At 45.7% G+C, this 71,523-nt stretch overlaps 2 protein-coding genes across 5 annotated transcripts in view; both read left to right on the top strand.

Annotated features, from left to right (window-relative positions):
• Nucleotides 1–5,395, top strand: part of Slc14a2 (solute carrier family 14 member 2) — a 467,996-nt gene extending 462,601 nt beyond the window's left edge. For 3 of the 4 annotated variants that reach the window (XM_004656819.2, XM_045144538.1, XM_045144541.1), the window contains 2 exons: nucleotides 1,096–1,145; nucleotides 4,433–5,395. In XM_004656819.2, coding sequence (XP_004656876.2) covers nucleotides 1,096–1,145; nucleotides 4,433–4,633 — 251 coding nt within the window. In that variant the 3' untranslated portion in view covers nucleotides 4,634–5,395. The remainder of the gene's footprint in view (nucleotides 1–1,095; nucleotides 1,146–4,432) is intronic. The other variant, XM_045144540.1, reaches the window with a different exon arrangement.
• A 27,261-nt stretch (nucleotides 5,396–32,656) lies between these two features.
• Slc14a1 (solute carrier family 14 member 1 (Kidd blood group)) lies at nucleotides 32,657–71,263 on the top strand. Its single transcript, XM_045143798.1, has 9 exons — nucleotides 32,657–32,789; nucleotides 45,652–45,807; nucleotides 46,511–46,700; nucleotides 49,675–49,803; nucleotides 55,343–55,535; nucleotides 58,665–58,812; nucleotides 59,012–59,146; nucleotides 67,733–67,782; nucleotides 69,147–71,263. Exons 2-9 carry the CDS (start codon nucleotides 45,666–45,668, stop codon nucleotides 69,318–69,320), a joined length of 1,161 nt encoding a protein of 386 aa, XP_044999733.1. The 5' UTR covers nucleotides 32,657–32,789; nucleotides 45,652–45,665; the 3' UTR covers nucleotides 69,321–71,263.
• Nucleotides 71,264–71,523: the final 260 nt, after the last annotated feature.

The raw sequence follows: 71,523 nt of genomic DNA, 5'->3' as shown, positions 1-71,523 counted from the left end.
ACAAGCAGTGTCTATCTTGTGGATTGTCATCAAGATCAAGTCAGATAAGGATGGATATAATGAGGACAATGGCTGACACCTGGGAAGGACCTGGGAGGGGCTGGCCCCAGTTACCTGTAAATAACATGCACTAGTTAAGAACAATACAAAGTATGTCATAGACTCTTAGTCCCTCCAAGAGAAGTCAAGTGGCTCGTGGGAACCCCAGAACCCATTGCCTGTCCCACACTCCACTTCATATAACCCATTTCTTAGTTTCCTCTGCTCATCTACCTTAAAAAATAAAGGGGGCTTCTCCAACTCATAGCCTCATCAAATAGTCTTGTAATTTAATCTATCTGCACCTGTTTTCTTTTTTGTGACATGCAGACAGTAACAGTGCTTATGCTGCAGGAATGCTGAGGCCACAGTTGGTCTTGCTCTTAGCTGGGCATATAGTAACTCTCTAATAAAGGCTAGCTGTTAGCTGTTGTTAATATCTTAGGGACAACTGGGATATTCTCTGTTGAGAAATTAAAGGCCCAGAAGCAAAGCCCAGTTACACTGGCCTGTTTTATTATCTCCCATCTCTCACCAGTGTTTGGATCTTCCCAGCAGTCAGTCTGCTATGCCCCCTCCACACAGCCTACAAGATAAGACAGAAGATAGATTTGGTCTTCCCCAACGTCCAGAATGCTGCTTCTCCCTAGAAACCCATATTATGTTAATACCATGTGATGAAATATTCCAGCAGGGAGTTCTGGGACCCACTTGCCTTCACAATACAGTAAAATTTTCATTTGTGGTTTATGCTGTTAAACGTTCTTTTACTGGAATGCAAGGTGGTGGAACCCAAGAGAACTATAACAACTAAATCCTGGCCCTTTTTAACAAAGTTCACCTGCTGCCTTAGCTGTACCAGCATTTGCGTGGAACTTAACCCCTTTAAAGCTGCCAGGCAACGGAACTGTTTCTCGCTTTGTTATGTTCATTGATGTTCTTGACATCTGAGAGATAGCCCTTGTGGCACAAGATGAATGAAGAGAGAATGTGTAAGCTACGTAGAAGGCGCTGCTAAGTCGTCACTGAGCGATTTGTGCTTGGCTCTTCTTCCAGCGCTGTTTGCAGCCTACCTGGGTGCCGCTCTAGCCAACATGTTGTCTGTGGTAAGTCTCATGGGCTGAAACTACACCCTTCTCTCTGCTTCCCAAGCCCTGCACACGCCCTTCCTCCCAGGACCCTTCCCAGCTCATCCCCACCTTGTCTCAAATCATGCCATTCTCTTCAGTATGACCAGGAGGGAGCCAGATCACAGAGGCATAAATGTCAACCATGAGTCAACCAACTCCATTGACAGTGGCTGGTGGAGCTCTTTCTGGGACAATCTAAAGAGATAACCTTATATTTGGACCACCTTCTAGAGCTATTTTAAAATTATCATTATCATCATCATCATCATCATTATGTGTGTGTATAAATTAGCTGCTTCGTGGCCAGCATACATCTCTGTCCTACGGCAACTAGCACGGTTCATGGGTAGTGGCTTCAGGGAACAGAGAGAGTCATGCATTAGTCAGCCAAAGAGAAGCCTGAGTTGGGAGCTTGTGGGCACACATAATCCCTGAACCTCCTCTTTGTCTGGGTCACAGTGTAGGGCGGTATGCAAGGCCAGGAGTAGCCATCTGGCTAACCTAGGCTCAGCTCGCTGCTGATACACACACACACACACACACACACACACACACACACACACATACATCTTCAGTGAGAACACAAAAGAAACTTAACATGGGCAAGCAGGAGAAGTCCTATAGATCCTGCGGGTGGAGACGGTATAGACATTCCACTCACAGCTGTCTAAATTCCTCCTTCCTATCGGGAAAATAGGTGGGTTGGACTTAGCATAGAAAGCTATTTCCTAAGCTGCAAACTTAAGCCTTTCCTAATGTACTAAGTCCCTCCTGTGAATCCCAACACATGTTGCGTGCTCCTCCACTTGACACACAATACTGTGACAAGTTTAGTACTCATCGGTCCTCCAGCCCAGCTACTGCCCTGGAACAGGATCCCTCTGTAGTCTTATCTTAATCTTAATACCTACCACAGGGCGCAGTCCACGATGAGCACTCAAGAAATAACAAGTGAAGACGGGGCACAGTGCCCATGCCTGTAATCCCAGCCCTCAAAAGGCTGAGAGAGAAAGGTCACAAGTTCTAGGCCATCCTGAGCAACAAAGTTTTAGGACAGCCTGAACTATAGCAAGATCTTGTCTCTCTCTCTCACACACACACACACACACACACACACAAAAGGAAAGCTAAAGCTAGGACTGAGCAGCAGCCACCAGAAACACAGAGAAGATAAGAGGATGGGATGCCATGCCTGAGGCTTCCATCAGCCCAGGCATTGCCATCTTTCTTAGCGCCACCCATTTGCCTGATCAGTCATTCAGTAAATATGTGTCATGGGCTTTCCTCAGACAAGCCACCAGAAGGAGGTTCCTGACCCTGTGTTGCCAATGCTGACCCGCCCTGCCCTCTGCACGCCCAGGACTTATAGATTCCACCACTCCCTGTAGGAATTCTTCAGAGCAAAGTCAAATTTACTTCCTGTGTGCCTACTCTCTTTACAGCATTACACTGACCAGTATCAGAGATACTCAAAAAAAGAGCAGGTTATTAACTTACCCAGAAGGAATCTCCAGTCTCACTGGGGAGTATGATAGAAGGATACTGAGCTACATTTATGAAACCACTTTAGCCCTCCTCAGAAAAGCCCTTCCTTATCAGGGCTGGAGAGATAGCTAGGTAGTTAAAGGCACTTGCTTGCAAAGCCTGGTGGCCCAGTTTCAGTTCCCCAGCACCCATGTAAAGCCAGATGCAAACCAAAGCTCATGGTTGCAGTAGCAAGAGACATCCTAGAAGGCAAGGCACAAATACCTGGAGGAGGTCCTCTGCCCTCTGCGTGGTGCCCTGGCAGCCTTTCTCACTGGCACACATCACGCAGCCTTGCTCTTCCACACGCTGCCGTTTGCTTCACAAGAACGGCCGCATCCGAGGACCACTTACTGAGCATTTCGTATCATGCACTGAGCACCAACTCTCTGAGGAGGCATTAATTAATGTGCCATAGAGGAAAGTGTCCTCAGAGAGATTCAACAGTTATAACAAGGCGATCGGAGCTGAGATTTCCATCTGGGTCTGGGGAATTTCCACTGTGGGATTTCAAGGGATGCTTCCCCAAAACCCGCTGTGCAGTCTTGGCAGAGCTTTGGGAAGACTTGCCGCGTGGACTCTGTCACTCATGGGTATTCCCTAGAGCTGTGGTTCTGGGGCTGTTCCTGAGCTCCCATGTCTCCCCACAACAAACACCTTTGCTCTTCCACTTGGGTAGCATGGATACTGGCATGGTGCCACCTGGAGTCTTTATGGATTATAGGAAAATGTCGGGGGTGGGGAGATGGTTTGATCTGCTTCATAAATGAATTCACAGGCTCTTTACAAACCATCCACTCATGCCATCTCAGATGAAGAATGGGAAGAAGTATTTAAATTCTCCGGGGACCTTGAGGAATAAAGGCCAAGTCTACATGATGAGAAATGGGTGTGGGGATGAGAGGGCTCTTGAGAAAAGCAGCAGCTACTTTTTACCTCCAGTTCTGGGGACAAGGAGTTCACTTCCTGCATCTCTGTAAAGGGTTTCTAGACATCGGGGGCTTGCTTCCCCAGCCCTGTCAGTCCGAGAGCCCCATAGACACAGGCTCTGTGCCTTTTCCTTCAGATTCTCAGGAGAGATTCCATTGGTTCAGGTCACATGCTTACAGGAAGCTGTGTTTGAATCAGGTGCCCATCTCTCTCACCCAATCAGCTGTGACCTCAGCTTCAGGTACAAAATGGCTTCCAAATACATTGCTTCAAAAGAGGTTGACAGCTCTGGAGAGATGGTTCAGTGGTTAAAGCGCTCCCCTGCAAAGCCTAAGGATTACCCAGTTCGATTTTCCAGCACCCACGTAAAGCTAGATGCACAAAGGGGCGCACACATCTGAGGTTTGTTTACAGTGGTCTAAGGTCCCAGTGTGTCCATTCTCTCTGCCTCTCTTCTCTCTCTGCTTGCAAATAGGTAAATAAAAACATTTATTAAAAGAGGATGACGGGAGAAGGCGTAGAATAGCCATAGCTCCTAGGGTTGGGACAAGATGGACCTACACAAAAGCACCTTCATGGGAGCCGGGCCCAGAGGCTGCATTGCGAAGAGCATGTGTGCTCAGCTGTGACAATGCAGCCTCGTGGCAGGATTTCATCTATCTTGTCTGTCAGTTAAGCATTACCCTCGCCAGCACCCACAAATCACCCCTTTCTGCAGAGAGGGCCTACAGTGATTGATAAAAGCTCATTAAACAAGCAGTAGCATGTGAGGTGACAGAGACTTCTCTTGTGCTTCTCCCTCCTTCCAGTTTGGGTTGCCACCCTGCACGTGGCCCTTCTGCCTCTCAGCGCTCACCTTCCTCCTCCTGACAACCAACAACCCCGCCATCTACAAGCTGCCGCTCAGCAAAGTCACCTACCCGGAAGCCAACCGCATCTACTACCTGTCCCAGGAGCGAAACAGAAGAGCATCCACCATAACAAAGTACCAGGCCTATGATGTCTCCTAACCTGCCCTTTCTAGAGCATGTCAATGTAACAACAGCCTTCTGCAGGTATTCCGGGTCCCCCAAGTTAAGGGCCACTTAACCTCCTGTTCTGTAATTCTCTCCCCAAGCCCAAGGGTCACTAGTTGGGAACCACCCTACGATGTATAAAACTTATCAAAGCTATGTTAGCAAAAAGATTGATACCCATGGCTGGTGCTCTGGGTACTCCCCTGGAGAAGAACTTACTGTTCACCTGGCTCAGTCATTTCATGGAGTAAAGCTTAATGTCTGGAAAATGTCCACCAGCCTAGAAGGTGAGATGGAAAGCCCCTACTCAGCTCTGCCACGAATGAGTTCCAGTGATCTCAGACCAGTCCTTCCCCCTCCCCCATTTCAGCCTTGGTTTCTTGTTTGTCAGGGATTTTCTTATGACAAGGAGGGACTCGAATGTCCCTTCTACCTCAGAAGTGTTGATTCTTCTCTGCCTACTGTAATCAAGTCAGCATGACCAGCAAGTAATCGCTTTGAGTAACTGATAGAGCGAAGGACAGCACTGCTGTTATGTGGAGGTCGCCCTTGAGTGTGGGAGATGCTCCTCAGACGTGAGGTTAGGAACTTACATTTATTGAAAATGCCAGTGTATTTTATATAACAAAAGTATTTCTGGGAATGTCATAACATTAGCAGTGATCTCCTTTCAACATCCAAATCACGCAGTAAACCAATACCTTTGCCTCTGTAATATTCATAATCAAACTCTCATTAAATTGTTTAAATTTGCAAGTTGGTGTCAGGGTTTTCTTGAAATGGGGCTTGTTTTACATGCTCATAAGTTGTATACGTAGGGGGTTTTCACACTCAGCCATGTTTCTGGGAAGAGATGTGGGTGTTGGAGGAATGACCAGAGGATGGGTGGGTTTTCTGATGGACGGTTTCACAATGACCGTGCGCGATGCTTTCTATGATGTGAGTACCCAGTGTTAACAGCCTGTGCAACTTTTCAGAGTATACTTTCTTCCAGTCCCTCTTGAATGTCCAGTAACCCCATATTTAGTTTCTGAGCATGGCTTCAATTGCGCTCCTAAACCACAGTACTTCTTTGTGGGAAATCACTTGGCCCAACCATCCTCCCCTTCCCAGAGGAGAATGATCGTCTTCTACCACAGGAAGACCTTCCTGGCACACACACTTCCAGTTTAGCATAATGGGATGATGACACGAGGGAGTGGGGACAGAAACAAAGGGAAAGAGACAGGCTGCCTATAAATGCAGCTTTAAGGGAGAATTACATTTGATTGATTGGTTGATTGATTGATTGATTGATTGATTGATTGATTGATTTTGGTCTTTCGAGGTAGGGTCTCACTGTAGCCCAGGCTGACCTGGAATTCACTATGTAGTCCCAGGGTGGCCTCAAACTCACAGCCATCCTCCTCCCTCTGCCTCCCAAGTGCTGGGATTAAAGACAAGCACCACCACACCCAGCTACATTTAAAAAATTTTTATTGACAACTTCTATACTTACAGACAATAAACCATGATAATTCCCTCCCCTCCCCCCATTTCCACTTCCCAACTCCACTCTCCATTGTGTCCCCTCCCTCTCTCCATTTGTCTGTCTTTCATTTTGATGTCATCGTCTTTTTCTCCTATTATGAGGATCTTGTGAAGGTATTGCTAGGCACTGCGAGGTCGTGGATATCAAGGACAATTTCTGTCTGAACAACTGCATTGTAAGGAGTCATACCATTCCTTTGGCTCTTATATTCTTTCTGCCTCCTCTTCTGGAATGTACCCTGAGCCTTGGAAGGTGTGACACAGATGTTTTAGTGCTGAGTACTCTTTTGTCTCTTCTTCTCAGCAATGTGTTGTGTTTTGGGTCATCCCACTGGTCACCGCCATCTGAAAAGAGAAGCTTCTCTAACCAAAAGTGAGAGTAGTATTAATATATGAATATGAACATTAAGTGAAGTACTTTCAGGGCAGTTTGGTGAGAGTAATGAATGCATTTATCCAGACAAGAGCAGGCTTTATACCCCTAAGGCTCAAGACCTCCTCTGCCATAGGCTTTTGATTAGGTTTTCAGTACCAGGCACGTATTTCCTCCCATAGAGCAAGCAGGCCTCCAGTCCAATTAAAGAGCAGTTGGTTTTCCCCAGAGCAGACATGCCACTATTGCACCTGTTCAGTCATTTGGCCTGTCTGACCAAACTTGAGACTTCCAGAGTCCACTGTTTTCACTGCTGATGACTTCCGTCTCCCATAGGGCTGTATGCAGTGCAGCTTTTTCCAGCTTTCAGTTGGCTGGTCTACAGTGAGAAGGTTTTCGGCTCAGCACCAGCTTGATTTCTCAGTGACCTTGCCACCCAGGCATGTGAAGTCTTCAGCAATAGGGTCTTACAATCTGTTACTCATAAGAAACCAAGGTCCTTGGCAATAGCCTGTAATGTTTTGGAAGTAACAGGGACCTCCCTGGCCAACAACTCACTGGAAAGAATCCCATCCCTGGCACTGAACATTTTCTAGTACTAATCTATGGCTTCTGGGTATGCCATTATCCAAAAAAGTAGGCTTTCGTATGTGTTGTTCAGAACATCTTGAATTTTGATCGACCTCCTCCCAGCCTTCTCTCACTCAATCACTTCCCCTGGCCTCACTTAGGCCATTCCACTTGAGAATTACATTTTACCAAAATCAATTCTTTTAAAAAAAAAAAAAACTACTTTCTACATTTATTTTTTTTTCATTTTTCTGTGTACTCTGAAATCCTAGCCATCTTTTACCAGCCCAAGAACACTGATCCTATCCAGCCCACTTTATGACTTCTCCAGGAAAATCCAGCACTTCTCCATGCAGACAAATCCTCCATGTAGGAAAGGGAAATGACTCACACTCCAGGGCTACCTCTGAGCCTGTGATCACACCTTGAGGCCAAGAAGGTCTCAGCCTGTGTTTTAATGACTATAAAATTATGGCTCTCAAAGGATCAAGCATCCAGGAACTTCGCTAGAAGGCTGTTTATGCTCCCAGCTCACTCGACTGCCCCAGAACCAGCAAGTGATGACATGGAGCTATTGAACTATGGGTTCCTGTGCATTTTCCACCAAAGTCTTATAATCTGATTTTATTCAGAGCAGGAAGCCCTCCACTTGCATACCATTCTGATTACTGGCCACTCATGAACCCCTTCAGCCGCTCTAAGTACTTCAATATCCTCACCTATAAAACAAGCTGAGTTGACCCAGGATTCCAAGCAAGGTGGAGACAGATTGGATGAGAGAGCTCAACGTATAAAAACATACAATGTCTATGGGCGGCCAAACTAATCAGTCTGGCCCAGCACTTCAATTAAGCACCAACCGTGGAAAGTCGGGGCCAGCCCCACCAACTCCTGAGAGCTGGTCACACAAGTGGGCACACGCTTCCCTGTGCGGTTCGGTGACATCACACTGGTCACCTGAAAACAGCCATAGTGGCAGCGTTTGCATCACAGAAATGACACATTCTACAAATCTGAACACACACACACAACAATACCATGTTGTAAGTACACATAACGAAAAGTCATATTGTTTCTAGGAAGGGAAAATAGAATGAGGCATAAGAATAAAAGATCATACACACTTTCATACATTCAAGAGAAAGGCTTTGAAAGATATGTCAAAGCCTAAGCTATATGATTAACTCAACACTCTCAGGAAAAAAATATATATATATTGAATGGGTAGAACAACACACAGTTGTTGTTTTTTAAGTCTTCTTTTTTATTTATTCGAGAGACTCAGAGAGAGAGAGAGAGAGAGAGAGAATGGGTGCACCAGGGCCTCCAGCCACTACAAATGAACTCCAGACACATGTGCCACCTTGTGCATCTGGCTTACTCGGGTCCTGGGGAATTGAACCAGGGTCCTTTGGCTTTACAGGCAAACACCTTAGCTGTTAAGCCATCCCTCCAGCCTCACAGTTGTTTTTGGTTGTCTCTCTCCCTCCCCAAAACTAGCATATAGTAACCCTGAGAAACAGTTGGCTTCTCATCCTTACTCTTTTTTCCTCTACAGCATCCATTCACTTGTCCTTGCTAGAATTTGAAATCTGTTTCATACACAACAAACACATTCTTATGGGTAGACGCAAGAACCTTTGTCGAACCAGCTGACTGAATCTTGCCTACAAAACACTACAGGATCCTCCTTGCAACACTTGTGGGTAGTGTTCAGGGAAGGACTCCATCAGAGTGATCCATACCATCTTACCCTGAGATTTTCATCATTTTATAGGAAAGAAGTTCCAGCCCTTGTACAGTCTTTTGCAATCACCCTTGCCTTACAGAGTCCTTAGAGCTTGGATCCCAAGTCATGTAATGGCCTCAAGTGATACAGGCAGGTAGGTGGAAAGTCAGTGGCTCTCAAATTCCAGTGCGTATTGGAATTTACTTATCACAGATGACTGAACCCAGTTCCCAGAGTTTGGTGTAGTGGAATGACCTGAGAATGAGCTTTCCTAGAAAGTTCTCAGGTGATATCAATGCTGTTTTCTGAAACCACAGTAGAGTAAATTTAAATTAAAAGAGAAAAGTTCCTCCAGGGGCATGAAGATGGCTCAGTGGATAAAGTGTTTGGTGTGCAAGCATGAAGACAGGAATTCTGATCCTAAATACCCTTAAAACAGCAAGCACAGTGACATGTGCCCATAATCCCAGAGCTGGTGAGGAAGAAACAGGAGGATCCCTGGGGCTTACTGACTAGCTAGTCTAGCCCAATTGGTAGCTCTGGGTTCAGCAAGAGACCACGTCTCAAAGAATAAGGTGGATAGATCTGTTTAACCACAAACCACCTGGGCCCCTCCTGCAAGGAGGTCTCTCCCAGGATTTAAATATTTTATTTATTTATTTGAAAATTATTGGAAAGAGGGAGAGAGAGAATGAGTGGGTGTGACAGGGCCTCCAGCCACTGCAAACGAACTCCAGAAGCATGCGCCCCCGTTGTGTATCTGGCTAACATGGGGTACTGAGGAATCGAACCTGGGTCCTTCAGCTTTGCATCCAGCCCTCTCCTAGGATTTAAATCTAGCCCTAACATTGTGGTTGGTCAAAGTTCAGCCCCCAGAACTTGGCGTCCTGGCTAGCCTCATTCTGAAACAGTCCCTAGCCCAAGCCAATCACCTGTCCCTCAGGTGAGCTGAGCCAGAAGGTAGAGCCCACCACCATAAGGTTATAAATACGTTTGCAAGGGGAGAACAAGGTCTTGGTGCTGCCTGAGCTCTCTTGGAGGTCCAGCTGCTGGTGTGTTCCTCCTCAGCTCGGCCTAGGAGGGGAGGCTCTAGCCCTTACTCTCCACATGGGCTTTTTACCCCTCCAGCTCCCCACATGGCAGCAGCCCTTTGAACTTTCTTTTCTCTCCATGGTCTTCCCAGGCCCTCCATGTGGGATCTCAAGCCACATAGGTGTATCTTTCCTTGGCTCAGTACTTCCCTAAATAAGTGTAATAATTTAGTAATTTAAAAAAAAAAAAAGAAGAAGGTGGAAAGCAATTGAGGAAGACACCCAACATTGACCTCTGGCCTCCACATGCACACATACACATGTGCACCCACACACACATGAACATGCATGCCCAAACACGCACGCCACAATACAAATGCAAAACAGAAAGATACCAACTCCAATAAAACCTTCCCCATTGTAACACACGGGCTCCAAAGTCTTCTGGATACAGGAACCATCTGCAGGGCAAACAGAGACAAGCCACAGCCCCAAGGATTTAGGCTCAGTAAATCCTGATAGAGCCACAAATGTGAGCTGCCCATAAACTCTTGGATGACATGAAGGCCGTGGCTGGGTCAAGGTCCAGCCTTTGAGGTCACCACATAGGCCTAGTCCCAGGTAGGTCATGTCCTGAATCTGATGCACAGGCCCTACCCTGGCCTAAGTCAGCAGTGGGCCTGGCACAGGCATTCCCAGAGGCATTCTTATATGCATCCGGGATTTGTGTCTTGGGCCACAGCCTGGCTCTCATCAGTCACTCCTGGAGTCTGCTAAGCTATCAAGTCCCCACGCGGGGCACACCAGATCTTAAACTTGCTTCGATCCCTCTGCCTCTGCCTGGGCATGCTGGGATTCCTGACGGTCAATGCTATGCTGGGTTTCCCCAAGAGAAGCCAGGAGCATCACTGAAATGACCAGCTCCAGAAACGGAAGGAACATGTACGGAGAATCTTCAACAGTGAAGTCTCTCTCCCTCTCGGTGTAGTTGGGAGATAGACCTACATCTCAGTGAAAACGGAAACAGGAACCACTAACCAGAAACAGCCGCCTCGGCAGCCCGAACACACAAGGTAAGCAGCACTGGGCCCCGCCACCCTGCTGAGTGTGTGACTGGGCCCCAGAAAGGAAAAGTCAAGGCAGCCCCTGATGCCACGATGTAGCGGGGCGCCTGGGGCCCGAGGATGGAGCAGTGTGGACGCAGGTGGATGCGGATGGTGAGCCTGCAGCACGTGAGGGTGGGTCCCTGCCCGGAGCGTAGAGACCGGAGGAAGAGTAACCGCGTCGGGATCAGGTAGTACTGGAACAGGACAGGAGGAGGGGAGAACCAAGCCGGCTGTGATGGCAGGGCGGGGAAGAGGCGCCAGCCCTCTCTGAACTGCCTGGTTCACAGATAGGGGGGCTCTCGCTCCTTTCCCCAGCACTTCAGGGTGTCACAGTGTCATAGAGAGGTGGTCGTGCATGGCCTGAGCACAGAGGGTCCCAGAAAAAGGGAGGTAAGGCAGCTCATTGGACAGAGTATGTGAAAATCCCAGGGTCGCGAGTCCCAGCCAGGTCCCCCCAGCACCCCAAGGGTGAGCCCCGGTGTGTGGTTTCCAAAGCTGCCACGCTGCACCCATGCACAGCCGAGGTTGCCCACACCCCCCACGGACCCTAAGTAGGAGGAGTCTAGCTGTCAACACTGGGCCGCAGGGGGCTGGCGGGGACGGGGGTGACGGGGAAGAGTCTCTGAATTATCAAGTGGGAGGAGCTGCATGATTATGTCAAGTGGAAGTTGTCCTTGTGGGCAACGGTGGCCATTCACTTCCTGAGTTCTGGATCTGCCCATGCTCCTGGCTCCTCTGAAAGAGTCGTGGAACCCCCCCCCCCCCAGTACAGCAGCACCTGCCTGGTAGTCCCAGCAGGAGGGAGGCAGGGGGAATCAACCCAAGTTCAAGACCAGCTTGAGCTACATGGTGAGATACTGTCTTTAAATAAATAAATAAATAAATGACGACCATGCGTGGTTCATTGTGCTCTTCAGCTCCCTGACACACCTTGGTGTCCATCAAGTTTCTGAAAACTTTGACCTAGAGTTTAAGGTGAAGCATGGGAGGCAGAATGAACCCTAGATTGGCCTGGCACACACCTCCGCCCCCCCCCCCCCCGCCCCTTCCTTTCTGGGTTTGCAGCTGCCTTCAGGGCCTGACTTCCTCCTCTTCAGTCCCCTCCGGCTCCCTGACCTCAGCCCCAGGCTCTAGACTAGACAGGAGCAGACCAGCCATTCACGGGGAAGGAATGGGTTTCATGTGTCCGCAAATTCCCCCGTCTGCCCCCAGGTGCGGGGAGGGGTGCCCGTCTTCAGAAACGTTTCCAAAGAGCTCGAGTTTTGGATTATTTTATTTAAACTTTGTCCTTGAGAATTAGGCCAGCAGCGCAGTTGGGACTGGTTCATTTTGCAGAGCTGGACCCTTTTATCTTTAGCCACTGGGTTTCCTTTTACAACGAGGAATGGGAGCCCCGGGTTCAGTTCGGTACTAAAGCGTCAAGTTTTAAAAGCTAAATATTAAATAATGTATGGTGTTGTTTTGTTGGTCGTTTTATTTATTTATTTATTTTTACATGTTGGTTAGCAAAGGAATAGGTTTCATTGTGACATATTCAAGCATATATATCATTAATTATTGTTCTTATCTGGCCCTCACTATCCCCTTCCACCCACCTTCCCCTGTTCCTCCCCACAAATACTTCCCTTTCTGCTTGCACATATATATTCCATTACCTTCTCTAGTCCTCTCCCCTTCCCTTTAGACCTCCTATTCCACTCTCTTAGTCCCCTTTTTATTTTCATGTCATATATACATATACAAGATATATATATATATATATATATATATATATATATATATATATATATATATATGTGTGTGTGTGTGTGTGTGTGTGTGTGTGTGTGATATGTATATGTATATACATATATATGTATACATATTTACATCTGCATTGCACATATGAGAGAAAACATGATATTTGTCTTTCCCAGTCTGGTTTATTTCACTTAATATGATCATTTCCAGGTCTACCAGCTTTCCTGTGAATGTCATAATTTCCATTGTGCTGTTTTTATTTTTGAAAATGTAGATGAAACCTACTTGAGTAAGAATGTGGTTAAAAATGCAGTTCCCTGGATCCGGGCAGAGCAAACAATCACGAAGGCTGGGGCTTGAACCCACCCAGACGCCGCCCTCTAATTTTTCTAATGGATTCCTGCTTGTGTCAAAGGCTGACAACTGTGCTCATCCTTCTGTTCAGAAACTCGTATGTCCGTAGAGACATGGGGACAGAGGCTGATAGGCATGTAAGACTAAGAAAGCCCTTCCTGTGCCGTGCCCCATCTACGCTACCCTCTTGTGTGCCCTTCTGCAAATTGGCAAGTCCCACATAGCCAGTGTGCCGTCACTGGACTCGGGCACACAGGAGGGCACCAGAGGGCGCCAAAGCGCCTCCAAAAGCCATGAAAGGTTGCTCTTCACGGCTCTGTCCATTCCTAGTGTCTAGTGCCTCCAATATGTGCCCCAGTTCACCGATTCGCTGATTCTCAAAAGGTCACTGGAAGCGGGGAGGGGGGGAAGGGGGGTTCACACCTGTCATCCCAGCACCCAGGAGGCTGAGGTAAAAGGATCACCATGACACCATGAGTTCAAGACCAGCCCAAGGTAGAAAATGAATTCCAGGTCAACCTAGGTTACAGTGAGACACTCCCTCAAAAAGCCAAAAGTGAGAAAGGACTTTGGAGTGCAGCCGCTGATGTCAATCACACTTATCAACTATGAGACTGCATAATTCACCTGATGCCTTTAATCCCCACGTCCACTGCTAAGGAGTAATTCAGGGACTTGTTATTGTAGTTCTTTTTACAGCCAAATGATGGGACAGTGGTTTAAGTTTACTCAGCAGATCCTGGCTGTTATCCTATCATAAGACAGTGATTTGCATTGCTGGGGAACCTGAATTCTTGAATTGTAAAAATAATCCTTTAAATTGTATTAACAGATGATTAGCCAATCTATGTTTAGTCATGCCACATTTCATCCGTATCCTTGGGAACTTGTCCATCTCCTCTATCACTGTGGGTCCCGACCCTGGAGTCTTGCAGTGTGACTCAGCACCTACGCTTAGCAGCAGAGCACAAGGTACAGAAGCAAGAGAGCCTCCCTCCAACAGGCCAGCTCCGGCCCTGCTCCACTGACTTCACCCACTCAGACTTCTTTCTCTAGGCTAAGCTAGTTATTAAAAAAAAAAAAAAAAAAAAACAATAAAACAGATATTGCCAGGCATGGTGGTACACACCTTTAATCCCAGCACTCAGGAGGCAGAGGTAGGAGTTCATGGCCACCTAGAGACTAATTCCAGGTCACCCTTGGCTAGAGAAAGACCCTACCTCAAAATAATAAATAAATAAATAAATGAAAGAAAGAGAATAACCTGTTAAAATTAATAGAAAATAAAAGTTAATCTTTTTAAAAAAAATAGATATAACTTAAATTTTGTTCCTTCATTCATTGTGCTACAATTTGCATTAGAATAATTCATTCTAGGGGTTGGGATGATAGCTCGGTGGTTAAAGGCTTCCTCTTTTAACCTCACCAACCACACCCTACCTCCACACACATTAGAGTACTTTCTGAACCTCAGTCCTAATGTGCCTAGACTTTGTTCGTCTGTTCTTGTCATGTCTTTCTGCCAGAAACACTTCTAGCAGTGGTCAATACCCAGTTTGCATGTCACTAGCATCTGTTATGAGGGCTTTTTCTGATTCTCAAGGCAAAATTAAGTATCCTTCCTCAACACATCCATGGTAATTGGGTACACTTCAGCTTTAATTTTTCTGACCCAGCTTTGAAGAGGTTGATGGGAGACGGGGGAAAAGAGAGAGAGGATGAAAGGGAGCACGAGGGCCTCTAGCCACTGCAAACAAATTCCAGACTCATGCCACTTTGTGCATCTGGCTGTACATGGGTATTGGAGAATCAAACCCAGGCCATGAGGTTTTGCAAGCAAGCGCCTTAAGCACTGAGCCCTCTCTGCAGCCAATGAGTGCCCATTTTATAAGCTACAAAGGTTGAAATGGGGTTGCAGATATGTGATTAGCAGTTAAGCACTTGCCTGTGAAGCCTAAGAATGCTTGTTCAAATCACCAGGTCCCGCATAGCCAGACGCAAAAGTGACGCAAGCGTGCAATGTCGCACATGTGCAGAAGGGGTCGCGCGCCTCTGGAGTTTGTTTGTAGTGGCTAAAGGCCCTGGTGTGCCCATTCCCTCCCACCCCCAATAAAAAATTAAATACATAAAAAACATTTTTTGTAAAGTAAAAAAAAAGTCAAAATGTCTCCCTCCCAAGGAAGTCACTCTGGGGAACCGGAGGCGCAGAGTTCCTTTGCAAAGCAATAGGAAAGCCCTCAGCTATTCTAAACCCCATGGTGGGCACTCCCCAGCCTTGGGGCTGAGGCAGGTTTGGGCAGATACGGGCTAAGTGTACTACTTAGTTGAATCAAATGCCATTGTTTGGAGAGTGGCATCTGACACGCATGTTGCAGCAGGGCTTAGTGGAAGTGGGACAGGAACGACTGCTAATGGCCATCCAGCAGCCCTGACTGGCCTCTGAGCTACAGACTTGCACACGCACTGGGCCGTCAGTACCATTGAGACGTCTAGCCCTTTCTAAAGCCAAGGAGTTGAGGAGAGGTAGCAGAACTGGTCCCACATCTATATATTTTGATGCTAAGAAGCCCCAGAACTAGAGTTTCAGTCATCCAGCATCTTTTTAGGAGCTTCTGAGGCAAAGGGTGGGAATTTGGACAGTTTGCCCTGGAGCACTCCCATTCCAAGGAATGTGATATTTCTATGTGACATCCCACTGACACATGATGAGACTTAAGGATGGAAGAGTGAGGTGGCACCTTATAATGAAGGAAGAGCCCTGAAAACCAGGAAAGGAGGTTCAGGAGGGGTACTGACTTTCCATCACTGTGGCAAGATGCATGAGATAATCAAGTTCTAAGGAATAAAGGTTTATTTTCACTCATAGCTTCAGAGGTTTCAGTATGTGGTCACTTTAGTCCATGGTCACACTGCTTTTAACCCTATGAGACAGATCTTCATGTCGGGCGTGTGTAGTGAAGCCAAGCTGTTCACCTCATGGTGGCCAGGAAGCAAACACAGGAAGAGCAGTGGTGAAGTGGCCCCAAGCACCCTCAAGGGCATGCCCGGAACACCCAACTTCCATCTTCTAGGCCCACTGCCTAAGGGCTTCCCACCTCCTAGCGGCAGCATGGTGTGGCCACCAAGCCTTCCACACATGCACCTGAACATTCAAAGCGAAAGCAGAGGGCTGCTTCTATTTCTCCCAGTGAACTTCTTTAACTTCCTAACTTTCTATGCATGATGGGTAAGAGTTTGTGGTGGAGACTCTGTGTGTGTGTGTGTGTGTGTGTGTGTGTGTGTGTGTGTGTGTGTGTTCATGACAAGGGACTTCCTTCTGCACTTCTGTGATGCCTTGATGTCCCATGTGATCGTGTTTGATAGTCCACCTACCCCAGTATTTTCCATGAAAGGAAATCTACTGGCACTATTATTGCACTGACACATCACTTTGGCCCCCAACATCACATAGGTTTTTAGGATGGAGCCCTGATCTTCTGACCTGACGTGCTTACAGGCAATGCGGAGCTCAGCAGCCCCTATCGGGCTGTAGGGCAACAAGCCCAAGTTAATGCTGTGTGTTCATATCCACTTTTATGTTGAGGGGCCCATGTGCTCCAGAGAGGAGTACTGGGCAGCATGGTGCCCACCACCCCTCACGCTGACACCCAAGGCCTTTCTGTGGGACTGGCTGCCCTCTACAGTAAGCTGCGAGGTCAAAGGCACCCTGGACATGGACTGCACCCTCACTCCATCCCTCGCTAGTCATGGGCAGGTCACATATCAACTCTACTTCCTTGGTTTGGTTTTGTTGAGACAAAGTTTCATGTAGGCCAGGCTAGCCATGACCACACTCTGTAGCCAAGGATGCCTCACCCCCCTCTCAAGTGCTGGGATTACAAACATGTGCCATGATGTCCCACTTGCTTTTTCAGCTTTGAAAAGGAAGATGTCCTTGCCTAGCATATGTGAGGTACCGAGTTCAATCCCTAGCACCTCCAGAAAGAAGAGAAAAAAGACAGTACCACCCAAAGGGATGAAGGAACAGCTGTCTCCACCCCTCTAGGAAAGAAATTCTCAAGGACAAGTTATATCCAGTGCAGCCACGGCTGGGAAACCTCTAAGGAAGGGCCCTACTCCCTCCTGCTTCTGTCTGCATCGGTTCTTCCGCTGCCCCACTGCCCCCCCCCCCCTTCCCAGTCATTCTCTGCAAAGCTCAATGTCCTGGACTTTAACCTAGACCAGAGCAATAGTTCTGGGCATTTCCACCTGCTGTCCAGACATCTCATATGCAGTGTCCCAAAATGGACTTTTCACGGCCTTTGCTGTATATGCCATATTGTCATTTGTTTTTCATAAAAGTATAACTGGCTTACGTAGAAGTTGCATGTGTATGACTATTCAAAAGCCAGACTATGACTATTCAAACACACCCAAGGAACAAATGTTATCAGCACTCAGACGTCCTCATGACTCCCTGTCCAGTGAGGTCCAACATCCTGACACTAGTAAGTTTAAGCTTAGTTTTGAAATTAGTATAAATGGAATCTTGCAGTCTTTTCTCCTCTTAACTGGCTGTTTTCCTTCAACACTGTGGGAGCCATTCATACCACTGCGTGGAGTTGCAGGCTATCATTCCCTCGCTGTCTGATCACCATTCAGCCACTGTACTCTAAGGGGCGGTGCTGGACGCTGCCATGTAGTCCTGGGAAGGAGCTGCTGGGTCTCAGGGGACACAGCTCTCCACTACCAGACGCTGCCAGCAGTCTTTAAAGTGAGGTGGCTGTGCATTTCTTCCACAGTATGAGTCCTGGCCTCTCCACTGCCTCACCATGTCCTATGCCATTTTGATTCACCCCATGCCTATCAGTAGTTCGTTTCTTCCCCAACTATCTCATATTCGCAGCCCTTTTCCCTGGGTACTGGCCTGCCACAGAGGCCCAGAGCTCACTGTGACGCACCCTGTGGACCACTCCAGACCCTCCCCCTGAACACTGCATTCACCATCACACTGCTCTGTCCAGAGCTGCATCATTCCTGATCTCCTCCTTTAGATCTGGGTCTGTTCATTTCCCTGACTTTGATGCTCTCCACACACCTGGTTAACAATCAGACAGCCCCCCCCACACACACCTCAGAGTTCAATGCCTCCTTCATCATTCCCACCCACCATTTCCCAATGCCTTAATCCCTCTTTTGGTAGAGTGGGTCACCAGCTTGCTTGGCAGGAAAAACGGTCCTCTTTGTTAGCAGTCCTCCCATCCCCCCCCCCCCCCCCGCCCCACTGGACAGAATCAGTAGCTTGTCCCAAAACCCTTGTTTTCACAGAAACCTTGAGTTGTAAAGAACTTTGTGAAAACTCTAATGACTTGGCAAGTGTTGGCGACTTTTTTAAAGTGACAGTTACATTCTTTTTTCTTCTTCTTTTTTTTTTTTTTTTTTTTTTCCTGAAAGCAGACAGAACTTTGGATAGTAGCTGGGAAGAGGGAAGAGCTAGTCACAAAGATGTTTCGCTTCTCTGTGAGATAACCTCCTCAGAGGAGCTCGGCTGGGCAGGCGGACATCTACCACACTGGAGTCTTTTGACTAGTAGCCAGTGTCTGAAACCTCCTGTCATTATAGAGAATGGTAGAAACTGGGGGAAAATAAAGAGCAGACAAGTTTTACTGCTTTCATCCAACTTTTAAGAAAGCAAATCCCACTGGTGATGTGCTCCTGAATCTTAGTGCTACACCCAGATGTTAGAACCACCCCTGTCCTCAAGCTTCTGCCAGAGTTCAGTGTCTGGACTCAAGACTAGGGCTAAGCAGTACACCAGAACGATCCACATTCTGCCCGCAGGACGTTTGCAGGCCAGTAAGCAAGTGCATAAAACAAAATGATGTAATTACAGGGCTGTAGAGATGGCTTAGCAGTTAAGGTACTTGCCTGAGAAGCCTAAGGACCCAGGTTCAGTTCCCCAGGACCCACATAAGCCGGATGCACAAGGTGGCACATGAATTTTGAGTTCCTTTGCAGTGGCTAGAGGACCTGACGTGCCCATTCTCTCTATCTGCCTCTTTCTGTCTCTCAAATAAATAAATATTTTTTAAACTATGTAATTTTAAATCATGATAAAGTGTAGTACAAAAGGGAAACACAGGCCAGGAAGATGGCACAGCAGTTAAAGGCTGTAAATCCTGGTGGCTAAGATTCAGTTCCCAAATACCCACACAAAGGCAGATACATCTGGAGTTTGTTTGCAGTGGCAAGAAGTCCTGGGACACTCATGCTCCCTCTCTCTCTCTCTCTCTCTCTCTCTCTCTCTCTCTCTCTCTCTCTCTTTGTCATACGTAAATAAGAATATTTTTGAAAAAGAAAAGAGTGGCTGGAGAGATGGTTCAGCAGTGAAGGTACTTGCCTGTAAAGACTAACAACCTGGGTTCAATTCCCCAGTACCCACATACAACCAGATGCACAAAGTGGCACAGGCACCTGGAGTTCATTTGTAGTGGCTAAAGGCCCTGCTATGCCCATTCTCTCTCTCCCCTTGCAAATAAAATAAAACATGAACATGAAGAGAGAAAGAAAGGAAGAATGGAAGAAAGAAAGGAAAGAAGGAGGGAGGGAGGGAGGAAGGAAGGAAGGAAGGAAAGAAAAAAAAGGAAGGAAGGAAGGAAGGAAGGAAGGAAGGAAGGAAGGAAGGAAGGAGGGAGGGAGGGAGGGAGGGAGGGAGGGAGGGAGGGAGGGAGGGAGAGAGGAAAGAAAGAAAGAAAGAAAGAAAGAAAGAAAGAAAGAAAGAAGGAAGGAAGGAAGGAAGGAAGGAAGGAAGGAAGGAAGGAAGGAAGGAAGGAAGGAAGGAAGGAAGGAAGGAAGGAAGGAAAGAAAGAAAGAAAGAAAGAAAGGGGCTGGAAAGATGGCATAGCGGTTAAAGCACTAGCCTGTGAAGCCTAAGGACCCATGTTCAACCGTCTAGATCCTAAGGAAGTTAGATGCATAAAGGTGAGGCACGCGCAAAGTCCCACATTCCCACTAGATGGCGCAAGCATCTGGCATTCAATTGCTGTGGCTAAGGCCCTAGTGCGTCAATTCTCTCTCTCTCTCTCTCCCTGTCTCTGTCTGTCTGTCTCTCATAAAAAAAGGAAAGAAAAGAGAACACCCTGGTGGCATATAGCAGTGGTTGTGACTCTAGCCTGCGCGGTCACCCTTTCTCATATGGTTAGTCCAAGCAGGAGACACTAGCCCACCCCTGGCTTGGGGTAGGATGCGTAGCCAATGGGAAGGCAAGTGTCCTTTGCAATGGACTATTCAACGTGCCTAAGGTTGTGATGTAAGGCTGTAGAAAGCAGAATTCCATGTAGTTTGGGAAAGAGATTTTAGCCAAAGGAGTTTTATAGTGAGGTAGATCAAGAAGGAAGTATTGCAAGGCCCTGGATTTAAGAGGTTAAGAAATCCAAAATGCAAAACCAAGGGTGCGAGCCCATGGAAAATGCTTAGGGATGATCTTGGGAGACCCTGGGCTTGTAGTGCACTGTCATAGGTTACAGTACAGAATGTGGGTGGGCATGACACAGAAACTTCCGGCTGGACCATCCGAGCTGCTGCCAGGCCCTGGGCTGGAGGAAGCCCTGCGCCCAAGCGTGTGAGCATCAGCCTTCCGTGACCCGCGCTAATCTCCCACGATGATTGATAGCCGTGGGGCATCCACCAAGCCTCACCTGGAAGGGTGGGGAATGGTGGCGATTTGATACGGTCTGATGGGATGATGGGCTTCGCCTACAGCACCGCCTTCCCAGGCGTGGCTCAGCCTGTTACAGAACGCTCCCTCCTCCTCCGGCTAAAGTGACTCACTGGGGCTCACCATGGTGTCTCCAGGCAATATATTGGAATTTTTAAACTGTCGCCACTCCAGGCACATGAACTCACTCCCCCCCCCCCATCCCCTGCAGTCTCCATAATAGAAACAGTTCTCAAGTGCAGTGCCCTGTGCACAGAGGCCCCCTGGTAAAAATGCAGGTTCTGGTGCAGAAAGCCTGAGTCGGATCGAGATGCTAATGTTTAACGAGTTCCTGTGATGCAAAGCTGCCATCAGTAGACCACATCTGAGAGCAAGAGTTGGGAATATTAACCAGAACGATAGAAATCAACCCTTGCTACCTCTGTCCTGGGGGAAGGATGGTCAGGTCTCCCCTCTGGTCCTCTCTCAGCAAGCATGTGTTTGTTGGGTTTTATCTTTGAGGTAAGCTTTTTTTACTATGTAGCCCAGGCTGGCCTCAAACCTGACATCGACATCCTCCTGGTTCAGCTTGCCAGGCACGGGAATGGCAGAGTGTGTCAACACACCTGGCAGCAAACTCTTTAAAAGAAAAAAAAAGCTTTGTGGGCTGGAGAGATGGCTTAGTGGTTAAGCGCTTGCTGGTGAAGCCTAAGGACCCTGGTTCAAGGCTCAATTCCCCAGTACCCACATAGGCCAGATGCACAAGGTGGCACATGCATCTGGAGTTCGTTGCGGTGGCTAGAAGCCCTGGTGCACCCATGCTCATTCTCTCTCTCTCTCTCTCTCTCTCTCTCTCTTTCTCCCTCTGTCTGTTGCCCTCAAATAAATAAAAATAAACAAAAAACTAAAATTAAAAAAAGCTTTGGAATTTAAGTAACAATAGCATTATTGGCAGAAATAAGGAAATTGGAGTCAGAGACTATTTTAGGGGGGAAATAATAAAAAATATCTTTGCTTAAATGCCTACTATGCACCATGATCTTATTTAATATGTGATTTGGCAAGCAGATATGAATAATTATTAATTTTATGGTAACATTGAAGTTACAAAGAGTGAACTAATTTTCCTCATGGTTTTATTGCGGGCTGGAATGTGGACCTGGCTTATCAAACTCCAAAATCTTTCCTATTTTTCTATGGACGGTGAGGAAATTGGGGTTGGGTGGATTCAGCATGGCTCATCACAAGAAGATTTCTGAAACTCTTACATTTCAAACCAGTCACATTAGAGTCTGTAGGGGAGGGCGGCATATGTTCTAAAGCTCGCTAGATTGTTCTGATGTGCAGATAACCTTAAGAACCATTGATTGCTTCCTCTAATAGTGAGGCAATTGTGAAATGGTTGGGTAAAGTGCCAATCCTGTCAGAATCTAAACCAGAACATCTTCATGCCTTCCCCGAGAGTCTGTCCAGTGAACTAGTTAAACATAGCATGGTGTCACAGGATGAATGGGAGAGGAAGGAGGATAGCAGAGATTGTCAAGGGAAACTACAGAGAGGCGAGCTGAGAATTTAAGGCAGCCATGAGGCACCACACACATTTAGAGGTTGAGCAGAAGATTCAGAAAAACCAGTCAAGATACTGGAAAGTAAGATGACATCTCATTCGCCTATGACACCTCGTGCCCCAGCCCACATGGGCCAGCAGATGACGAGAGAATGAACAGGACAGAAAAGTTTAAAAGCCAAGCATAGAAGTGGGGAGCCGTATGGGAACTGTGGAAAGGGGTAATGAAAGAAGAGACTTGTCCTTGTGGGAAACAACCAAAGGAGGAAAAAGAAAATGGCCATCATTTGAAAACTACGTTTCAGGGTTTTAAAGATTAAGATTACTTTTAGATAAGATGGAATCAGCCAAGCACAATTTGTCTGAAGAAAAAAAAAAAGCCAGAGGCCCTTCTAGGGAATTTGGACAGTATCTCCTGCATAATTCAGTTGATAGAAATCTCAGATGATAAACTGAGAAAAGCTCTGGTTATTCCACAACTTCCCTTGAGTAACTTCTCATGAGGGCTGGAGAGATAGTTCAGTGGTTAAGGCACTTTTCTGCAAAGCCTATTGACCAAGGTTCGATTCTTCAGCACCCAGATAAAGCCAGTTCACATGGTGGTACATGCATCTGGAGTTTGTTTGCAGGTACTAAAAGCCCTGGTATGCCCATTTTCTCTCTAATAAATAAATGAAACAAAATGAAAATCTGTCATGAGGGCTAGAGAGATGGCTGTGTGCTTAAGGCACTTGTCTGCAAAGTCTGACCACCTAAGTTCAGTTCCCCAGTACCCACATAAAGCCAGATGCACAAAGTGGCTCATGCATGTGGAATTCATTTGCAGCATCTAGGAGCCCTATCATACCCACTCTCTCTTTCCCTCCTCTTTCTCTCTCTTCTTATAAATAAATCAATAAAAATATTGTTTAAAAAATATGTTTAAAGACAGCCATAAATACTATTTTAAGGATGTTTTCTCTTAGTTGGGTGTGGTAGTACACGCCTTTAATCCTAGCACTCAGGAAGCACATGTAGGAGGATCTCTATGAGTTCAAGGCCAGCCTGAGACTACAGAGTGAGTTCCACGTCAGGCTGGGCTAGAGTGAGATCCTATCTTAAAAAAAGAAAGAAAAAGAAAAAGAAAAGAAGATGGTTTCTCCTTTTAAAACCTTTAAAATAAAAAATTATTAAGAAATTATCACCCTTATATGGCAGCTAAATCTCTCTCTAAAATGCTCTTTCTGCCAAAAAAAAAAAAAAGAGTCAGAAGGACACAAAGCTCTAAATTTGAGTTGAGCACTTAAAGTCTATACAGGAATATTATAATAGCTGGTTTTTTCATTACTATAACAAAATACCTGAGGCTAGGTATATATAAAGAAAAGAGGTTCCGCTCAGAGTTTGGAGGTGGAAAGTCCAAGATTGGGTGGTCTCATCAGTGCAGACCTCATAATGGCAACAGCACCTATGGGAGCAATCACATGATGAGACAGGAGGCCAGTGAGAGGGGTGGGATCAGACTTACTCTCTTTATTTATTTGCAAGCAGAGAGAAACAGAGAGAAAGAGACAGACAGAAAGAGCATGCACATACTAGGGCCTCCAGCCACTGCAAACAAATCCCAGATACATGTGCCACTTTGAGCACCTAGCTTTACATGGGTACCTGGGAACTGAACCCTGTCATTAGGCTTTTCAGGTAATAACAGCTGAGCCATCTCTCCAGCCCAGCCCCCACACTCATTCTTTTGTAACAATATCCTCATGGGAACTAATCAAGGTCTTATGAGAACCACTTTAATCCCTTCCAAGGGAAATGCCCCCCAGACCTACCCACTGGGCCCCATTTCTTAAGAGTTCTGCCAGCTCTTACAAGGATCACAATGTAGACCACACTTCCCAGGTTTTGACGGACAAAGTATGCTATTGCAGTGCCCTTCTCATTGCTGGGACAAAACACCCAACCAGAAGCAGCTGATGGGAGGAAAGGTTTTTTAATTCTGGCTTACAGTCTTGAGGGGAGGCTGGTGACGGCAGGGGAAGCCCGGCAGGAGGGGGGCTGGACCTCACCTCTGCCACAGCAGGTGGAAACAGCAGCAGGACAGTGAGCCAAGTTCTGGCAAGGGGGAGCTGTCCAAAACACCCCTAAACCTGTCGCCAGCAACATGCCTCCTTCAGCAAGGTTCTATCTCCCAAGCTGCCACCAGCTGATCCCACCCCTCTCACTGGCCTCCTGTCTCATCATGTGATTGCTCCCATAGGTGCTGTTGCCATTATGAGGTCTGCACTGATGAGACCACCCAATCTTGGACTTTCCACCTCCAAACTCTGAGCGGAACCTCTTTTCTTTATATATACCTAGCACATACCCAAACCATAGCAGGTATCATTTTGCTGTCATATTAGTGTATTTGCTTAGTTTTATGATTTCTTTTCCCCTCCTTTAACAAGGTTTAACTCACTGCCTATACCCATGTGGATTTTTCTTTTTTTTTTTTTTTTGGTTTTTCGAGGTAGGGTCTCACTCTGGTCCAGGCTGACCTGGAATTAACTATGTAGTCTCAGGGTGGCCTCGAACTCTCGGCAATCCTCCTACCTCTGCCTCCCGAGGGCTGGGATTAAAGGCATGCCCCACCACACCCGGCCCCACGTGGATTTTTCTATGAGGCCGCAGACCTCTATTTTCAAAGACGCCACCTGGGCTGAAACCTAGGTATTCCTCAGGAGTGCAAAAGGACGTCCTCTCATCCAGTATGAGACAGCTGACACGTGGGGGTGGCTGGCCAGTGTCTCAGGTATGTCGCGCATTTGGGAATTACAGAGCTAACCACCATTTACATTAGCACATCCCACCCCCCACAGGCCACACTAACCATCCATTTATCCACACCCCCTTTGCCAGGGTTTGGAGGAGAAATAACCTCAGTTGAAGGAGAACATGACCATGGATCAGGAAAATGGGTCAGGCAATGAGGCATCTGTTCTCTGTCTACATCCTCCTTCTTCCCACATGTGTCTATTTCTCTTAAGACCTCAAATTGATTCTGAGGTTGGGAGAGGACACCCCTAGTCCCAAGAAGCCAAGTTCTAACCTAACTTTAGCCACCACAGGAAGGAATCGGAGTGAGCACCTCTCCAGATAGGAATGACTGGGCCTGGCACACTGGGGCATGCTTATCATCCCCGCACTTGGGAGGCTGAGGTGGGTTCATTACAGATTCCAGGCCGCCATGCATGACATACTGACACCCTGTCTCAGAACAAACAAAAAAAATTGCAACAACATTGAGATCTGCTGTCCTTTGTTTAAAAACAGATGTGTGCAAGGTTCATTAGGAACCTGTTTAGTTCAACCACTATTCTTATGTCTTAATTTTAAATAAGAAATCAAAATTTTTGTATTTTCTATAGAAAAGACAATGGTGCTATGGTACTTAAGTTTAAAGGATTTTTTTCTTGTTTTGGTTTGTCTTTATTTTGGGGGAGAGAGGGAGGCTAGAGAGATTGCTCAATGGTTAAGGCACTTACCTGCAAAGTATAACAAGCCAGGTTCAAGTCTCCAGTACCCACATAAAGCCAGATGCACTAAATGACACATGCATCTGGAGTTCCTTTTCAGTGGCTAAAGGCACTGGCATGCCCATATTTATTCTCTCTCTTTCCCTCACACTCTCTCTCTCTGTCTCTCTTTTCAAATAAATAAATAGAATAAAAGTGGGAAGAGAAGGAACATAAGAATATAACCTGATGGGAATATGACCAATATACCATATGTTCATACGGAAAGTTCTCAATTTTAAAAAAGAGTAAACAATTTTAAAAATGAAGTTCAGGCTGGCCTCAAATGTATAATCTTCCTGTATCAACTTCCCAACTATTGGGATTATTTATAGGTGTGTGGTATCGTGCCCAGTTTAAGTTCTAATAAGAGATACTACATCAAAAATAATGCCTTCTCACTGGATTTGATCTTGAGAAAATATGAAGTCAAGTCCATTTTTTAATGACTGGATGCCATGTTGGGAGTACTCTGGAATTTTCTGGTAATGTCCTTGCACCGCTGTACTTCTTAGACTAAGTCTATCACCATGAAAAGTTAACTGAGGAGCCGGACGTGGTGGCACACGCCTTTAATGCCAGCACTCTGGAGGTAGAGGTAGGAAGATCGCCGTGAGTTCAAGGCCACCCTGAGGCTACATAGTGAATTCCAGGTCAGCCTGGGCTAGAGTGAGACCCTACCTCCAAAAAAACAAAACAAACAAAAAAACAAAAAAAAAGTTACTGAGGCTCCAGTAGGATTCTCTGGTCAGATTCATAATTACAAACACAACTGGAAAAGTCAATGTGCCACCATCTCAGCAAGTTGAAGATGTATGGGCTATCACAACAAATACTATTATTTTGTAATAAATATAAGCTAATGAAAGAAGTTGAGGGTGCCATATGGCTGACTCACCGTCAAGCCATTTCATGAGAGAGCTCCAAGTTAAAAACAATTCTTGTTCAACTGTTGGCGGTGGGGGGGGGGTGTCTCTTTCCAGTGGTTGCTTTGAATATGAGGCAGAGGACACACTCCACAGGTCAGAATTTCAGGTAACAGGAAGTATACGGGTTGCCATGGAGTCATTGTGATTTTCCATGAGGTCTGGTTGGACAATACTGTGCTTTGTATCTCTGACAGAAAAAGATGGAAGGCCAGATACCAACGCTGCGGAGGGACAGCTCATGCCAGGAGCTGCTCTGGGTGCCCTTGACTGGACAGCAATACCTTTCCTATTGCCCAATTAGCTTGATGTGACCCAGCTGGGGAGTCTGGTGTGCCCTGTGGGAACAGCACTGCAGATCAGAGGATGGCTTGGGGACACTAATTCATCAAGAGCATAGGTGACCAATCCAAGAACCGAGGATGTAATATGATTGCTCCAAATTTCAAGGCAGCTGATGAGATAGATACCAGACTCCTTTGCTCTTAAGTTCCTTCACTTTGACCCTGACCCCCACCCAGCCTTGGCTGATGACAACAGTAAGGAAAGAAGGAAGAGGGGAATTGGAATAGGGCACACTTGATGACCGGGCTTGCAGCCAGCAGCCATCAAACCTCCAGGTGGGCCAACCATGAAGCTTGAGTCAGCAGCCACCGCCCTGCCTGTACCCTAACCTCCATCCTTTCCATCCCTGCCAGGCCTCCTGGTGAGTGACCTGTATCCCAGGAGTCCAGAGAGCCCCATCCTATCTTCTCTTCCCGGACCAATTGTCAAATAAAGCAATGTTGTAAGGTTGGGGCCAGTGTTCCCATATCTTTCACAGCGAGGAAGCACCCCAGTGTCCAGTGGGTTACCCTCAAAAGAGGGCCTAGAGAAATTGAGCACTGCCAAACCGCCCTCACTCTCCCAACATTCTAACCCTGTCCCTAGCCTAAGCCAACAGGATTGGAAACACTCTCCTTTTCCATCTTTCCCTCCTATTCTTCATTGAGAGATGACCTTTTTTCTTTTAACCCTACGGAAACAACATCACCAGCAGAACATTGCTAACTCATATGGTCCTTTTGTGCATAGGCACCCCAGCACCCCTATCCTCAAGATACTGTAATGTCATCTGGAGGAATTATTTTTGCAGTAAACACGTCGATGAGAGCATACCAGGGCAGTCTCTTGGACCCATGCATTGGCACGTGAACAACTTGCACGATCTTAAACACTAGCCGAAACCACCGGGGAGGCCTGCGCCGCTAGCCTCACACGGGCTGACCTGTAACATAAATGATACCTGCAGGCATCTGGTGAAAGCTGTAGGTAAGGACTGAGGTTCCTCGCCTCCCTTCCTGCTTCATACTTGAGGCGTTCCCAGCTATTTGAGCCCCGTTTCCTCCCTGACTGGAGGACTGCATTTCATAGCAAAGGTATGGCTGGAAAGCTAGCTCGCCCTTACGAGCACTTCTTGGGCAAGCATGAGGGCCTGAGGAAGCCCCAAGAGACCACCCCAGTTCAATCCCTAGTGCCCCCATAAACAGCTGGGCATGGCCACATGTGTCTGTAACCCCAGTCCCCTGGGGAGCCAGAACTGCCTGAACTTCTGAAGGTGGGGTTGGGAATGGCAAACTCTGGGATTAGTAAAGAGAAAGGCCCCAAAAATAAGAGTGGGCACAAGAGTGATGCAGTGAGACACCCAATATTCCACTCTGGCATTGCATGGGCACATACATGTACATGCACCACGCACACACACACACACACACACACACACACGCAACACTGTAGGCTCCTCAGTACACCCTGCCATCAGCCGTGCTCCCTTGGCAAGGACTGGTGGTACGGCCTTCAGTGAGACACGTGCACCCTGCCCCTTGGTGCCAGAGCCAGAGACTGGGTCCTACAGTAAACGGTCGGCTGTGAGAGGCATTCTGGGTCAGGAAGTTTGACTCTCATTGGCACCTGTTGCCTGACTATTTGCCACATCAAAACCTCCTTGGCCCAAAACATGCTGCAGAGGAACAGGGCAGTTTCCAGATGAGCTCCCTGCTGTGCGGACTCAGGGTAAGGAAGAGTGAGAAGGTCTGCCATTTCGGAAGGCCAGGCTAGGAGCACAGGAAGAGCCTCTGTGCAGTTCTCTTGCAGAACTCCTGAACATGGGCCTACCCAGGGACATAACTGAGCATAGCCCATTGCCAAAGTCAAAGTGCCCGTGGATGAGAAATGTCAAGCAGCGTCTGCATGCAGTTGTGTTGCCTCAAGTTCTAAACCCAGTGCGTAGTTAGAACACCTTCACATTAAGGTGTCCTGGAAAAGCCGCAATGCTGGGCCACTGTCCTGCTTTCTTCCCCTGCTTCCCCAACTCTTCATCTCGTCTTTATCTCCTCTCACAAAGAGTTAGTGAACTTTCCCAAAATCTTTCCAGAAAAAGATTGACTATGAATAAAGAGAATGATCAGACCCTGATCTTGTCATCCAGAACCTTCCAGCCCAGGTGGGACTCTGCAACATATAAAATAAGTATTATTACTATTTTTTGAGACAGAGTCTCACTGTATAGCCTAGGCTGTCCTCAAACTGACAATCCTCCTGCCTCAGCCTCCAAAGTACTGAGATTACAGGAGTGTTCCAGCATATCACAAAACCTAACACAGACCAGCCAGCACACACTTGTAATCCCAGCACTCTGGATACAGAGGTAGGAGAAAAGCAGGGAGTTCAAGTCCGAGGTGACAGAGTGACTTTCAGGTCAGCCTGGGCTACGGTAAGACCCTACCTTGATAAAAACAAACAGAAAAAAAGGGTAACAGTTTGTTTGTTTTTAAAAAAAAAAAAAAAGGCAATACAAGAGCTGTAACAAGGCTGGGAGACATGTTAATCTGCCCAGTGAGGAATAAAAAAAGGCACATGTTGATTTAAATGGACAGAGTGTGTTAGGAAGTAAATAAATTTAAAAAAAAACCTTCTGAGGCAGAAACTCCATGGAGAAAGTGGGAGAAGAAAGAATCACTATGTATTCATCTTTGTTTGTAGTCACACAGAGAGAAAGAAAGTGGGTTTGCATTAGAACAACGGAGGAGTGAGGGGAGATACGCAGGAGAAGGGGAGGAAAGATGGGGCATGCGGGGAAATGACCAAGTAAAAGAACGTGGCAAGTCCCACACTGCTGCCTGGTTGAGGGTTCTTGGCAGTAGTTCTCACATTTGCACCCTTCTGAGGTCAAGGCCAGGGAGAAGCTCTAGTTAACGCTGGGAAGAGAAAACCTTTCAAGAGTCCTCAAAGTCAAAGCAGTGATTTTAAAATGGTTTTGAAGGCTGGGAAGATGGTCCAGTGATTAAAGGCACTTGCTTGCATAGCCTGATGGCCCAGGTTCAATTCCCAAGCACCCATGGAAAAGCAGATTCATAAAGTAGCACATGCATCTGGATATCATTTGCAATGGCAAGAGGCCCTGGCATGCCCACTTCTATTTCTCTCTCTCTCTCTCTCTCTCTCCCTTTGCAAATAAATAAATAAAAATACTTTTTAAAATTTGTGTTAAGAAATTATCCAGGAGTGGTGGGGCACACCTTTAATCCCAGCACTCGAGAGGCAGAGGTAGGACAATCTCTGTGAATTCAAGGCCACCGTAAGACTACCTAGTGAATTCCAGGTCAGTCTGGGCTAGAGTGAGACCCTACCTCAAGAATAACAACAACGAAAGGTTATGTGTGCAAAGAGCTATATTTTGCCAAGTGTAGTGGTGGTGCACACTTTTAATCCCAGCAGAGGCAGAGATAGGAGATTCACTAGGAGTTTGCGGCCACTCTGAGACTACATAGCGAATTCCAGGTCAGCCTAGGCTAAAGCGAGACCCTACTTTGAAGAAAAAAAAAGTGGAGATGGAGGGCTGAAGAGATGGCTTAGCAGTTAAGGTGCTTGCCTGCAAAGCCAGAGGACCCAGGTTCAATTCCCCATAACCCATGTAAGCCAGATGCGCAAGGTGGTGCACGCGTCTGGAGTTCGTTTGCAGTGGCTGGAGGCCCTGGCGCGCCCATTCTCTCTCCCTCTCTCTCTCTCTCTCTCTTTCTCTCTCTCTCTCTCTCTCTGTGTGTGTGTGTGTGTGTGTGTGTGTGTGTGTGTGTCTCCCCTCCCCCTGCCTGTTTCTCTCTTGAATAACTACAAATAAAATATTAAAGAAATGGAGATGGAGAAGGCACCCCAACAATAGCAGCACTTTGCATGCATTTTATCACAACCTTATAAAGGACACAACCTCATCCACTTCCCATTAAGGACTCAAAGGTTCAGAAAGTGTTATGTATCTAAGGTCACATAGTAAGGGACAAAATCAGGGCTCAGGTGCAGGTTTAGTTGACTTGGAAAGCCGTATCCTTTGAATTACCTGGTGCATGCCATGTGGCAAGGCTGAATTTTGTGAGCTGCACTTAAGGAGTGGCTTTTCAGGGCCCAGGACAGAAGTCAGAGAGGAAGGAAGAGTATAGGAGGCCGTGATTCCACCTGAGACCAGAGAGGAAAGGCTGCGTGGCACCTTGGGGAAGGCCCTGGGGTTGGAGTCTGCGAGTGACACGTTGATGACTGAGTTCACGATGAGTGAGGCAAGCACGGGGCCTGAGGGGGACAATACTGGATGGCATTAGAGCAGCTGACGGGACAGACTTCCATGTCATCCTTTTGCATGAGTGATTTACGCTCTTGGAACCTCCATTTCTTTGTCTGCAAAATGGGAATTATGATTCTTTCCATATAGGATTTTTGTGATGGTTAAATGACTCAAGGCTGTAAGGCACTGAGCCCAAAGCTGGCACCCAGAAAACAGACTCAACCCTTTGCGGCCATTCTTATCATTGTTATCGCTATTATTATTACTATGAGGAACTGTGGCTCAATTTGTGTAACGAACTCCAGGAAAGACTAGAAGGATTCCTTTCATTCCCAAAGCTGGCCCCACACCAGCCTCTTGAGACTCCCTTTCCACTCAGGCAACCGTTTGTCCTCATTTTACCAGGGAAAGGTGTTAGATGGAGATGCTCCTGAGCTCCATGGGCCCAAGCTGGCAAGGGAGCCCTGTGGCCTGGCGCTCGCCCAGCGGGTGGAGCCAGAGAGTCCCGGCTGCCTGGCTGAAGGCAGATAAAGGCTATGCACACATCCAGAGGGTGGGAACCGCAGGAAAGGAAGACCCCTTGTCTGGATTGCCCTCTGCTGCGGGAATTTTTTTTTGTTTTTGTCTTTTAAGTTCCGTACTCATAAAGGTGTACCTGTTAGATTCCTACAGTAACGGAACCAGCCACCAAACTGAAGTTGAAGGAGAATGGCAAAGAAAGGAATTTTCAATTCAATGGTACAGAAAGGGCTCTGGAAGGTGTGTCTCCAAACTCTTCAAAGGCACCAGTGTCTATCCTGGGATTTTTTTTTTTTTCACCTGGAAAGAGGAAACAGTCCAGGGAAACATTTGTCATTTTGTTTTCTCTTCCATGGGAGAACAGGAGGGAACGGAACGAAGTGGCTTCCAGCAAATAACCAGTCCTTCCACCCAGCTCCCTGGCCCTCGGGGCCTCGCTGTCCTCTGCTTGAGCAGAAGAGGCCCACGAGCTCCGCAGCAACCTGTCCGGTGCCTTGTGGTTTCAGTGACACTGTGGGGATCATTTCTGCTTGCAAATATTTTCAAATCGATTTCAGGGAGAGGGTGGGCAATAGCATGGAAAAGATGAATGCGAGTGGAATGATCACTGGGTGAAGACCCTGGAATGTGGGGGAAGTGTGGCAAAGCTGTTGGCATCATGTTAAGAGCAGAGAAAGAAAAAGGGAGAGACATGGGGTACAGAAGCCTGGACCAGCTCTCCAGCGTGGCTTTGGGGTTGGTGGCTGAAGTGGGAGGAGAAACGGGCTACACAGACCTGCAGAGCGGACTCTGGTGAGGTGCCTCCTTCAGGCACCACCTCTCTAGAGCCCTCTTCCTTTTAAGAGAGCCTGACAGTCTTTATCAGCCATTGCCTTCTGCCACCAGGAAGCCAGCTGGAGGGTAAGTACCCTCCTCACTTCTGATTGTGCTGTTCATTGCTGGGACTTGCCTTCATTCTTTCTAATTTTTGTTCTGTTCCACTTTTTTTTGAGGCACAACAAGGAGCTGAGCTAAGATCTGTCTGACTCCAGATTCTATAGTTTATTATTATTGACACATATTAATGGCACAAAATTAATAGGTTTCACCGCAACATTTATATACACGTATATATTGTTCATCCTTCCCTTGCCTTACCCCTCCCCACCGCTCTCTTTCACTAATGGGGTAAGGAGCTGAACAGAAGTGGGTGAAGTCGGAGTTCTGGGAGCCTGGGAAGGTATTCCCCAAAGCCCCAGGTCTCTTCCAAACAGCTTCAAAGTCAGGTCTCTTTTCATGATCTCGGAAGAAAGCAGAAGCTGCCCCAGGCAGATGTGGAAGAGGGTTTTCCGCAAGGTGTCCACCTTGAGTGCTAATGATGCTGATTTAATCGGCAGCAAAGACACTTCACCCAGGCTGTGCTCTTGAGATGACTGAGGCTGGAGGCAGCATTTATATGACTCAAGAGAAAAAATGTGGGGTTCTGAGGATAGCCCTTCACAGCTGTGAGCTTCGGGCTGGTCAGTGTGTGCTTGCATGCCCGTCGGGAAAGCCCATCCACCACAACGAAAACCTCGGGTCTGGTGGCCTTCTGTGGCACTCCTGGAGCACAGTTGGGGCTCCAGACTCCGGGCTCCGGGCTCCGGGGATGGTGTGTTCTGAGGAGGGAGGTGTTTGCATCAGGGGGCAGGAACACCTGCCCAGCAGTTGTCTTTGTTTCTGATTACAGCTCTGAAAAGAACTGAGTACTTCCTGCCATTACAATCGAAATGACCTAAAACACAAATTAGAGAAAGATCGAATACATGTCAGTACTGAAAGCCTTTGTTATTACGATAGAGTATGAAGCTTTTCTTCTCTACCCATACCCAAAACTTGGTATGATTTTTCAAGGGATGCTTGAGGCATGGAAAACCGAAGACATACAGGGTTCCCCAAGTATATCAGTTACTAACATATGCTGGCAGTAGAATGGGTTTCACTTAATATAATAAATAAGGAGTGATGTTTGCTCTTGATATTTGCCTCAAATTAAAATGCTGAGCGCTAACTCATCTCACCAGTGGCTTGGGTTCTGAAAAACACTTTCTAACTCCTACAAAATCTCACCAGGTACAGTTTGCACAATATTCTCACGATGTTAACTTGTAGCCGAGTCAGTGACACAGGAGAGTAAAGGTCACTTTGAGGAGCTGGGGGTGTTTATGGGACAGTTAACGATCCCTAAGAGAGTGCACATGGAAAAATGCAGCTGGAAAAAGTCTTTTTTTGTTGGGGTTTGACCTCTACCACTGAGCTATTGCAAAGTGTCTGTGAATGCAGATGCGGCATCCCGACCCCACTACAGAGCCCCCAATGTTGAATTGCCCTGTGTGTTGGGCTGAATGGAATCTTTGGTGGCATTAACTTGCATTGTCACAAACTAGAAGACAAAAATCCTACTGGGCTTACCCTCCCACCACTGACCCATTGGCTACCTCTGCCAGCTGCTTGCTAAATGAACATGGGTACCTTCGCTGAACCTCACTTTTCTATAAAATGAAGGCTTGAACTATGTGGTCACTTAATCCCGCATAACTCTCAAATTTTTGTCTCCTGCCTCTAAAAACAAACTTAACGTTGAGCTTAAGGAAATGAGTTGCATGTGATTTAGGCACAGAGGAAGGCAGGCAGGAAGCAGGAGTTACGGAGGGACCATGACAGATTCCATTTATCTTTTTCTTTTGTTTTCCTTTCCTCCCTTTTGCTTGTTCTTATTTTTTAACTTCTTTTTTAAAATATATTTTATTTATTTGAGAGAGAGAGAGAATGGGCTCACCAGGGCCTCTGCTGCTGTAAATGAACTCCAGATGTATGTACCCCCTTGTGCATCTGACTTACATGGCTCCTGGAGAATCGAACCAGGATCCTTTGGCTTTGCAGGCAAATGCCTTAACCACTAAGCCATCACTCCAGCCCTTTTAAACTTCTTTTTAAGACTCATCTATAACTAGATCCTTGCCATTATTTTCTAAATGTACTTTTTGTTACTTATTTGCACGTGTGTGTACAACAGGGTCTCTTGCTACTGCAGATGAACACCAAACATTTGTGCCACTTTTTTTTTGAAAGCATAGTTCTCTTTATTTATTCTATTCATTTGTTTTTTTAATTTGAGAGGGGAAAGAGGCAGAATGAGAGATGGGGGAGGGAGAGAGAGAATGGGTGTGCCAGGGCTTCCAGCCACTTCAAATGAACTCTAGATGCATGTGCCGTCTTGTGCATCTGCCTTACATAGGTCCTGAGGAATCAAACTGAGGTCCTTTGGCTTTTCAGGCAAGCGCCTTAACTGCTAAGCCACCTCTCCAGCCCCTGTGCCACTTTTTGTATCTGGCTTACACAGGTGGCTTGGGAATTGAACCCTGGCCAGCAGGTTTTGCAAGCAAGCACCTTTAACCTCTGAGCCACCTTCCCAGCCCTCCTCATGTTGTTCTTTATCAAATGAAAATAGTCATATGCAACCACTGAGAATATCAATTTGGCACTAGCCAGATAGCTTACCATGGGCATGGACACACACACACACACACACACACACACACACACACACACACTTTTGCTTAAACTGTTTCAGCAATTTTTTTCACAATTGTGGATTTTTCAAGTCATTTTAATGACAATTTCAGGTTTCATATCAAGCCAATAGAAGAAAGGGGAAATAAAGTAAATGAAAGAAAAAAAAAAGAAATATCACATATATAGTATTATAGACTTTTTGAGGAAATAATTATATCCTCAGATGTAATGAAAGAAGTAAAAAAGAAATGAACGAAGGAGAAAGCAGGTAAAAAGAGAAATAAAAAGAAGGAGGGAAGAAAGAAAAGGAGAGGAAGGAAAGAAGGAAAGGAGGGAGGGAGGGAGAAAGAAAGAGGAGAACACGAGGGAAGGAAAGGAGAGAAGAAAGGATATTATTAAAACCTGACACACTTGTATTTAACAAGAAATATTTATCACTAACACAGTGAAAGTCAATATTTACAATTGTTCCGATCAAAGAGAAAAATACCATTTATCATCTCTTACAATGGGCTTTTGCTAGGCATTAAAAGCTCAGCTGGGATGTCGTTGTAGAAAACAGAGTCTGTGTCACGCCTTCCTTCTCCTATTAGGTAGAGTAGGAGGCCATGCCACCTATTCCTTTGGCACTGGTCCTCAGCACGCAGCCCTAACAACTTGTCCTGAACGTTTCACAGCCAAAGCCACCCTCTCGCTCGGAAGCAGGACTGAGATGGGCCGCCCTTCTACCAGGGGAGAACAAGGCATATCAACCAAATCTTGGTTGCGCTTTACGCAACCATTTGTGTTTGTGTTTGTGTTTGTTTGGGGCTGAGCCTCACTCTTGCCTAGGATGACCTAGGAACGCACTCTGTAGCCTGGGCTGGCCTCAAACTCATGATCATCCTCCTACTCAGCCTCTCAAGTGCTGGGATTATAGGCATTAGTTATCAAGCATGACTTGAAAGCACTAAAAAAAAAAAAAAAGGTGTTCCATTTCCATAGTCATAGTGTTGTCTCTCCTTGCTCCCAAGGCAAGTTCCTTGAGGGGAAGTCCGCTTCTGTGTTATCAGAGGTCCCGGGCAGGGAACAGTCTCCCCTTATCAAGAATCCACTGGGCCACTCCCTCTTCCCCACCTGGGCTTTCCTGTGCTCACCAGACCATGGACGCATCCTGCCAAAGCACGTTTTTTTGGCTTATGTCATATATAGAGAAAAAAGAAAGATAAATGGACAGTCTTGGGGCTGAAGACATGACTCAGTGGTTAAGGCAGTTGCCTGCAAAGCCTAAGGACCCAGGTTCAATTCCCCAGGACCCACTTAAAGTCAGATGCACTAAGTGGTGCATGCATCTGGAGTTTATTTGCAGTGGCAGGAAGCCCTGCATGACCATGCTCACTCTCTGTACCTGCTTCTCCCCCCACCACACACACACACAAATAAAATATTTTTTTTCTTTTAAGTTGCACAGTTTTTCGTGGCACTGGTGACACCTGCCATGGTTCTTTTTGGACATACTCTTTTCTTGAGAGAAGAAAAGGGAGAGAAAGAATGAGTGTGTCAGGGCCTTCAGCCACTGCAAATGAACTCCAAACACATGTGCCCCTTTGTGCATCTGGCTTACATGGGTCCTGGGGAATCGAACCTGGTTCCTTTGGCTTTGTAGGCAAGTGCCTTAAACCACCAAGTGATCTCTCCAGCTCTGGACATACTCTTTTGAAAATAAAGTGCAGGTAAGGCCATCAGGAAGGTGTCAGATGGCTCACTTTTCCCACAGGCGGCGAGAACTGATAATCTTCTTTCCAGCAACCTGTGTCTCTTGGTTTCTGCACACAGCTTAGGATACAAGCAGTCAATGAGCTCCGTGGAGCATGGGGCTATGGTCGGAGCCGCAAGGCACCCCTCTAGGTTTAGAGACTTGGCCACCAAGATGGAGCCCTCAGAGTAGCCTCAGCAAAACTAGGGAAAGGTAATCTGGACCTTTGCACTTCTCCTGCTTCTATTAGATTCCCTTTTCTTTTACCGTCCTCTCCTCTCAGTGGAAATGTCATGGCCTGTGTAATCAAGATTGAGCATCCATTAGATGCGGCCTCTCCAGGGTCCTGCCTCCCAGGTAGTATGTCTCCATTCCTAAAGACTCTGAAGGAAATGGAAGTATTTCAGCATCATGAAACTCTAGCATGAACTGCAGTGTTATTTCTGGTTTCTGCCAATCAGCTCTTGTACCCACATACTGGAGCGGAAGTCAGGACTTCCAGGGGCTACAGAATAAGTGGTTCCTGAGGCCTCCATAAAGCAGGCACACTGCTCAAGGCAGGAGAAGACACTGTCTTGGGGACCTGACAGCCCTCCAGCACACCCCAATGTGTAAATGTTGAAGACACAGATCTCAAGTCTGCACTAGGTTGTACAAAAATAACTTAGTGTTAACTTTGAGTGGTTCAGCAAGGGACTCAGGCCAGTCCGGTTCCTAATCATGTCTGACCAGTTATATTATCAGGTTTCGAATCTCTATCTCCAAAATCTCTGAGGTTACGTGGTATTTGAAACTTTCTAAAATAAATATGTGATGGAACTTTTGAAAGCATGGATTTTTTTTAAAATTCTGGAATCTGTTTCTATCATGGATGGAAAATGCCATTTTCGTGGCTTCTCTTATGGCTGCCACTTTTAGGACCTGACACATTTGGTCACAGTAACTCAGGACAGTCATATATATATACATATATGTGTGTGTGTGTGTGTGTGTGTGTGTGTGTGTGTGTGTGTGTGTATGTATATTATGCTTCTTGTCACGGTTCAGGCTGATGCCTCTCATATCCTGCTTTGAATTTGAAAATGGGTCTCTGTCATTTAGAAAGGGCCTTACCATGCAATATTTTAAGTTACAATAATTAAACATGGAGATATCTAGAAAAACAGCCATCATTTAAATTTTTCATAAATGCTATATTACTCCAACAGTCTTTTGTCTTTAACTGTGGAACAAACTAAGCCCCATGTGGGCTTCGTGCAGATTCCTAACCTCCAGCAATTTTCAGTATGAAAGGTTCTCAATGCAAAGTCTTCATTGGAAGACTCACTAATGTTGCTGTGAGACATCATTTAGCCAAGGAAAAATGATCTTGGTCTGGAATGCATTGTATAAACAGCTTCAACTTATGCAATGATTAATGGTGCACTTATATTGAAAAAGCATGTGCATGCCTGTAACCCTGGAATTCCGGATCGTGGTAAGTTCAGTGCCAGCTTAAACTACACTGTGAGAAGTATAATTGTTACTCAGTGATAAATCAGCTAGCCACATTGATTTCTGTGCTGGAATTAATGGAAGTCAAAACTAGAATGAGGATGTTTAAAAAAAAAAAAAAGTGGAGAGAGGTGGCCTGATTCAAGGTGTTTGTTTGCAGTACCCATGTAAAGAAAGCCAGATGCACAAAGTGGTTTATGTATCTAGAATTTGTTTGCAGTGGCAGGAGGCCCTGGCATGCCCATTCCCTCTCTCTCTCTCTCTCTCTCTCTCTCTCTCTCTCTCTCTCTTTTTCTCCCCCCCCCCTCATAAAAATAAATATATAAATATTTTTTTAAAAAAAGACAGGGCTAGAGAGATGTCTCAGTATCTGTTGCACAAATGTGAAGACCTAAGGGACCCTAAGAGAACCAGAGGTGGAATCTCCAGACCCCCATAAACAGCTGGACAAGGCCAGGCTCACCTATAATCCCTGTCCAGCGGGGAGCAGAGATCCAAGAAGCCCTGGGGCTCATGAACAGCAAGTTCCAAAATCAGTAGCAGACTCCCTTGCAAGGAAAAAGCCAAATGTTTTTTCTCCTGCTGCTAAAGGCCAACCAACCAGGTGCTGTTGGCAAGGGAGTACATGGGTATATCAGTACATGCACAGACATACATACACCACACACACACACACACCATGCATACCACACCATACATAGTATGCGCATGCAAAGGAGAAAATGCATACTTTGTATTTTTTAATTTATTTGCAAGCAGAGAGAGAAAACAGGTGCACCAGGGCATCTAGCCACTGCAAAATCCAGACTTATGCACCACTATGTGCATCTGGATTTACGTGGGTAATGAGGAATCGAACTCAGGTCACTAGATTTTGTAGTCAAGCACCTTAATCACTGAGCCATCTCTCCAGCCCAATTAACAAATGCTTACTTCTGCCCAGTGTGGTGGCTCACGCCTTTAATCCCAGCACTTGGGAGGCAGAGGTAAGTAGATTGCTGTGAGTTCAAGGCCACCGAGACTACATAGTGAGTTTCAGGTCAGCCTGGGCTAGAGTGAGACCTTACCTTGAAAAAAATGTTTACTTTTATTACATGTCAGAGCTATCTGTTGCATATCATAAGTGGAATAATGATGGGGCCAAATTTTGGGCTTTGGTCATTTCCTTGGTGTTGTCTTGTGTGTCTGTAGTTTCCATAACATTCCACATTTGTGTCTACTAAGACCTGATGATTTTGGAATCTCCTCGCTTCTGACATATCTGTGTTTCTGTTGTGCAATCAAGGTGGCTTGCCCATTGTCTTTCTTTCACTGCCTTCCTCTGCAACTGTCACTGGTATTTTTTCCTTATCTACCATTAGCAACATGAAATCTTCATGTTAGGTCTACAGGGTTCCATGTTCTAGAGATGTTGGCACTCTCTTGTTACGTGCTTATTATGAGAAGCAAACCATCCTGTAACAAACACAAGTTATGGTTATAGTATTCATGCAACCAAGATACTTACTATAATCAAGACCTGTATATTCTTAAACCATGCAATCTTTAGATTACATGGTAATATGATTAAATGCAACCCTCAGATTATGCTTTTGTTTTTTTTCTTAATTTTGTTCATTTTTATTGATACAAAGCATACTAACAGAATGTTAACTTGTAATATAATCAAGGTTACAAATAAATTCTATCACTATCCAATAAACAATATTCACTTGACTCTTCCCTTACTGGAATGATTCTCCATTAGTACATAGATTTTTTTTTTTCCAGTTTATCTTAAACTGCCTTATGATTTCAATTAAATTCCTGAAGATTTTACTTATTAAATTTATTTTTCAATTGGGAAAATGTTCATTCATTTTCAAAGCCTTCCACATAACTTAGTCACCTTAATCACATGACTATCTCTAAAATATGAATGTCCCATATTCTTCATAAAAATACGAATGAATACCCCGTATTCTTTCTTCATATGTAACAGCCAGAATCCCTCAGAGTTCAAATGGCAGAAGACAGGGAAGAACTTTAAACATGAATGGACTTATTAATAAGAGCTTCAGTTATATTTTTTAATATTTTATTTTATTACTTACTTGAGTGCAAGAGAGAGATGGAGGGCAGATAGAGAGAATGGGCATGTCAGGGCTTTCAGCCACTGCAAACAAATTCCAAATGAATGTGCCACCTTGTGCATCTGGCTTGTGTGGGTACTGGGGAATGGAACCTGGGTCTTTAGACTTCACAAGCAAACGTCTTAACCACTAAGCCATCTCTCCAGCCCAAATATATTTTTAATGACTCCATCTTCTCCAGAGATGTGAAAATGTTAGACCTCAGCTTTTCTTGAGCAGGACTCTTGGTCCCTGACTTAGAAAAAGAAATGAAGGATCACAATCCTTCTTAAATAGCACCCTCACTCTGGGAAGAGTGAAAAAATATCCCATCTCTCAGGAAAAAAAAAAAATTCTCAAGAAATAAAATGACATGTGCAAGAGGAATAATTTTCAAAATAAACAGAATTCTGAAGTACTAACAAAACAATATTTTAGATAGAAAACCTACGCCCCCAGAAATTTTAGTATAGCCAAACATCAAGTAACTCATGCAAATAATAAAGTTAAAATATAGCATCAAATATTAAGTTTCATTAACTGAATTTTATGTTATATAAGACTTAAGTGGCACATTTCTACTATGAACCAAAATATTGCATATTTTTTTGTTTCTTTTAAAGCATATATTAATCTAAATTTATATATTACCCAGATCTTTTATTTTCAAATATAACTGAAGGAAATCATTACAAATGGAATAAAGTGTTCACCTGCGAAAATACAAATTATTTTAGTGTAAAAATGCAAATTCAATGTAATTAAGTAACCTCTAATTAATACATGCATTTTTATGTATGTGAAAAAGCTTACATTCACTTCAATAATAAGTCCCATAACAAACAAAGTATAGCATTTATTCAATAAGAAATATTAAGCTGGGCATGGTGGCGCACGCCTTTAATCCCAGCACTCAGGAGACAGATGTAGGAGGATCACCATGAGTTGGAGGCCACCCTGAGACTACATAGTTAATTCTAGGGCAGCCTGGACCAGAGTGAGACCCTACCTTGAAAAAAAAAAAAAGAAAGAAATATTAAAATAATTCCAGTTAGAAAATAAAATGACTTCAGTCATATATATTATAATTTATCATGTACATATTCCAAAATTCCCAGAATTTAAGCAGGAAATTTACAGAATACTTTTTAAGGTATGTCTTGGGAAAATGGATCAAAGCATTATTTGAACTAGTGAATGTGTATACATACCCACACTTGACCTGTATGCAAAAATTTAATGACACAGAGAGGAAATTATGATTTCAATATTTTGGGGAATCTCATATTAGTACTTAAGTGCAAACACTTACCTGCCAAATGAGAACAACTTGGTATATTTCCAATGCAGAAGTAATTATCTTAATGCTAAATACCACAAGATTGAAAACAGTCTCCTCTGAGCATGTTCATCTGGCTTTACTGAGAGGCAGGTGAGGATCTCCCGAGCAGTTTCCCCAGCTCACCTCTATTCTTCCTTCCCTTACAAAGTGTGAGCTTCTAGGGAAATATCACATGTAAAGACATTGCAAGTGAGTTGGGATTCCTCACTGTACATTTTAAATAAATAAAGAGGAATCTTTACTTTTTCTAGCCAGGACATCCCTGAAATCTTGAGACACAAGAATTGCTTTCTATGCCAAACCAGGTAAGCTTACCTATGAAATCAAATCCAAGGTTAACAGAGATCTGTAATAGAAAACTGAATACATGAATCACCTCCACAAAATGGTACTTTTTAAGCCTTTACACACAACACACAAAAATGATGAACTAGCCGGGTGTGGTGGCGCCCACCTTCAATCCCAGCACTTGGGAGGCAGAGGTAGGAGGATCGCTGTGAGTTCGAGGCCACCCTGAGACTACATAGTGAATTCCAGGTCAGCCTGGGCTAGAGTGACACCCTACCTTGAAAATAAAAGGCAGAAAAAATTGATGAACTATTTTATTTACATTTGGTTTTTTTGTTTTTTTTTTTTTAAATTTATTTATTTGAGAGTGGCAGACACTGAGAGAAAGACAGATAGAGGGAGGGAGAGAGAATGGGCACGCCAGGGCTTCCAGCCTCTGCAAACGAACTCCAGACGCGTGCGCCCCCTTGTGCATCTGGCTAACGTGGGACCTGGGGAACCGAGCCTCGAACCGGGGTCCTTAGGCTTCACAGGCAAGCGCTTAACCGCTAAGCCATCTCTCCAGCCCTACATTTGGTTTTTCCTAAGTCTTTCTGCAACTGAATCCTGAAAGGTTAAGAAGTCTTTACACGCATACATCTCATAATCTCCTTTGCAACAGGAATACATACACATCATCATATGTCAACATGCTACCAACGCAGCATAATATAGAAGCAATAGACATATTTCACATGAAAGAGGCTCCGTGGATCATATGGCCTGCCCCATGAAAAGCAAATATCAATATAGCTAATTTTTATCCCTGGCATTGTGGTGCACACCTTTAGTCCCAGCACTTGAGAGGCAGAAGTAGGAGGATCACCATGAGTTCGAGGCCACTCTGACACTACATAATAAATTCCAGGTCTGTATCAACACACATAAACTATTTTAAAATTTTCTTACCCATCAAACAATTATTAAAGTTGCTATTCAGGGTGTTTTGCTAATGCTGCTGGTTGTTTTTTTTTTGTTTGTTTGTTTTTTTGTTTTTTAGTTTTTTAAATTTATTTATTAGAGAGAGAAAAAGGCAGATAGAGAGAGAAAATGGGCAAACCAGGGCCTCCAGCCACTGCAAAGGAACTCCAGATGTATGCACCACCTTGTGTATCTGGCTTACGTGGGTACTGGAGAATTGGAATTGAACCTAGGTCATTTGGCTTTGCAGGCAAGCACCTTAACTGCCAAGCTATCTCTCCAGCCCTGTTTTGGTTTGTATTTTGTTTGTTTTCTTTTGTGTGTGTGTGCTTTTGTTTGTTTGTTTGTTTTGTTTTTCGAGGTAGGGTCTCACTCAGGCTGACCTGGAATTCACTCTGTACTCTCAGGATGGCCTTGAACTCACAGCAATCCTCCTACCTCTGCCTCCCGAGTGATGGGTTTAAAGGTGTATGCCACCACACCCAGGTCCTGTTTTGGGTTTTGAGACAGGATCTCATGCGGCCCAGGCTAGCTTCAAACTAGTAAGTAGCTGAGGCCGGCCTTGAACTCCTAATCCTCCTGCCTTCGGTTCCAAAGTGCTTTCATTAATGCTATATACCACCATGTCTGGCTTAAAGCTGGCATTTCATAAAATAGAACTTTTATTTTAAAAAATATTTTTATTTATTTATTTGAAAGGTAAGAACTAATGGGCATGCCAGGGCCTCTTGCCCCTGCACACAAAGGCTAGATGCATGCTGCACTTTGTGGATTTGGCTTTATGAGGGTGCTGGGGAATCAAACTTGTGACGGCAGGCTGTGCAAGCAAGCGCCTTTAACCACTGAGCCATCTCTGCAGCCCCGAATAAGAAGTTGAAAACTATTAGCTTCCTGCTCTCTTGACAGTGTGAAGTAGTTCAAGCACCTGGTTTTAGCTCTTCCTCAGTTATTGTTCTTCTCTTTATATTGACACTAACTGTCTCCTCAGTGCTAAGCCCCTCGAGTACCGCCTGGAGGCGCAGGGAGTGCTCTGGAGCTAGAAACGCAGTCTCTCGTGTTATAGCTCGGGACCTTCTTGCGGCGGCAGTAAGACAAGGAGAGCAAAGTCAGTGTGGGATCCAGGTCTGAGTAATCTCTATGATGATAGTCCAAGAAAAATGGAGTATATTCTTAGTCCTACATCATGGCCCAGAAAAATGCCTTTGCTGCCACCTTCTGTGGCCACTGTTGCATGAGAGTTCTTCCCTGGGGAGACGTGAACCCGTCTTCTCACCCCAGGTAGGTATGATACAGCAGAGGACAAACCAAAACACAACGGCACCAAAGCCAGTCTTGGTGAGAATGGGTGCACCAGGGCTTCTAGACACTACTCTGCAAATGAACTCCAGATGCATGTGCCCTCTTGTGCATCTGGCTTATGTGGGCACTGGAGAATCGCACCTGGGTCCTTAAAGCTTTGGAGGCAAGTGTCTAAACCGCTAAGCCATCTCTCCAGCCCAAAGAACTTTTTATTTTTTTACATTTTGAGAGAGAGAGAGAGAATGGGCATGCCAGGGCCTCTAGCCTCTGCAAATGAACTCCAAACATGTGCTACCTTGTGAATCTGGGTTATGTAGGTACTGGAGAATCAAACCTGAGCCCTTAGGCTACAGAGTCAAGTACCTTAACCACTAAGCCATCTCTCCAGCCCACTTTTTTTTTTTAATTTTGTGTTTATTTTTCTTTATTTATTTGAGAGAGACAGACAGAGACAGAAAGAGGCAGAGAGAGACAGAGAGAGAGAAACGGCGCACCAGGGCCTCCAGCCACTGCAAACAAACTCCAGATGCATGCACCACCTTGTGCATCTGGCTTACGTGGGTACTGGGGAATGGAGCCTCGAACCTGGGTCCTTAGGCTTCACAGGCAAGCGCTTAGCCGCTAAGCTATTTCTCCAACCCCAGCCCACTTATTTTTGCAAATTGGTTGGCCTCTGCCGCCTCCTCAGCATTTCTCCTTCCCTCCAGAGGGAATGTTTCAGTTCAGAGAAAATTGCTAAGCAACACTGATCAGCCTGCCCCTCAACCCTTGTTTACTGCGTCTCGCTTGTTTACTGCTCCTATAACCTTGGGGAGTGGTCTTGTGCCCTTTTAGGTTTCAGCTCTCCTAGATTTGACCTTCTGAGTCTACTGAGCTTCCCTCCTCCCTTCAAAAAGGAATATTTCATTGCAGGAATTTGCTAGGTAATGGCCCCTAAACTGGTGGGCCTGCAGGGTTCTCCCTGGGAATACTCATAAACCCTGTTCTTGCCTCTCAAAGAGCCGGAGGAAGAGATGGCCATGGAGGACAGCCCCAGGATGGTAAAACTAGACCGGGGTGAGAACCAGCTTCCTTCGAGTCGGGGAAGAAGGTGTGGCCCCAGAGTGCTTGGCTATGTCACTGGTGACATGAAAGAATTTGCAGGCTGGTTAAAAGGTAAGTGCATCCATTCCTTGGTGAGATGGGAGAAGTAGCTTGGGGGAGCTGGTTTGCTGGACTTCTACTTACGTTATACTTTAGTTATATTCCCTGTCCATTCCTTCTGCTTTTTAATCTTATAACTTGCAAACTTCTTCACTTTTTTTTTTTTTTCATGAACATAGTAGGTAAAGCTGGGACCCTATTCATATTAAGAGAAAGGGCATGCCTTCATCCTACAATCTCAGTAGTTTGTAAAGAAACTTTTTCCTGGGCTGGAGAGATGGCTTAGCGGTTAAGCCCTTGCCTGTGAAGCCTAAGGACTCCGGTTCGAGGCTCGGTTCCCCAGGTCCCACGTTAGCCAGATGCACAAGGGGGCGCACGCGTCTGGAGTTCGTTTGCAGAGGCTGGAAACCCTGGCGCGCCCATTCTCTCTCTCCCTCTATCTGTCTTTCTCTCTGTGTCTGTCGCTCTCAAATAAATAAATAAATAAATAAATTTTTTAAAAAAAGAAATTTTTTCCTGTTTGTAATTCACTGGTGTGGCTTGACAGTCTGCATATGTATCTAAGTGCATTAGCTGCTTTTTGAGTGTAAGTCAGCACTAAAGGGACACAGGCTTCAGCGGCAAGCATCGGGGGATTCTGGAGGTTCTGTTCAGGGGGAGTCTCGGAGTTGTCTTGTCTGCCGCTTCCTTAGTCTGCTGATCTTGTCTCTTCCAGACAAACCTGTGGTGCTGCAGTTCATCGACTGGATTCTTCGAGGCATATCCCAAGTGGTGTTCGTCAGCAACCCCCTCAGTGGAATCCTGATTGTGGTGGGACTTCTGGTCCAGAATCCCTGGTGGGCTCTCAATGGCTGTGTGGCAACAGTGGTCTCTACTCTGACAGCTCTCTTGCTCAGCCAGGACAGGTGGGCATACCCTGTCATGTCATCTTGCCCTGTTCTTGCTGGTCAGTTGCTATAGGAAGCCACGTCAAAACCACACCTTCCCAAGAGAAACAACCTTTATTCCATAGAGCTCTTTTTATTTGCCTTTAGTCAGAGGCTAGCGAATCACACTCATCCTTGGAATCTAAATAAGGGCTCAGGATGAGTAACAGCAGATCCTCGTAGCTGTACGTAGTAAGCAGAACTCAGCTACATGCCGTCATCACCAGGAGAAATCCGAAAGAGATTGCCTTTAATCATAAAAATCCTTATTAGTGCTCCAGACCAAAACACTTTACAAATTCATGAAAAATGTCAGTTGCTTAACAATCCTCTTTCGGTCTAGTTTGTATTGTGAGTCTAACATAGATGTCTAGTTTCATAGGCAATGCACAAGTCAGCTCAGCTCCTGGACACATGAATAACCACAAACTCCAGGATTGTGTCAGACAGAATAGTCCATTGTTTTGCTCCCATGCAACATGACCAAGCGCTAGGCCTGTAGCTTAGTGGTGGAGCACTTGCTTCATATGCACAGAACCTTAGGTATGATCCCCAGTATTGCAAAAGGAAAAAGGAAGAGTAAGAGAGAGAAAGGGTGTAGGAGAGAGAGAGAGAGAGAGAACATGACCAACCCTCATTTCCTTTGGGAGGTTTCATTTAGACACCAAGTCATTGTTTACATAGTTACTTGTGTTATTCTTCAAATATTCTTTTCTTGGTCATAAAAAAAAACATTAAAAATGACAATTCCAACCAGGTGTGATGGTGCACATCTTTAATCTCAGCACTCAGGAAGAGGAGGTAGGAGGATCACTATGAGTTGAGGCCAGCCTGGGGCTGCAGAATGAGTTTGGGGTCAGCCTGGGCTAGAGTGAGATCCTAACTCAAAACAACAATTGCAATTACATGACTGCATGGTCCCCCCCCACCCACCCACTGGAGTTACCAGTATGGCATTTCATTACTTGCTGATCAAGCTAGTTGCTGTGAGGTCAAGCCCTGGCATGGCTCTCCATTGTCATCATGTATGATTCCAATTTGGAGGGTTACAGCAATAGAAATTGCATCTCCTCCCACAGATTATAGGACAAAGGACTTTAGAACAAGCATTCCCACCTCTAAGGAACTCTCTCCAATGACTGTATGTGACATCATTTTATCTGTTACACTGGTGTTTCCTGGTACACTTAAACGTATGCCAGTGCCTGCTAGCCCTGTGTCTCACTGATGAAAGCTCTTCCTTTCTGGCCCTGCATTTGACCTCACTGGCTCACTTCACCATCTTCACCCCCTCCCTAGGCCCCTGCCGCCATTGCCCTTGAGAGCCAGACTTAGGAAATACTCTCTCATGCTGCCAGACATTGCCCACTATCAGAGCCTAGGCTTGCAAAGTTTTTCAGCTTAGGAGTTTATTCTACAGATCTACTCCTATTTCTCACTTAGGGCATCTAGGTCTCAGTTATGAAATAGGGACTGAGGCCTGAGGAAAAAGCTGATACACAGGACAATCTTTAGATATAAGATTAAATCCCAAGCACAGAGGAGTTTCAAAAAGAGCTGCTTTGGCTAGGAAGATGGTTCCAACGTTAAAGGCATTTGCTTGCAAGCCTGGCAAAGTGGGGTGCACATCTGTAATCCCAATGCACTTATACCAATGTGAGGCAGAACCAGGTTTGGGAAAGCTCACAGGCCAGCTAAGTTGGCATTCCCAGTGGCAAAACAAGTGAAACCCTGTTTCATGCAGACCTCTGACCTCCTCACACACACCCACACACAGATGGACATGCACATACACACAGACACAAAGTAAATAAGAAATGCTTTAAACAAGAGGTGCCTAACCAAGCACATAATTTAGTGGGAGACCTTGCTAAGTCAGAGAACCATTTTTCCTTGCAATAAATTGGAAATGTTTACTTAGAGACAACAAAATAGAATTGCAGGAACATGAGATACACGCTAGGTTGAAAGATCGCTGTTTCTAAAGACACCATGGAAGGACATCTGCATCCCTCACCAAGGACTCGGACTTAAGAGACTGTTTCAAATGCTAAAAGATCTATTCAAGTCAGAGTCCTTTAATGATTTAAAATGAACAAAAAGTATTTCCCTCAGGAAAGGAAAAAGGAAGCAGAGCAGACATCAGCTTTTCTACCCCCGCCTTGGCCACGACACCGTTGTGGAGGGAGTGTTCTATATACGCATCTGTAGTTGTGCCCTACATGTACTTGATGTCATGTTTCAGATGGATGTGTATGGTGCCTCAAGGCTTTATACCACATGTCTGGGGCTGGGAAGATGACTCAGCGGTTAAAGGTGCTTGCAGAGCCAGGTGTGGTGGCTTTAATCCCAGAACTAAAGAGGAAAAGATAGGAGGATCACTGTGAGTTCAAGGCCAGCCTGGGTCTACAGAGTAAGTTCCAGGTTAGCCTGGGCTAGAGTGAGTCCCTACCTGGGGGTAAAAAAAAAAGAATTTGGGCTGGAAAGATGGCTCAACAGATAAGGCATTTGCTTGCAAAGCCTAATGCCCTGGATTTGATTCCCTAGTGCCCACATTAAAGCCAGATGCACAAAGTGGAGTTCATTTGTGTCAGCAAGAGGGCCTGGTACTCTCATTCTCCTTTTCTCTCTCCCTCACCCTTCCCCATCTCTCTTTCCTTGCAAATAAATAAATTGAATAAAGGTGCTTGCAGAGTCTGCCAAGCAGGTTCAATTCCCAAGCCACCCACCTAAGCATAAGTGGTGCAAGCATCTGGTACTTACTTGTAGCAGCAAGAGGCTCACATGCACATGTGCAGATAAACAATTAGCAAGTAAAAATGTTTGAAACGCATGCCCAAGTATAATCGTGTTTCCTAATAGTGCACTGATCTAAAAGTTACAGGCAACACTTATGTACAAGTCTAACCCATACCCACCCAGGTAATGTCCATTCTGTCCCTCTTGCCTGCAGGTCAGCAATTGCAGCTGGACTCCATGGCTACAATGCCACTCTGGTGGGAATACTCATGGCTGTCTTCTCAGACAAGGGGGACTATTTCTGGTGGCTGCTGTTCCCTGTGTCTGCTATGTCCATGACTTGGTAAGTATACTTGTTTTTCAAAATGCCTATGGTGGGAAGAAGGAATAAGGAGCTGGTGTTTCATGAGTACAAGTTTCAGTCTGATAAGATGAATGGGTGACAGTTGTTCAACATTATTAATGTATTTTGTGTCATTATTATACTCTTTTTTGTTTTTTAAAAAATTTTTTATTTATTTATTTGAGAGCGACAGACACAGAAAGACAGATAGAGGGAGAGAGAGAGAATGGGCGCACCAGGGCTTCCAGCCTCTGCAAACGAACTCCAGATGTGTGTGCCCCCTTGTGCATCTGGCTAACGTGGGACCTGGGGAACTGAGCCTCGAACCGGGGTCCTTAGGCTTCACAGGCAAGCGCTGAACCGCTAAGCCTTCTCTCCAGCCCTCTTTTTTGTTTTTAAGGAAAAAGATTTTATCCAAAAAAGTCCTATGTATAAAAAATATATAACTCCTTTTATTCCCAGTAACAGTATTTCACTGAGATGAAACCAGCAAGCTACATGCTGCCCAAACACAGCCCCGGAGGGGATTCGGAAGGGACACTGCCCCGAACGGCTTTTCATATATCTAGCCAGGTACACACGTCAGTGGTGCCCCTCCCCCACCACAGAACCCACACCAGTTGTTGCAGTCCGGTTCGCATTGCTGTTAGAAATCACCCAACCAAGAGCAGCTTCTGGGAAAAAGAGATTTATTTTGGCTTACAGGCTCGAGGGGAAGCTCCACGATGGCAGGAGAAAACGATGGCATGAGCAGAGGGTGGACATCACCCCCTGGCCAACATAAGGTGGGATACAGCAACAGGAGGGTGTGCCAAACACTGGCATGGGGAAACTGGCTATAAAGCCCATAAGCCCGCCCCCAACAATACACTCCCTCCAGGAGGCGTTAATTCCCAAATATCCATCAGCTGGGAACCTAGTATTCAGAACACCTAAGTTTATGGGGGACACCTGAATCAAACCACCACACCAGTTAAATAGGCAAAGGACCCTACAGAAGCCATGGCAGGTGTCATGCCTGAGACCTGTCACCCCACTAACAGATCAAGCATCACAGCCTTCCCCAAAAGGTCCCCAAGTCAGAGGAGAAATAAAAAAAAAAAAAAAACAAATTATCTACAGCAACTGCCAGTGGAAGCTTGCAGCAAGAAATGATCCAAATAAGTAAATACAGGCCATTGATTGGCCTCCAGGCTAGAACGCACATCTTTAGAGAGAAAGAGAAAGAAAAAAGCAACAAGTAAAATAACTCAAAGGTAATTTTAAAAAATTAGATCAACTCCAGTCCTTTTGAATATCACTGTGCTGACTGTATACATATTAACAGGGTTTCTGCTGATTGGCATCTTGGTGCATTGTGTGCGAGGGGTTTGGGGCTTTGAACTTTTAAGTGGAAACCAAAAATGGAAGTCCAGTGTGCCAGGGGTTTTAATACAGGAGGCACAAAAAGGGAAGGTGACTCTGCATTTGGCCCTTCAGCCTCCTCCAAGACTCCTTGGAGGGGGGCGGGGTGCACTTGGATTGGGAGAAGATGAGAAAAACAGGGAACTGACCCTGGGCAGATTTTTGGAAAAGCAGCAGGCAAAAGGGACAAGTTCAAGTGTTTTGCCCAGCACAGCCGGAGCCTGCACTGAAGGCACTCGGAAGAGTCAGAAGTGACCTGAGCTTGAAAACTGGTGTTGGTCTTACCCCATCCCAGCCTGTTTCCATCAGTATTTGGCAGAACTCCTGATGAGGAACAGTTCATGCAAGGGTGCTGACTCACCCCAGCCCCTCTGTGGTGTTTGCCAGAGACCAGAAACATGGGACACCCTGAGAAGGACAGAGTGTCTGAGAGAGGGGCTGAGGCTAGGACACCTTGCATGGGTGTCCTCCCCTGTATGGGATGGCTGTGTCCTGGCACATCAAGACTGGAATGAGGTGTCATGTGGTACCCCTGCCAAGCACAGTTCTGCTTGGCAGAAGTGTCTCTGGTAATCTGGAAGACGGAGACAGAAAGTTTCCCTCCTTGGAGTATGTGATGGGGAAAAAAGACCCTCTGGGGGCAGGAGAGAGGCTGCGGAAATGAATCTCAGAGGTTTCCTGCAGCAGAAAGGGCAGCTTGTATGTGCGGATGGTTCCAGATTTCTTTGAAGGATGGCCCATCTGATGGTCCCAAGGTCACACACCATTTAATGAGATGCTGACAGCCTGAAAAGACCCTCTGCCCCAAGACCCTGGCCCTCAGTGATCTCATCATGCTCAAAATGAGTACCTCTGGTCACCATATAATCCAGCAGATTAAACAGCTGCTGGTCTGCCTTGGTAGAGTTGGTAGTTCATCCCCTCTGGAGGACTGTACCCTTGAGTCCCGCAGAGGTCCATGTAGAATGTGTTCTTGACCAGCGCCCAGACCCCAAGTCAAGGAGCTTGCATTCACAGCCACTGAGATCCATGTTCCCGAAGTGGAGCCCCTTCAGTGTGAATGGGCCGCAGGCCTCCACATCTCCTGGCAGAAGAAGCTGGGGGGATCAAGCCCTCTTTTAGGGGCTCTCGTTTGGTGATTAAGTCGAGAAGTTTTGTACCAGGTTAGGGCTGTCTGACTTTTGGACCTCTCAAACCAGTCCAGGAGTCTAATGACACCCAAACATCCCAAATGCGCTGAGTCATGCAGCAGGACCACTTCCATGGGCACTCAGGAGCCATTGGGCAGCTTTCCCCAGACAAAAATCAATCCTTCTTCAGATTGTTTGATGGCTGCTGGCAAGTTGTAGGAGAGGCAGATGCCGGGTAAACCAAGCAGAAGCCGCCACTGCTCCATTGCTGGACCACTTGGTACTGAAACCCCAGGGACTCCTTCTCTGTCCAATGCCAGCTCAGTGGCATGTAGGCTGTTACCGGCTGCAGCAAGTTGGTTTTGGATTAGAGCATCCCACTCTCTAGGGTGTTGACACGGGGACTGTGCCTGGAGATGCAGCAGGGGAACCCGGGCTGGGCTTGAGCCTGCAGCAGGGGGTTGAGGCTGTGGGTGGCAGTGGTGTGGCCATGGGTTAGACCAAGGCCAAGGGCAAGTCAGCGGACACTGACAGTGCTGGCCGGGGAAGGGCGGAACTGCACTCTGAAAGTGAGTTCCAGCTCAGCCTGGGCTTGAGCGAGACCCTACCTTGGAAAAGAACAACAAACAAAAAAAGTACCCACCTATAATCCCAGCCCTTGACAGGCTGACACAGGAGGATTGTTGTGAGTTCAATGCCAGCATTGTGAGATCCAGGCCAATCTATCTGGAGACACTGTTCTGAAAAAAAAGATAAAATTTTACATTTTATATATTTTTTACCAAAATAAAAAAATAAATATTGAACATTGGAATTGGGTTATATGTGCTAAAACCAAAAACATGTGCTTAAAAAGGTACAGATTTCCTTACAACAAGTAGTCGGCATTAGGTCAAGACCACCTGTGTCTGGAGGCGCTAGTCAGCACGCTCACCACAAACACACTTACATCCAGCCTCAACTGCACACTCAGCACACACACCTCACACCCCACACCCTCACACCCAGGCTCCCCTGCACACTCAGCACACACACCTCAAACCACTCACACTCACGCACACCCAGGCTCCCCTGCACACTCAGCACACACACCTCACACTCACTCACACGCAGCCTCCACTACACACCTCTCACACACACCTCACACTCACACCCAGTCTACACTGCATTCAGCAGACACACCTCACCCTCACTCACACCCAGTCTGCACTGCACACCTCACACCCACTCACACTCAGCACATATGCACTCACACTAGCCTGGACTGCACACTCAGTGCACACACCTCACACACACACATCATATTTCTCATATTGCTCTTGGCTGTTGCCTAAACACTAAGATTTTTAAATCTCCCCTGGTGCTTCTGAACTATAGCCAAAGTTGTCACCCATTCCCACATCAGTGGTTCCCACACTTGGGCACAGTGAGCCTCACTTCAGGACTTACGAGAACACGGAAGACTCCTTCCCCGCTTCCCTTCCCCAGAGTGTCTGTTCAGGCTGTCGGGCTGGGGCCTGAGAAGCTGCATTTCCAGTAAGCTCACTCGGAGAACTACGGTGCCCACCTGAACTCTCCTGACCCACCTTCTCAGGTCTCCTTCAAACAAGTATCATTTGGTTTGGTCTGGTTTAGTTTGATGAGGTTTTGTCCTTGCAATGCTGGAGATCAAATGCAAGATCTGAGCTTACTAGGCAAGCGAGCTACCAATGAGCCACATCCTCAGCCCCCACGTCCCCGCTAAAATCAGTCCGTTTTTTTTTTTTTTCCCATAAAACCCGAATCATTCAAATTAGTATCTGCATTGACATCATTAAGCCCTTTTTCTAGAAGCAAACATTTTCATTTACTTCATACTTAAGATATAAAATGCTAATGCACGCACAAATACAATAGAGGCAGGGAGGGCTCACTTGCTCAGCTGTGGACAGTGTCTGCGGAGGGTCCCCTCCCCAGCTTCTCTCACAGATGTAGAGGTCCTGCCAGCAGCGCCAGCTTCCCCAGGAGGCAGCTTGGGACCCGCTCTGAAGACCTCTCCAGGGCAGGAGCCATGGCCAGAGGATGCCCCACACTTCCACAGCCCAGGAAATAGGCCCTTTTCTTAAAATGATGCATCACTGGGTCAACAAGAGGCCTAGGTACCCTGTAAATCAACCCTATATTTACAGACCAGGAAAGGTGGAATGTGGTATGCTTAAAGTTACAAGTTCACCAAGAGTTCGACGATATAAACTCTGCCCTCTGGCTGAAAGATCCATCTCTTCCAACCTAGACAACCCATGTCCTTCTTTCACTAGCTGCTTCTCTTCTCCAAAATAGGTATGTATACAGGAGGCATGTGGAGTGACACAGACCAAATTCAGGATTGTGATTTCCTCTGGTGGGGAGGAAGGGCCACATGATCAAGGAATAGAACATGGGGCACTAACTATGTAGGCCGCAATGTTTTACTTTTTCAAATAATTCAAACATGTGTTTAAAACCTTGAGTATAGCTCTAAGAAACCCCAGGGCTTCTATTTTCAAACATCAAGTAAGGTGAGAGTTGATTTCTTTTTAATTTTTTTAATTTATTTATTTGAGAGTGACAGACACAGAGAGAAAGACAGATAGAGGGAGAGAGAGAGAATGGGCGCGCCAGGGCCTCCAGCCTCTGCAAACGAACTCCAGACGCGTGCACCCCCTTGTGCATCTGGCTAACGTGGGACCTGGGGAACCGAGCCTCGAACCGGGGTCCTTAGGCTTCACAGGCAAGCGCTTAACCGCTAAGCCATCTCTCCAGCCCGAGAGTTGATTTTTTTAAACTGTATTCTGGAATTCTTGTCTCGGTGACCAGATTGACTCCAGGTTTCTCTCTCTGAGGAAGGTTTGCCAAGGTAATGCTTCGTTAGCACATGAAGCAGACCCCCTCCCCCAGCCACCCACACACCCCAGCAACAGAGAGATCCAGTTGCTCAACCGGCTCCTTGTCACTAATGCTCACTCTTCTGCTCTGTTCCTTTATAGCCCGATTTTCTCAAGTGCGTTGAGCTCCGTGCTGGGCAAGTGGGACCTCCCCGTCTTCACTCTCCCTTTCAACATGGCCTTGTCCATGTACCTTTCAGCCACTGGACATTACAATAACTTCTTCCCAAGTAAACTGTTCACACCAGTGACCTCCGTTCCAAATATCACCTGGCCTGACCTCAACGCCCTGGAGGTAAGATTCACCATCTTTCACATACCCACCTCCTGACTGCCTTGGCCCTCAGGAGCTTCCAGATATTTCCCCTTTCAGTGGCCTTCCCACCACCCTCTTGTCATTGAAACATTTGTTCTACTCCAGAGCTTTCCAATCTAAGGGATTTTTTTTTTTTTTTAGTGACTACTTGTTCAAAGTTAATTCTTCAGTTGCACTGTGACTTGCTGGAAGTGTGCTTGCCTGGCATGTGCAGGGTCCTGGGTTTTATCCCCAGCACTGAAAAACAAAACACAACAAAGTTACGGCCTTCTCCTTTTCCCCCTGATAATCTGTCCTAGTTCCTAGTTCACGGGCAATCAGACGCTTCAGACCTCAGCTCTTGTTTGGCTGGCTGTGATGGGGGTCAGCCCTGGGCGCTCTCATAACCCACTTCTTCCACTCAGAAGACCCGGATGCTTACTTGATGGGCTTATGACCAAGCCTCTGTTCTAGAATACGTTCAGTAGTTTGGGGTTCTCCAGATTTGGTACGTACAAGAACCTGAGGAGTTTAAATTCAGAGCCAGGCTCTATCTTAGACCCTCTAAATCATAATACCTGAACCTGTCGTCACAAAAGCTCTCCCAAGTCGTGCTGTGGCCCAGAGCTTGAGAACCACTGCATTCCAGGATGCTTACCACTGGTGGGCACAGAGGTAGCACACGCTGTCAAAAGCCTGCGTCTTCAAAACCAAATCCCAGTGGCTCCTACTGGTGTCCATATAGTAAACCTGCTTAAGGTTTCTGATGTGGCAACTAAACCCAGGTACTTGGACTGGGGATTGAACCTAGGGCCTTGGGCATGCCAGGCAGATGTTCTTCCACTGAATTATATCCTCAGCTCCTTGCTTCAGGCTTCTTGATCACTGAGAACAAGAGGATACTTGAAATCAGAAGACAGCCAGAGAAACTGTACCCTTTCTTAAGGTGCAAAGACTGGCTTGTCCATTGTCAGGTTAGGAGCACCGTTTGTGTTCTCTCTGCTGAGTGACTCAAACAAAGGGTTTGGGGCATGGGGAGCTCCCACAGGCTTTGCTTTAGATTCAGTGAAGAAAGTTAATGGCAGCACGCGGAACAAGCTCAGAAGGAAAAGCAACTACTCATGAAAGTAACATTGGATGATAAGTCAGTCTCGGACTGCATTATCACATGAGGTAGTCATTGGCCTCGTGTAGTTATTTAGACGTAAATGTAAATTCACCTAAAACTTTACTAGCCACATTTCAGATGTGCAGTAGCCATGGGTGACTAATACCTACTGTACTGGGCAGCTCAGTTATGACAGCCAGAAAGTAGAATTGTGACATTGGCAATGTATTTTTGTATTTTGAATCCAATCAGCAGATGTTGATAACTGGAATAGGCTGGTGATATTTCAGTCACATTAATACAAGTTCCACTTAATAGTAGAAATGCAGATATGGCCCTTATTCATGACGTGGTCTATAATTGCTTCTAAGTTATGGATAAAATAATCCAGCTTAGGGTTAATGGTCCTAGTATTATATACTAGTCATAGTACTTTCTTATTCATCTTCATTTTCATTTGACAATTTCATACACTTAAACAATTTCAGGGGCAGACTGTTAGTACATATTAGCTTGTCATCGTAGGCACTCCCATTACATGTCTCCTCACCTCCCACTGGTCGTGTTTCTATAATAGGAGAAGCACTGGTTAATGATCAGCACTGGGGAACAGCAGTCTGAGATCCCAGCTGTTGTCCTCAGGGGAAGGCACAGCAGGCCTTCATAGCCATGAGCAGTGATCCCACAGTAAGAGCTTCCAGTGGCCGAGCCAGTGAATACAGGAGATCTGGTTATTCATACCTTGCTCAGCATGCACGTGGGCTGGTGTACCTCCAGGAATAATGCTGGAAGACAGCTGAGAGTTCTGTATTAATTCTCTGTACTTAAAAAAAAAAAAAAAAAAAAGTAGGGCTGAAGAGATGATTCACTGGTTAAGGCACTAATGACCTCAGTTTGATTCCCCAGTACCCATGTAAACCCACATGCACAAAGTGGTGCATGCATCTGGAGTTCATTTGCAGCAGCTGGAGGTCCTGATGTGCCCATTCTCTCTGTCTCTCTTCTCTCTATCTCTGCTTGCAAATGAATAAAAATATTGTTTTAGGGCTGGAGATATGGCTTAGCGGTTAAGCGCTTGCCTGTGAAGCATAAGGACCCCAGGTTGAGGCTCAATTCTCCAGGACCCACGTTAGCCAGATGCACAAGGAGGCACAAGCATCTGGAGTTCGTTTGCAGTGGCTAGAGGCCCTGGCGTGCCCATTCTCTCTCTCTCTGCCTCTTTCTCTCTCTGTCTGTCACTCTCAAATAAATAAATAAATAAATAAATAAAATTTTAAAAATATATTGTTTTTAAAAAAACTTGTTGGAAGCTGGAGAGATGGCTTAGCAGTTAAGGTACTTGCCCGTGAAGCCTAAAGACCAAGGTTTAATTCCCCAGAACCCATGTGAGCCAAATGCACACGCATGCATCTGGAGTTGGTTTGTATTGACTAGAGGCCCTATCATGCCCATTGTATCTCTCTCTCTCTCTCTCTCTCTCTCTCTCTCAAATATATATATATATTTTTTTTTCTTTTTTCTTTTTAACTTGTTGGGATGGAGAGGTGACTCAGCAGTTAAGATCACTTGCCACTTAAGCATGCAGGCCTCTCAGACCAGACACTGCTGAGTTGGACCCCCTGCAGAATCCATGTAAAAAGCTGGGCATGACCACACGTCTGTAACCTCAGTTTGTGGGAGGGACAAGGGAGAAAGCCAGAGGGCTGCTGGGCCTCGTTGACAACAGCAGCTCTGCGATGAGAAACAGACCCCATCTGAAGGAAAGAAATCTGCAGATGGGTAATAAGAGAAGGACATTAGATAGTCTTCTCAGGGCTCTGCACACGTGCACATGAGGCATGTATGTACCACACATTTCACGTACCCTGTGCGTGCACACACGTCCAACAAAAATAATAGCGTCGCTGATTTTGGACAATAAAGTTTGCTACGCCTAGAATTGCACTGTGTAGGTTTGCAGGTGTCCCGTGGGTCTCTGTCCTGTTGGTTGAGTGGCCACCTTACTATACTTTCCTTTGCAGCTACTGAAGTCCTTACCAGTGGGGGTCGGTCAGATATACGGCTGTGATAACCCATGGACAGGGGGCATTTTCCTGTGTGCCATCCTGCTTTCTTCCCCGCTCATGTGCCTGCACGCGGCCATTGGATCGTTGCTGGGAGTAGCAGCGGGTAAGCACAAGACTCATCCCCAGGTATGAGCACCTGCTCTGTGCCATGCCTGATCGCGGGCATCTTGTGGCCTTCGGCCCTGTCCTAAGGTTTCTCTGACCGAGGAGCATTCTCGAGACATTTCCCCTCACTTCACAACTTCTTCCAGACCATCCTGCCCTTTGTCCAAAGCTCTGACCGCTCCTGTCTTATCTAACAGGACTCAGTCTTGCAGCTCCATTTAAGGACATCTACGTAGGACTCTGGGGTTTCAACAGTTCTCTGGCCTGCATTGCTATTGGAGGAATGTTTGTAGCGCTCACCTGGCAGGCCCACCTCTTGGCTCTGGCCTGTGGTAAGTACCCCATACATGGGGGTCGAGAGAAGATTGCTCATGAGGATGGGGTCAAAATCAAGGACAAGCAGTTAAAAAAATAATAAAGCCAGGTGTGGTGGCACATGCCTTTAATCCCAGAACTCAGGAGGCAGAGTAGAAGGATGGCTGTGAGTTCAAGGCCAGCCTGACGCTACACAGTGAGTTCCAGGTCAGCCTGGGCTAGAGCGAGACCCTACCTCAAAAAAAATCAAAAGAAAAATAAAATAAATAAAATGGACCTATTGAGGGCTGGAGAAATGACTTATGACTTAGAGATTAAGGCGCTTGCTAGCAAAGCCAAAGGACCCAGGTTCAATTCCCCAGTACCCACATAAAGCCAGATGCAGAAAGTGGCACATGCATCTGGAGTTCATTTGCAGTGTCTGGAGGCCCTGACACACCCATTCTCTCTCTATCTGCCTCTCTCTTTCTCTCTCTCTCTCTCTCTCTCTCTCTCTGTCTCTTTCTCAAGTAATAAATAAATTAAATATTTTCAAAAAATAGAGTTGTTGAGAAATTAGAGCTGGAATTCTAATGTGAGTCTACTTGCTAGTTAACTGTGTGAACAGGGCGAATCACGTCCTTTCTGTGAGAGCATTAGAATCATCTTTTCTTACCTCACTGGTTATGAAGATGGAAGCCTGTCTTGTCCTGGTAACCATTCTATACTATGTATGTTTGGGGGAATAGACATATGATTTGTCCTATGTTACTCAGGCTTTTCTTAAATTTCTTTTTATTATTATTAGATATGGACATATTTTGTATGTAAACATCACGTGTTGGTACCATCCTTTCCCTCCTCCCTGCCTCTTTTTTCTGAAGAGGCCTTCCTTGTTGGGGATGCAGGTCAACCCCATGGGGACTGTGGGTCAGGCATTATGTTGGCAGCAGTCAGTTATGAGGGAGAGGCAATGTCTCTGTGCAAAATGTCCCAACATGTGTCTCTAACAATCTTTCTGCCCCCCTCTTTTGCAAAATTCCCTGAGCCATGCTGGGAGCATTTTAAGTCTACTTCAGTGGTGGGCACTCAGAAGCACCTAGATGCCTGGCTTGGCAGGTGTTGGGTGTCCTCAGCATCTTTCTCCATCACCCCTGTGCTGATATCAGCTTAACTGAGAGAGCAGCATTCTTGCTCATTTTCCCAATTCCTCTGTGGTTTCACCTAGGGCTGGGGTGGAGTGTGCTGGGATGCTTATCTCCTCTGCGGGGCTCCTTCCCGGTCAGGGAGGTAGTGCCAAGGGAAGGACCAGGCCTGCTGGTTCCTCCCTAGGGGTTGAGAAGGATGATGAGCGTCAGACGACCCAGACCTCTCCTGGCCACCTGAGAAAAGCCACACTGAGTCAGGAGTCTTTTCGATGCAGGAACTCGCAGAAACAACTCGCTTTATTACTCTGAGCAGTTGCCTGTATCATGTTGGGGACGAAGGCGGGGACTTGGGGGTGAGGGAAGAGGTAAGGGCCAATAGTAAACTTTAACTATTGAAATGGTAATTACAATTACCACACAGAAGTAGCAGGCCAGAAGCCATTAGGTGTCTTGCTGAGTCATAGGTGGCCAGAGACAAGTCGCCAGCCTTTAGCTAGGCTCAGGAAGTCCCTCCCACTAGGCCTCACGCCTGGGCCTTTCAGAGCCCAACATCCTCAAGTCCAGTTCCCATCTGAAAAAGAGAAGAAGATTCATGCTTTTTTGGGACCCAAAAAGCTAAAAGGAAATAGCTTGAGTTAAATACTGAGCCATGTTGTTTGATGAACTGGGTAGGGTTTCACGTGGCCTTTTGAGAACGACATTAATCCTGCTGTTCTCAAACTTGAAAACTGAAATACTTGTGGAAACAAAGGTTGCTGGGTCATATGCTTAGTTTCTGATTCAGTGTTTAAGGTGCAGGGAGGAATTTGCATGGGCTGCTGTTGTCTAGCCTAGGAGCCACATGTTGAAAGCAGATTTGTTAATACTTTCCATCCTTCATAGTCCAGCCAGACCCTACCTGCAGAGCTAGGGCAGATCCTGGTGACCTCCAGTCTATCCTCATTGCTTTACTGTTGTGGAGGTTAACGGAGGCACTCTCTCAGCTGGTGTAACTCAAAACTAGAAGCCGTATTTGCCAGCAACCCTCCACAGCTACTTTGGCTACGCTGGGCGAATGCAACTTCCCTAAGGTAGCATTAGCCTCTCACTACAGCCCTTGAAAGTCAAAGGGACCTCAGGAGATTTGGAAGAGAAAAGCTGATGGATGCCCCACGCTGATTATGAAGAGTAGCCAATCCACCCAGGCTCTGGCATCTCCAGTTCCAGGCATGTGAAAGCATTTAAGATAATGTTCTAGCCAGGTGTAGTGGTGTACGCCTTTGAGGGAGGTCAAGGTAGGAGAAGCACTGTGAGTTCGAGGCCAGTCTGAAACTACACGGTGAATACCAGGTCAGCCTGGGCCAGAGTGAGACCCTACCTCAAAAAAAAAAAAAAAAAAAGTGTTTTTTAAGAAAAATAATGTTATAGAGTTGAGGAAGTAGCAGTCCCAAGGGCCAAAGCAAGGGGACAGTAAAATGTAGAGAAATTATTCCTTATCTGATGGAAATATGTGTGTGAAGTTATTGCCAAATTATTCAATCCCAGCTTTGTAGCCAGTTGTCAAAGTGGTGGACCGTGTGTCAGGCAGAACTTAGAGTGCCATCTCTATGCTGGCAGGAGGTAAGATGGGACAAAGGGTGTGGAAGGCCTATATACGTGTGTGTGTGTGTGTGCATGTTATTTATTTGAGAGGGAAAGAGAAAGAGGTAGATAGAAAATAGGCACATTAGAACCTCTAGCCACTGAAACCAAACTCCAGATGCATGTGCCATCTTGTACATCTGTCTTACGTGGGTCCTGGAGAATCAAACCTGGGTTCTTAAGACTTCACAGGCAAGCACCTTAACCCCTAAGCCATCTCTCCAGCCCCCCTCCAGCACTTAGTTTTGATTTATGCTGCAGTGAGGCCAGCAGAACTCAGGTTACTGTGTGTTGCCATTTAGATGTCACTTGTGTCACTTTCTTTGCAGGTACTCAGCCAACTGCTGAGAGCTCTGTCAGAACTTGTTATACTCCGTATTTGTCCCTGGGCTCAGGGCAGAGCAGGCAGGGGGATGGCCACATTCAGTGGCCAGCTGGACTCGTGTTCCAACTTTATTCTGAGATGGGTTTAAACCTTTATTTGGGGGTGTAGACTTTGTCTGTTTAGGCAGCAGCTGCAACTACAGTACACGTATTTAACTACTCATAACTAAGATGGCGATGGCAGGGTCGGGAGGTTGGAAGCTTCAGTTTCCGTGCGGTTCCTCAGCACAGAGAGCGTTAGAGTGGGATGCAGAGGTCAGGGGAGTGAAGGAGGGCGCCTGAGGGGGCCTGTGCAAGGTGGGCAGCAGAACTCGGAGAGCTCCACAGCACAGGCTCAGGTGGGCGAAGCACAGTTACAAGACCCAGCAGTGCTGCCTGGAGAGGGCAGCTTTTCTGAAGTCCTGTGTGGTGGGGAAGGTGGAACATCTCTGCATGGGGACAGCCTGAGTGAGTGCTTGATGGTCAAGCAAGACTGTTTCAGTCACAGAAGATGGGGATTTGGCTTTGGAAGGCTGCTGAGATGCATGGAGCCAAAGGCTCGCAGGTCCTTCCCCAAAGTGGGAATGTCTTCGTTATTTTCTTCATTATAGTAGTAAGATCATCTTGCTGTGCAAACGTTCAGTCAGTAGAAAGTAGACGGTGAAAAGCACTCCGTCCCTGGAGTATAACTTTTAAACTTTTTGCACTGGGTCCGTTCACATGATCCTTGATAACCTCCCTGTCTCAAAACTTTAATCACCATGGTGAAATTCTTTTGCCATATGAGGTATCATTTCACAGATTCTGGGGATTAGGATGTAAACCCCATCAGGGATTTATTTATTTATTTATTTTTGGGTTTTGGAGGTAGGATCTCAAGAGACTATAGTGAGACCATGTCTCAAAAAAAAAGGGAATTGGGCATGGTGGCTCACGCCTTTAATCCCAGCACTCGGGAGGCAGAGGTAGGAGGATCATCATGAGTTCAAGGCCACCCTGAGACTACATAGTGAATCCAAGGTCAGCCTGGACCAGAGTAAGACCCTACCTCAAAAACAAATGGGAGTTATGACTGCCCAGCTAGCTCAGTTGATAGAATACAAGACCCTTAAAAGCTGGGGGTGAACTGAGCGTGATGGTGCACGCCTTTAATCCCAGGACTCGGGAGGCAGAGGTAAAAGGATCACCACACGTTCAAGGCCACCCTGAGGCTACATAGTGAATTTCCAGGGCAGCCTGAGCTAGAATGAGACCCTACCTTGAAAGAAAAAAAGCCTTGGGGGTTATAGTAGCTGCCTTAGCTATAGAAGTGTTGTGAGGATCAAGTTAGTGTGAACATGAATCACCGAAAACATAAAGAGTGTCAGCACTTGTTTGCACTATTTAAGGGTTTGGAACTATTTTTCTGGTGGCTTTGCATAAGTTACTAAGAATGAATCTTATTATTCCCTCTCCATTTCTTAAGTTTATCAATTCCCTTATCCCCAAATATGAATAATATGCTTTTACCTCCAAAGGGATGGCCTACCCTCTAACTGAAACCATAGTGATCTTACATCACATTTTTATTTTAAATTTCAGGATATGCATTTTTATGCTTCCTTATTCAGGAAAGTAATCTTTAATACTTTGCGTCCTCACCTTGCTCCCCACAGCTCAATACTTTTATTTATATATTGATTTGCAAGACAGCATATGGGGCCCACCAGAGTCTCTTGCCACTGCAAATGAACTCCATGTACCTGTGCCGGGTTGTGCATCTGGACTTACATGGGTACTAGAGAGTGAAACGTAGACCTGCAGGCTTTGCAAGCCAGCACTTTTAACCACTGTGCCATCTCCCCAACCCCAAGAACATCTGGATTTTACTCTTATTTAAATTTTAGTTTAGCTAGATGGAACAGAAACACTAGACTTATTTTTTTTTTCTAGCATAATACTTTGGAAATTATCTTCAAAGGCTACCCCATTATCTTCTTATGAAGACACTTGAAAAGAATCTAATTCTTATTAAAGGCGATTTCAATGTCTCTGTGGACTCAGAATCTTCTCCTTGCATATGTGATGTATTTGGTCTCGGATGTCTGTCTAGATGTGGGTTTTGCCCATTTCCTATGATATTAGTCATTCAAGTCCTTTCAGTATGAGCCTCCTATCTTTCTGAAATTCTGGAATATTACCAATTTTAAATTTTTCTACTCTTTCCCCTCTAGTTATTTATTTTATTTCTTTAGGTGATTCTTCTACCTTGAGTTTTTTTTTTTTTCATATCTATTCACTTTGTCATATTTCCCACTTCTGGTTTAGCTGACCAGTCCACTCAGTCCTTGGCTGTACCCATGGCACTAACCACGTGGTCTCCTGTGTTCTTTGCTCCTGGTTTATTAATTGAGTTTCACTCATGATAGGTTATTCCATCTGGTTCTTTCTTTCCCTGGATGCCCACAGGCTTCTTCCCCAGGAGATTCCAGCAGCTTGAGCAGGACACGGAAGCCAAGGCTGAGCTGGCCTCTGTCCTGGTATGGCTGAGCAGTCAGTGGACCAGTGGCCTGTTTGAGGTTCTGCCCATAATATCTTGACAGATATTTAATATGGAAGCACCCACCCTCTTGCTAGGAGCAGTTACATGACTTCGTGTTTCAAACTCTGATTCCATTTTAGTTCAAATATCTTTCTGTATTGTATACAAGTTTTTCTGTAACATAGAGTCCTGGAAGCCTAACTGATTGCTCGAAGAGATTTGATTTCCATGTATGTCAGGTTCATTCCCAAAAGGGCCCCATCAGTTCCCCCTGCTACCAACAGAGTGTAAGAATGACGATCTTGCCCCAGTGGGTCCTTTCAGATTTGTACTCCCGCACATGAATAGCCAAGACAGTCCTCCGGCCCCTCTGGCAGAGCAAGTCTTCCATGTAAAAAGCCACAGCAAGTTTCAGCTTGCCCGCATTGACCTATTGCTTTCAAACAAAAGGCCAACTTTGTCGGCCAAGGTAAATAAATAACAGAGCTGTTCTTTTATTTATTCCACATGCCTTTATCAGAAAGAGGACTCAGGAAACTCTAACAGTAACTGGCAGAGCTGTCTTCCCTGCCTCTTTACCATAATCTGACCTGCGATCTTATCCATGCAAGCTATAAACACATTTTGCACCTCTTGTCAATAGGACTTACAGTGGCAGTCCGTTGGAAGGAGCATTGTCCTTTAATAAGAGCTAAAATTGAGTTTCTAATGCTGTTAAGGAATTGCACACTGACTGGCATGCAGAAGCAGTCCCCCCTCCCTCATAAGCCATTTCCGGTCCTGCGGCAAGTCTTAGTGGATGGGCAGCCTGCCGTTTACCAATCTGACACTCTTACTGTGGAGATAAAAGCAGCGCATACCTGGAGATCACTCCAAAACAGAGCACTTGAAGAATGTCTTAGAAATATGTTGGGCATTTAAAAGAAATAAGAAGAAGTAAGATCCAGTGTGCCCACAGGAAGTACAGGGCTGGTATTCAAGAGAGCAGGGTAGGGGGCAATGGCTCCTTGGTAAAGGGCCAGGGAATTCATGTTGGTTGAGTGAGTTAAATATTGAAAGTGAATGAAATCCATGAACACAAGGAGGGAAATCCTTCCCATCAAGCCATGGGTATCCTTCTGTTCAGAGTGCTATTCCAGGACCCTTGTCAAAAGGCTGCTCTTTGGGGTGGACATTCATCCCCTGCCGCCCTCTAAAGCAACTCTTCCAGTTCCAGATGACATAATGGGGCCCAAGGAGTTCATTTGCTTATTATTTAAGAAATACAAAAGTCTTCCAAAGACTAACCTTCTCCTTCAGATATTAAACAATTCATCACAATGTTTAAGAAACAGCAGGAAAAAAAAGGATAAAATATTGACAAATGGACAAGTCTTTACTATTAAATGAATGAAGATCACAAGCTCCCTGCCACCATTTCTGCCATTTCCCCAAGCCCCAAGATGATTGACAGGGTTTGTGTGGTGTGATGTGATGTGATGTGATGTGATGTGATGTGATGTGATGTGATGTGGTGTGGTGTGGTGTGGTGTGGTGTGGTGTGGTGTGGTGTGGTGGGGTGGGGTGGGGTGGGGTGGGGTGGGGTGGGGTGGGGTGGGATGGGGTGGGATGGGATGGGATGGGATGGGATGGGATGTATGTGGTGTGGTGTGGTGTGATGTGATGTGATGTGATGTGATGTGGTGTGGTGTGGTGTGGTGTGGTGTGGTGGGGTGGGGTGGGGTGGGGTGGGGTGGGGTGGGGTGGGATGGGGTGGGATGGGATGGGATGGGATGGGATGGGATGGGATGTATGTGGTGTGGTGTGGTGTGATGTGATGTGATGTGATGTGATGTGATGTGATGTGATGTGATGTGATGTGATGTGATGTGATGTGATAACAGTGGCCTCAGTGGCTCTGTGGCCATTATGTGGCCATTGCAGAAAAGCAATTCCTCAGTTTGACCTGGGAAACTGAGGGACAGATGTCATGGTCTCTCTGGGTCTTCTCTTCAACCCAAACTGAGGAGTTGATGATTAGCTAGTTAAGCTCTGTGTTCTTGTTTTACATGGAAAGCCACACTCAAAATTTGCATAATATTCTTACTCAAAGTAAATTAAAAAATTGGATGTTTATTAATTAACCTGTATGTCCACCTTACAGTACTTGAAAAAAATGAGGCAGAATCTTAGAGTATGTTCAGTTTCTGCTATTCTTTGAGCTGTTACCTCATTTTTTTCGGTATGCCTTAATGCTTTTTAAATTTTTATTTATTTATTTTGGGAGAAAGTGTGTGTGTGTGTGTGTGTGTGTGTGTGTGTGTGTGTGTGTGTGTGTATGGGCATACCAGGACCTCTTGCTGCTATAAATGAACTCCACATGTGTCTGCTACTTTGTGCATCTGGGTAATGGGGAAACAACCCCAGGCCAGCAGGTTTTGTAAGCAAGTGCCTTTAACCACTGAACAATATCCCCAGCCCATAAGTTAGTTCTTGTACCTATGAATTAAAACGATCAATATGAGAATCCTAGATTCAGTGAGATTTTTATAGAAACCAGGCTAATTCCTAAAACATCCAAAAATTTCATTTATGTGTAATTATGCTTAGATAAAAACAGTGCAGTTTATTTGCCACAGAAAGGTTCTCCCTTAGTATTAGCCATAACAATGACAAAATTATATCATAACACCATTCTTCCTGAGTACTTACTCAGTACTGTGTGCCACACATTACTTCCTTTCAAGTTGAATGCCAGCCTATGAGAAAGTCCTATTATTCTATTGTACAGGTGAGGAGATGGAACTTAGAATAAGCTGTGTAGTGATGGGGCAGGGTGTGAACCCAGAGCTTGTGACCCTAGGCATGTATTTGTAATTGGGGTGCTGGGCTAGCTGGTGGAATGCAAGAGTGTGCATCCCAGAGACTCACAGGAGCCTCTCCCATGACAAAGAGTACAACCACCCATCATTATTCTTTCTTCCTTTCTGCAGCCCTGTTCACAGCCTACCTCGGAGCCTCCATGGCACACCTAATGGCTGTGGTGAGTTTGCTTCAGTCTCATTTTGTCATCAGCATGACTCTTCAGCTATCAACTTTTGGTCCATCCCACCCTCCCCCAATCAAAGCCTACCTGGGCAGCACACACTGACAAGGTCCAAGACCATGACCAGCATTACTCCCTCATCTGCTGGGCTCTGCAGGCCCTCCTACCCTCTAACATCACAGTAAACAGGAGACTATAATCACCAAGCTTGTTATAGACATCGGAGTGCTTGGTTTAAAATAAAGTAAGCTAGAGAGGTCTTAAAAAGCAGAGATCCCCAGGCTCCAACCCTTACTTCTTTTTTAAAAAAATTATTTATTTACTTATTTATTTGAGAGAGAGAAAGAATGGGCATGCCAAGGCATCCAGCCACTGCAAACAAACTCCACATGCATGCGCCCAGTTGTGCATCTGGCTTACATGTGTCCTGGGGAATCTAACCAGGATCCTTTGCTTTGCAAGCAAATGCTTTAACTGCTAAGCCTTTTCTCCAACCTATCCCGCACTCCTTTATAGAGTGGATCTTGTATGATGCTGGCATAACTGTGCTTTATTTATTTTTTATTATTTTTTGTTTGTTTGTTTGTTTGTTTTTATTTTGTAAGGTAGGATTTCACTCTAGTCCAGGCTGACCTGGAATTCACTATGTAGTCTCAGGGTGACCTCAAACTCACGGTGATCCTCCTACCTCTGCCTTCCGAGTGCTCTGATGAAAGGCATGCAACATCATACCTGGCCTGTTTTACTTTTAATTCCCCCAGATTAATCTGATGTACAGTTAGGTTTGGATACCCCATCCTCCATCACACCCATAGGGACCACGCACAGACTAGAACTAACCAACGGGGTACACTCAGAAATGTGTGAGTGGACATGGGCAGCATGAAAGAAAGACCTGCCCTCAATGAAATGAAAAGTTTTGGAAGAAAAAAATGGGAAGAAATAAGATAAGTAGAATCCAACACCTGAGGTGGATGGAAGTCAAAGTCACTGTGAGATCAACTAATCAGAGAAGGCTTTGTGGATGTGATGAGTGGTCAGGGGATAGAAGCAAGTTTTTCTATGTCATCCTATGTGATAAAAATTATTCTAACATATCTTGTGTAGGAAGTGTGAATGTATGAGAAAGCAGGAAAACATAGAAAACAGAAACATAACCAATCACCAAAAGGATCAATGAAACCATTTCAATTGCTAATTGCTCTAAGCTCTTAAACCCAGACTCCAATGGCATAAGCAGTATCCAGATGTGACCCCACTGAAGTGTCCCCCTGGGGTGAAAGTTCATAGTGGTATTCTGTACAGACTCATTTTTACATATCATCTCAAAGAAATAAGTGGCTTGTCTCTTCTTCCCCCAGGTCCGATTGCCATCTTGTACTTGGCCCTTCTGCCTTGCTACACTACTGTTCCTCTTGTTGACCACAAAAAACTCCAACATCTACAGGATGCCCCTCAGTAAAGTCACTTACCCCGAAGAGAACCGCATCTTCTACCTACAGAACAAGAGAAGGATGGCCGAAAGCCCTCTGTGAAAGCAACCCCACCCACAGCCATGGTCATTAGTCATTTCTCACTGCAGCTCCAGTCTACTTCCAGTGACCCAACAACTGTTGCTTGTTACAGGGAACAACTGTCAGACAAATTGCCAGCAATCTGTTCTATTGTTCACTATGTATTTTTTTTCTTACTCCAGAAATATCTTCAAACATATGAGAGCCACATCCAGATGATATTCCCTCTGGCATGGAATTTTAAACTTCAATGAAGGGTACCACTGAGGTGGTAATGTATTTATGAGTCAAAGTGCTCCAAAGAAAGGAAAAATGAACATGGAAGAATTATTGACATATATTGTTACTTTAAATGCTTACTTGGCAGTGTTAAATATTTAGTTCTGGGTCAGTTGTGGTGGCGCACACCTTTAATCCCAGCACTCGGAAGGCAGAGGTAGGAGGATCGCTGTGAATCTGAGGCCACCCTGAGTCTCCATAGTGAATTCCAGGTCAGCCTGGGCTAGAGTGAGAGAGTGAGACCCTACCTCCAAAAACAAAAACAAAAAAAATAAGTTCTGTAAACCAACTAAGCCTTATGCAATTCACAGTCACAAAAATCAGGCCAGAATAAGCAGTTTGGCCTTTTAGAATCAATGCAGGTTATACATGGCAACTGTGCCAAACATTATAATGGGACAGGCTGCTCACAGGGCTGGCCCCAGCTCTCCAGTAGGGAGAGAGAGAGAGAGAGAGAGAGAGAGAGAGAGAGAGAGAGAGAGAGAGATTCTCTTAGAGGAGATAGGTTTTCTCAAGCTGATACAGCATCAGGAGAGAGAGAGAGAGAAAGAGAAAGAGAGAGAGAGAGAGTGTGTGTGTGTGTGTGTGTGTGTGTGATTCTCTTAGGGGAGACAGGTTTTCTCAAGCTGATAGAGCGTCGGGATTGTGTTGGTCAAAACTTTGGAAATTATAAATGTTAGCAAGAGCTTATTTTTTCCTTATGAGAAAAGATTCAATGATTTCATAGCTAACCTGTTCCTAAACAGTAAGGAAAGTTTATATGTGCATGAAATACTTGGCATAGTTATTTTTGCTTTAATTCTAATTATATTTTCATTTTATTTTTAAATTTTAACTTATTATTATTTGGAGACAGGGTCTTGCTATATAGCCCATGCTGGTCTAGAAGTCACCATCCTCCTGCCTCAGCTTCCCAAGTAATAGGATTATGTTGATTTTTTTTAAAGTCATAAATACAGAGAAACTTCATCAGCCTTAAGAGCCCTTTAAAGCCACATGTTTAAATAAATCTGATGGCATCTTATAAACACAAGAAGTTAAAGTCACATTGCTTATAGTTGTCTTTTCAACCAGTTGTTGAACTTCTTTAAAAAAATTTTTTTCACACTAACAATATTCTCTGTCAAAAATCAATGGAATTTGAACCACTAGAAAGCCATACAGATAAGGAAATCTTCAGTATTCTATTTTCTTATTGAAAATTTGTGATTTCTGAGCTGGAGAGATAGTTTAGTAGCAAAGGCACTTGCCTGCAAAGCCAAAGGACCCAGGTTCAGTTCCCCAGCACCCACATAAGCCAGATGTACAAGGTGGCACGTGCATCTGGAGTTCATTTGCAGCGGCTAGAGGCCCTGGTGTGCCATTCTCTTCCCTCCCTTCCCCGCCTCTTTCTCTCTCTCACTCTCTCAAAATAATAAATAAAAAAAATTTTTTAAAGTGAGTTCTATGAAAAATCTAAGACCAAACATGCTGAGAAGAGTAGAATGTTCCACTTATAACTGGCAACCTCAGTCCCTTTCAGCTCAGTATTTTGAAGATTGGAAAAGTAAAAATTTTAAACCCCATAGATTTTTTTTTCTTGTAGCCCATGCTTATAATCCTATTACTCAAGAGACTGAAGTCAGAAGACCACAAGTTCAAGGCCAACATGGGCTACCTAGTAAGGCCTTGTCAAAAACAAAGGAAAGGAGAAAAGAGGAGAGAAAAGGGGGGAAGGGAGGGGAGGGGAAGGGAAGGGAGGGGAGGGGAGAAGAGAGAGGAGAGGAGAGAGAGGAGAGAGAGGAGAGGGAAGGAGAGGGGAGGGAGAGGAGAGGAGAGGAGAGGAGAGGAGAGGAGAGGAGAGGAGAGGAGAGGAGAGGAGAGGAGAGGAGAGGAGAGGAGAGGAGAGGAGAGGAGAGGAGAGGAGAGGAGAGGAAAGGAAAGGAAAGGAAAGGAAAGGAAAGGA

Source organism: Jaculus jaculus, chromosome 2 (assembly GCF_020740685.1).
Source record: "Jaculus jaculus isolate mJacJac1 chromosome 2, mJacJac1.mat.Y.cur, whole genome shotgun sequence".
Lineage (NCBI taxonomy): Eukaryota > Metazoa > Chordata > Mammalia > Rodentia > Dipodidae > Jaculus > Jaculus jaculus.
Note: the sequence above shows the minus strand (reverse complement) of the source record. Positions and strands in the feature narration are given on the sequence as shown.

What these genes read in the sequence shown, in the direction of transcription:
- Slc14a1 (XM_045143798.1), top strand. Translation starts at nt 45,666, where the DNA reads ATGGCCATGGAGGACAGCCCCAGGATGGTAAAACTAGACCGGGGTGAG. An exon ending in CTGACCTCAACGCCCTGGAG is followed by an intron (nt 55,536 to 58,664) that starts GTAAGATTCACC and finishes TTTCCTTTGCAG; the next exon opens with CTACTGAAGTCCTTACCAGT. An exon ending in CCTCTTGGCTCTGGCCTGTG is followed by an intron (nt 59,147 to 67,732) that starts GTAAGTACCCCA and finishes TCCTTTCTGCAG; the next exon opens with CCCTGTTCACAGCCTACCTC.